The following is a 72,089-nucleotide window of genomic DNA, read 5'->3' on the forward strand; positions in this document are numbered from 1 at the left end:
GAGATAAATTTGTGTTTTCCTCTACCATTTCCACACACATCTTGTATTATTTTATTTATAAAGTCATTCATTCAAACCCATTGCTATTAGAAATTGGAGAAGGACAATATGCTAGAAGGTTTGTCACCTTGAAATAACTCTTGTATCATGTCACAGAACTGCAAATTTCTCTCCACAAAGTCAAGGGTAAGAATGTTTTTGCAGAAAGAATATTCAATACATTGTCAACTCACAATTTTGCCTTGTTGGGATCTTCTTCAAACTACGGCTTTCCTTCCCAAATGCTAAATTTTTAAATGTTTAAATGTTTAAAGATTGACCCAAGGGCACACATATAGACAACCTGTGGATAAACAGTGATATATATGGAAACTTGCCAACATTATATGATACCACCATGATCGTAGTGCAGGCATGTACATAAGTAAACTAGAATAAAGCTGATTAATGTTGACCGTTCCCTTCATAAAGTGCAAAGAAGGATCTTTTTGCAAATAAACTCATGCCACCTCATCCAATACACTATCAACTGCTAGCGGATTAACCCTTAACTTGTGCTTCTCCTTCACAATGGAAAACATTTTAAAAGTTGGATGATATAAAGCTGCAAGCATGTGTTGTGGATAAAAAGTGATATATATATATATATATATATATATATATATATATATATATATATATATATATATATATATATATATATATATATATATATATATATATATATATATATATATATATATATATATATATATATATATATATATATATATATATATATATATATATATATATCAACTTGCTAATAGTAAAAGAAATATCACCATATTTATATAGGCATGTATAGAGGAGTGTTGATTTTAGTTCATGCAAGCAAAGGAAGGATGTTGTAATGAAACAATTGCACTCGTGGCTTATTCAATAGATACGTCATCTTCCTCACCTTATTGAAATACACGTAGACACAGTACCAATCTCATGTCCAAGTGTAAATGCATTGAAGTAGGACCAAAATGCCTTCGCAAATGTCCTTAATCAATTAAAATACAAGCTATAGGTAGGGGTAATCTGCAAACATGAATGAAGACTATCAAACATGACTAGATCGAATTATTGGAGAGATAAGGATGCAGAAATAAACATAAAGAAAATATGATTGATGCAAGACAATGGCAGTCTTAAATCAAAAAGAAATCTAATGGTCCATTTTCAAATCTATGGATATGTAACAAAGAATGCAAGTAATGCCTGAGATTGTGCTTAACATGTTTGACATAATGTCTCAATAAAAAGGGCAAGAAAGCATGCAAAATGCTTGACAAAATAAAATACTCATTGCTGACTTGTAGCCTTGGAAGCTTCATTGATTACGTCACTCAAATTCAGCTGGAAATAAAGAGTGTAGTGCGGGGTTGAAGACATCCACTATATTTGAAAGAAAGATTGATAATCAATCATGAAGTACAAGTATCAAAGGCCAAATTATGCTCCTGTGTTAAGAAGTATGCTTCCAGATATCGATGATTCCATCTTAGGAAGTGTTTGCCTTCAAGACTTCTAGTCATCTCTTGTGAATGAAGAAAGGACCTCATTAGTCAAAAAGATATCAGAAAGTGGCTTAGCTCGGCTAGGAAAACATCCCATTTCAGCACAGTGCCCAGACTTGGTATTGGAGTGTGTGAAAGCTTATCATCTGGATACTAGAAAAGTTATTTCATCGAGCAATAAAGTAATTGTCTGTCTAGATCCTACCTCTATTGCTAGTGTTTTTTGATTGCCTACCCAGATGCAATATGCTAACATCAATCTGAGAACTACCAAAGAGTATTTTACTACAAATCAGACTCAATGTCTAAACACCATTTCTAGGTCATGGTTCTCGCAACCAAGAAAAGGAAAATCTCAATTAGGAAAATCCATTCATAGGTCGCTATTAAAAGAAGATGTGGCAAACATGGTGACCCTGCTAAGCAGGATCATTGTTCTTTGAGACTCACATGAGTTTGAAGGTTGGATGTTCCTATTTATCAACATAATCTATGAAGGAAAATAGCATATTGATTGGGCTGAAATTATTAGTGATTCGCTACATAGATAGCTCATGGGACTTCAAGAAAATGACTACTTTTATATGACTTCATATCTTTTCTATGCTATCACAAGCACCAAAAGTTGGCTAGGACTTAACCGGCAGGGCATTTATGATGACACAACCATCATTTATAATCATCTTCCTCAAATTCAGTATGATAATAGCCTGCATCATTTTAGAAGAGTGAATGACGCATTCACCATGCTAACTATAAGGGAAATTCAAGGGAACATTGGACTCAGAATTTCATCAGAAGCAGCGATGAAAGTACAAAAATATGGAAGTGTTTTCATACAATTCTTAAAGTTTACTTATATCAGGTTAGCTACCTATGATTGGTTTCCACTGATGCTACCTAGATTTGTTGATGATAAACTGGTCTTAATTGAAATGTGCAGGCAAATTAGTCAAATCAATAAACATTGCAGGAACAAGAGGATAGATGAAATAGCTTTTCCTATCGGCATCTGATATTATAGTTGTGATACTGCATCAGATGCCAGGAACATTGAAAGATCTATTGCCACAATAAATTTGCATCCTTACACGATGTGTTTCCCTTATGACAGTAAGGGCTATGCAGTGAATGAATTAAAGTTATATCCCAGTCTTGGTCACTTCCCGGCTCTAGAAGACTTTTGGGAGGATTGTGATAATGACTTCAAATTCAGGAAGAGAGATTGGATGCAGCTTACAGTACAGTAGGTGATAGACTTCAAGTTGGACATTGATGTGACAGGTGTAGATGACGATGAGTTTTCTTTGGTTGATCCTTACTATTATGAGAAAATTGAATTGCTAGATCTCCCTCCTATTGATTGGTCAATTCCAGAGTTAAAAAGCTTGAATAAAAGGACTACCTTTGTTCTTAAAAGGACAAGAGACTAGATCAGTAAAGTCAGAGCTGAAAAAGAAACTGGTGAATTTCAAAGTAAAGAGAGGAGACATAAGAAAGGGGAATCATCTCAGATGGCGATAGAGGCAACTTCTAGTGAGAAGATGCAACAATTGGATACAGGTGCTCAAGATCGAGATGAAGATATGAATCAGTCGGATAAATTTATAGTCAAAAGAAAAAGGACAAGAATGAAAGGTAGAATGAATCAGGAAGGGAATGAATCCAATGAAAAAGATCAAAGAACTCCTCAAATTGTCAAATCGCATGTCCCTGTTACATTCCCTCATAATGCAGTGATTCCTCATTTGAGTCTCTCTCCTCCTGATATGCCATTAATAGACATCATGCAATTAGATAACCCATTATCTAATTCAAAAGACTTAATGATGATTGCTGAAAATGTAACAAGTGATGTACAAGCTTCAAAAATTACACATTCATGGTTCCAGAACAGTCTTCAGAAGAGGAAGAAAGTTGTTCAAATGATCCCACCTCTGTTTGATGTGATCTCTAGTATTCTTCAGAAGCCTCCTAAGGTGAAAAAGACCAAGGTGATGTCTAGGTTAGCTATTGATGAAACTTTAGGCAACTTGTGTGTGGAATTAGCCAAGCCTATAATTGAAAAGAGTGTTGATGAAGCATCTGAATCAGATTTCATTCTAGAAAAGGTTGATCTTGGTCCTTCTAATGCACAAAGAGAGTTTTAATGCATAAAGAGAGTTTTAGAATTTTGAAGTGATTGTTGCTCAGATGTTGCAACGGGCAAAGGAACAGAAAAGAGCCAAGGAGAAACTCAAGGAACAAGTTCAAATGATGGTAGCTTATATTAATTCAATCAGCAATCCTTCTAATTCCCAAGTTGTGGTCATTCTACCAGTTTTAGCAAGTCCTGATGGTATTTTAGATCATACTATTATTGAAAGAATCGACCAACACAAATCACATATTATGATGATTGAAGCTTGGATAAATAGGATGATAGAGGATGCTTCAAAACTTATAACTGGAGTGAAAGAGATATATGGGAAAGCCATCACATAGATACAGGAAATTTCTAAGGAGCTAGAAAATAGCAAGGAACATAAATCCAATTGGCAAAAAGTAGTTGATGAATTAAAAAAAATGGCCAAGTTAGATATGAACACCCTACTTCTTGAGAAAATTATTGCTGATCCAAGTGACAACCAAACACGTATCTGGAGTAAAAGTGTTGGTTGGAAGGTGATAAACATCAACAAAGGGATCACTAAGTTCAAAAAGCTAATAGCTTCTTTGGAGCAACTAAAAAAAAAAGGTACAGATGAATTAATCTCTACTATCATAGGTGGGGTGCTAGTAAGTGATCTTTAACATGTTGATTGTCAGTTTCTCCTTGATTCCTTCAGTGTTCAGATTCATTCAAAAATAGAGAATCGTGTATCAGATGCTGAAACTATGATGAAGCTTAGCCTAGTTGTAGTCACTCTGGGAGATTGTAACATTTCAACCTATCAACAAGAGTCAGAAGAAATTCAAGATAGATACTTCACAGCCAAACTCAGGATGGAAAATGTGTTCATTCCGAACTATGAATCAATGATGATCATCCTAGATGTTTACAGGGCTTTCCGAGATAGATCAATTGTGTCTGAGTAGATAGAGTTAGTAGCTAGAAGAATTGGTGATTGTATATGTAAACATCTTTAGGAACTCTAGCTAAATTTTTTTTTTCAAGTTTCCTTGTATAGGTTAATTTTCTTGAGGTTAATTAACCTCCCAACATTATGTATTTTGGAGGTGGTTATTAACCACGAAGAGGTAGTTATTAACCTCTATGCCTATATAAGGACATCTTTTAGCTTTGTAAAGGGACTTTTTGGTTTTAAAAATAAGGGAACACTATGCTGAAATTTTGATTGAGGGGTAAATTTTGGAAATTATGTACACTTTTTATCTTTGAAATTGAAAAATCTCTTTTGTCTTCTTGGTGCAAGGAAATGAAATGAGATGTGCTTTGGGTTTCTTATTTTGAAATCAAAATTGTTATATGCAGTAGTAGACATTCTCATGGTGCTATGCGAGTGTTTATGAATGATAATGAATGTACTTGATAATACTGGTTGCCTTCAAGCGTATTGCCTTTGTTATCAAGCTTGTTTGCTGAAGAAGGTTTTGAGGGTGTGTGGTGCATTCGTCCTGAATGACTTTCTCCTGATCTTTAAAGTTTTAAATTCTTATTCAAAAATCATATCATATGAGGGAGCTGCCCCTCTAAATGTAGAGGAAGGTTGCATACCAAGGGCCTATCCAACTGTTGTGAATGGTTTGCCACACACTCCGTTGGGAAAATTCTACTATGACAAATCTGTTTACCAACAAGTACAAAAGAATCTTGGAATATCAAAATGTAATTAGGATGGTTGCTAAAATTACAATTAATCAGAGAGAGAGCTATAAAAGAACAAAAGCTAAAATTGAGGACAAAGATAGAAAAATGGTGAGAAAAAATTAATATCAATGACAAGAGCAAGAGGAAGAGAAATTTTCTCCCATTCATTCTACTAGTTTAATCTATTATTCTTACAATTGAAATTGCTTCATGCTCCAAATATAGTTGGATGCAACAAATTTCAAAACCAATAAATTCAAATACATGAAGTTAGTCATAGCAGTCTAAAAATGGCATAACAATTAGGGCAATGTTGACCATTCAAATTGGATGACTCAAAAGGTGATGGATTGTTTCTAGACCAGATCTGCCCATTTCCCAATGATGGATTGTGAATGCCAAACATACGATAAGAGAAGATGGTGTCTAGCTAAGAAATGAGTTGAGCAAGTAAGATATGTAGCATAATTTTCAATAAAACCTCAAATGAAATAAAAACTGCTAGCAAAATTTTCTACCACTGCCGAACCAATCAATCACTTCAATTTGACAAAATTGCAATGCAGACATATATATGCAAGCAAAGATTAGAGTAAAATGCATTCAATGCCAGTACCTAATTTAGGGAACACACTCACTAATAAGATGATAAATGTCATCTCAAATAAATATCAAAATTAGAGCGACAAAATATTTAAACTTCCATAGTAATGGCATCAATGTAATATTATACTTATGTAGACATTATTTCTTATTTGTAAACACAAAACATATTTCTATAAATAATACCTTTTCAGAAGATGGTTGATTGCATCTGCTCTTTGCAAATAGTCTAAACAAGTTGGATTAGTTGATACCTAATTGATGCATTTCAAAATCTTTAAAAGAAAAGGAGATTCAAACTTACTAGCATCTTGAAAAGGAAAACTAGAAAGCTCAGGATGCACATACTAAGCTTGATTGTTGTATTTGCTCAAGAAAACTCCAATAATAGGTCTTCTAGTTTCACCAAGTGTTCTCTTACAACTTCAGCATTAACTATTGGTACCATCTGGAAAGGTATGCTTGATCTATGCTAAATATTTTTGCTGATGGCATTCCCCAGTGTTGCCTTACTATATCAGCATCGAAGTAAAAATGCTCCTGATGTCCCAATTAAAATTGGTCACGATCCTTAGACAAACCCAACAATGGTTCTTTTCCCATCAAAGACAAAATAGTTTTTGTAGGCTCTAATGAATTAGTAATTACTTAAGGTTCTAATACTCCTAATGTTGAGCATGAATTCTTTGTTTGACCTAGGCTATTCCTTGAATCAAAATGACTTAAATCTAACTTTTGAGACCATGGTATTACAATTTATGAAGGCTCTAGAGTTACTATTGGCATATGAGCAGGGTCAAGAGGGCCAAACCTAACCTTTATAGGATCTAGCTAACTAGATGTTGGCTTAGCTACATCACGATATCAAAAAACATGATGAAAAGGGGTAAGTGGACTTGACCATGACTATTGTATAACACTATCTATTATAGAAGAAGTTGTACCAGTACCAGCCATAGATTCAAGTGGTGTTTCTTCATTCAAGTCGAGAAGGGTATTAACAAGCCTAATTATTATGTCATTCTTAGTAAATGTTCGATAGAAATCATTCTTGGGAGTAGAACTCTAAAGCTTGAAGATTTTGCACATGCCATCGACTGCCAAATGTATTGTTTCCTTATACTTTGCATAATCTATTTCTTGAAAACCAACTAACACAAACAATGCCTCACATGCAATGAACATCTGTAAGGTCGGTGGACTTTTTTGGCACAACTATTCTACAAAATATGTTGCTTGCATATAGATTTCTCTTGAGTTGTCAGGTTGAGAAAACTTAATGATTACTAGAATTAGACCAATAAGGTAGGTATTCTCTTGGAAAGTTGCATTGTCTTTAATGAGCTGATTAAGAATTTGCAACACATAAGTTATAACACAAGTGTTATCCACCTCAAGAATTTCCATTAAATGTGTTAACCCGTGCTGACAAAAAATTATTTTATGATCAAGACACCCTGAAACATTGCAACAAGTTTTTGACCTACTAACACAAACATATCCTTTGATTATTTTGGTTTCAACAGGCTAATCAATCTTCTTACTTCTACAACCTGTATAATGAAAATATATGTGTTCCTATTTTCCCTCAAAGGCAAGTCCATCTATTCCAATGCCATCCTCTTTAACAACATCCATCATCAAAGAAAATAAAGCATTTCCATTCTTCCTTTCTATTTCGCCATCTATTTTCTTCTAAGCCATCCTTTCTCTCAATTTTTTTGCTAGATCATTTTTCCCATATTCAAATATATTTGAACTACCCAAATTCATCTGAGAAGCAGGTGTAGTAGATCAGCTAGATCATTTTTCCCATATTCAAATATATTTGAACTACCCAAATTCATCTAAAAAGTAGGTGTAGTAGATGAGCTAGATGTTTTTGCAATTTTTTATTCTTGATGACTTTCTAGAGGTTCCTTAAATAAGTCATCCAAGGAGCCATTTGTAGTTGTATCACTAAACCTATTTAGTTTTGAAGATGATGTTTCATTTTAAGCCTTCTTTGGAAGCTTTGATTCTACAACCTTTGGCTCATAACTATCAACATTAATGCTACTTATCCATTTTCTAAATATATTGGAATATGCATGGAGAATTATTTGAGTCGTTATCAGATGAGATGACTATTGGGAAGTTCACCTCCATTTAATTGAACTGTTCAACATGAGTGATATAATTATGTTTATCTATCAATGTCGCTTAGAGGGTGTATGGTGTCATTTGAAGGAGACATTAAAGATTTGTTTGGTCCACAAAAAGTAATGAGTAACATCATTCTCTCGGAAAGGTGAAAAGAAAATTATTGGGAAAAAAAAATCTCCCGAAAAGTGCAGCACAAATTCATCATCTTTTTTACTACAAGTAGTAATAATAACAATAATTTTGTATTACTCTGTATAGACTAATATATTTTGTATCTCACTACATTTGGAATAGTTGGCATTGTCTACAATTTTGTTATTTGATATTATAGATCATATTTAATGATCTATTATCAAGAAGAGGAAAGTATGTAATAGTACCTCACACTCATTGATGATGGATCACTAAGTGTAATATAAAATTTTGAAGAACAAAATCATATATGGTGCAAACAAGAAGCTTTTGTACTTTTTAATGCACTTTGAAAGCAAAAAAAAGGAATATGATATTGCTATTGGGATTCAACTATGTAGTTTTTGAGCCAAACACATTTATACACATTTCATGAGTATAACAGTTCACAAGAACTCATCTTCCACGAGAATGAATGGTACATAAGATACAACATTTATCAATTTATAGCTTACAAGTCTCTATAATGAATGGTTCATAAGGCACAACAGTAGCAAGCTAAATGGGCTTAACGTTAAAGAAAATTTCATGGATAACCATACTTGAATACTTAAGTTGAATTAGTAATGAGATGGATAATCGAATAGGAAAACCCAATGCTTCAGCTCTATGAATATCACCTATATGTTAACTACTATGAGTTCTTATGAATCACTATTTTTGATAAATAGACCTTTTCCATTAATTAAAATTTAAAGATACATATTCACAAAAAAGGGGTCGAGGATACAAGATCACCCCATGAGTTCAAACGGCCCAAGGTCGGAGATCAACTATTCATCAAAAAACATATATAAGCAAAAATATAAAGCCTTCAGGCTATAAGAGCAATGCTAGCCCAAGGAGGGTCTTTATCATCAGAACTCCAGAAGTCCTTGGGGTTAGTGGTTGGATCAGGGGGAGCCCAACCGTCAGCAACAGTAGCATCTTTATCAGCATTATTTTCTTTATCTTCTTTAGCCCTGGGAGGAGAAATGGCTAAATCCAATCTACTTGGGGTCACAGTGAGCAAATAGCCAACTTGCATCAGCGATAGCAAGGGGATCCAACAAGGACCAACCTAAGCCGAGCCTCTAAGTAGCGACAGCCACAAAAACCACCACTAGGAGAGTGAGGATGAGGTTACTACCTAGGGGTCTATGACTAGCGAGTAGATCTACTCCAGCCTTGCTAGTGACTATGAGGAGGAGTACGTTCACCAAAAAAAAATCTAGAGGCCCTCGGCCAACTGTACAAGGGGCATTTCCCTAGTGAGAAAGTAGCTCCTGCAGGTGAGCCAACTTTAATGCAACTTTGTTAGTTTGTACTTGTATCTATAACATGAAATTATTTCATGAAATATAGATCAATAAATTTAGTTTGAAAACTAAACACTCCAATTTTGATAATAATTATAATTTAACTTACTATATATATATATATATATATATATATATATATATATATATATATATATATATATATATATATATATATATATATATATATATATATATATATATATATATATATATATATTAGAGAGCATCAACAATAAGAAATCTTGGAATAACCAAGAAAAGAATCAAATCAAAAACATGATCACTTATTCATCTTGATTATTAAATAGATCAGATGATTACATTAAAAAAAATTATTAAACAGAAAGCATTGGATATATGTGTAGGTCTACCATTAATTTAGAACCTGCCACATTTGTTAACCTTAATACAAAAAATGACTCCAAGTCCTACAGAATGACCCTTGGCATCAGAAACTATAATAATTTGGACTAGCTTTAAATCTCATTAAATCATAAAAACAATTAGAAGTTAATAAGACAATGGAAAAATAATCAAAAATTTGTTAGTATAGTCATCAAATAAAATGGCTAACTTGAGAATATCACTAAAAAAGTATCAGAAAGGGGAAGAATCATAAAGTTATCTTTATTTTATAATGAATAGAGTTCAATATACCAAAGCCCTACTTATCCATTTGCTTCACATGTTATTTGTCTTCCACTTTCTAGTGTTCTTCATTGCTAGCATCACATGTACTTAATGTGTTTTTACTTCTACACATGATGGTGATATGGAAAAATTAAATCCATTTTGCCTCCATTGACGACACCTGCTCTTTATACTCTTGCATTCTACAGGATATTGTCTCATATTGTTGAGTTCATTCAAATTAAAATTTCATATATTACAGATACATTTATTTCACAATCATTTCTTTAATGATGAACACATTTTCACAGGTGTTGTAAACTATATAGTGAAAACTCAGATGAAGATTTGGATAAGAAAATATTTCCAAAAGCCAAACTTCCTTATTTCAACATCATTAATTGTACTCTTCTAGTTTCTTTTCAGACAAAAAGAATAATGTGCACAGAGATGACACAAAAATATGAGAACACCATTTATTCTTCACGAACTTCTCCATTCTTAGATCTATTAGATATCTGTGTGATGCTTTGAAAATTTTTACCAGTACCCATATGCTTCACATACTACCAGTCCTAATGAAAATGCCTCATAATTTATGTTCATTCTTTTCTTGTCAGGTCTACACATTCTTCCATTTGATATATGCATTTAATTCTATTGAAAATTTTCTTAATGCAAGGAATATTTAATGTTTTTTCTTGAAATGCATAGTAGTCTTAATTATTAGAAAATGATATATGAATTTGTGGTATTCTTGTTTCTATGTAGCTTATATTCCTCTTTGAATCTTAAGGTTCAACTGACTAAGATGAGACAATGAAGTATCTTGGTTCTAATGTGATCTATTAAATACATAATCATATGCTCTTTGAAAAATTCCTCAACGTGCTTTGGCATTTTAGTTTTGGCATTAGTGACAAAGCTCAACAATCTCTTGAATGCCCTAGACATAAGTCTTACTCCTCAAATGTATGCCCTAAATTTTGCCAAAAAATAGGGGTCCATCACATTCATTATTTGTTATTATAGATTAATTGTGAAAGGCTTAGTAAAATTAGCTAGAATTTAACATCAATTCATCACTCTTTGAGCCCTTGTAGAATTCAATCAATTTTTTTTAATTGCATTCTTGTCAAGAATGCAATGAAAATCCTCAAGCGTGAAGAATGAATTTCTATGTGCTAGCATTGTATGTGTGAGTTGGCCCTTTCCTTTCCTTATGCTAGTTTACTAGAGAAAATTTCTACGTTCCATTTTTAAGTGAAAGAAAAGCTTTTCTTGGTTCAAAAGCCTTTTTTCCCTGCAAACTGTCATCTTTTCCACCCCATGACAATCCTATTTGATAGCTGTTTAAATTGTTGAATGCTAAATGTTTTGATGATTTAGTGTTCTAAAATTCTATGACAGGAAATCAAGAACATTTTGTATTTTGAATCAGTTTATTTCTCTAAGTATTCAAAAGGATATTGATATTTGAATAAAATAAGTTTGAAACCCTCATATAGACAGTGGCTTAAATAAAATGTAAATTTCTTTTGGTTTTCATGTTCAATAAGGCCTTATCCTTGGCCATTAGAAGTTAGAAATATTTTATTTTAATATCCTAAATAATGCAAGGACAACATCCAACAAATAGCACATGATTGGGATCCAAGGAAGTGATTGTTTCTAAGAAAATAAAGACATAACTGTCATGGAAAAAAAAGTCCTATTACGGGGGCTATATCTTAAAAATTAACTATTAGATTGACCTAAATCTTGGATATGTTGGACATAATTAATTTTGGAAGAATCTCAATGGTGCAATTGAGGAAATATTGAGGAGTTGAAAATTTATTGACCTCTAGGTACGTGTCTATCCAGGGGACAACAAGTAGGTAAATTGTATTATTTAATGGAATAGTGTCGTGTCAATTGATCAGAGTATGAAATGTTTGGATTGGGCCTAGAGATCCTATAGAGAACCTTAGGAGGATGGTAAGGGTGGATCAATGCATGATTGGGTAAAGAGGAACAAGTTTATGTGATGTTAAATGATTTTCTTCAGGATGTTGTTATTGATTGTCTTATTAGACAGAGAATAGAGGGTTTGTTTATGAGTTAACGGTGGGTTTTGTTTGGGTGTCTTGATGTTTGAATAAAATATGAATGAGAGCTCTCCTTGAGTGTAATATGTTGGGGAACAAATGCAAAGGTATGATCCAAGGTAATGATCAAATGTCATGGAAGGGTTATGTGGAAGCTATGAGTTTGTGTAGATAGTCATATAGAGGTTGTGCATATATCAAAGCATGATGTGGAATCGAGTGATGGTTAGTGTGCTTAAGTAAAGTTGTGGAGCCTAGTGGTAAGATTTTTTTTGAATGAAAATTAACAGGTTTATTGTGTGGGTCAGGTCCAAGGAAGTTGATCTATTTGTGAGGGTGATTAGGATAATTTCCAAGTAGATTGATTGAAGACCCTAGTCTTCGCATCATGCTCCCAAATGCTTGCATTGTTAAAAAATAACACACCAATCATCATCATATATAAATATATAGCCTAAACTTTACTTCCTTTTCCACCACTCATACCACAAGATCATTAAAGCTAACTTATTTGCTTAGTACTTGATGGAGTTCTAAATACTATTCCATTTGATTGACCTATGTTGTCATTTTGTGACCATCAAACTTTCTTGCCTCAATCTTTGAAAGATTATGCCTTCAAAAATACCCTTGGCCATCTAATGGTGTAAAACTCATGAAGGCCAAAATGTTCTCATAAGCCAAATTGTCTAAGATTTTCTTCAGCATGTTGCTGCAATTTTGTGATACCATCAAATTCACCATCTATAATCTTAGGGTATCAATACAATATATGAAGAAAAAAGTGCAACTTTTCATTATTACATTATTCTTTATTCTTCTCAATCAATTTTATTTTCTTGGCATTGGTTTATTATCATCACTATCAATTAGACTTAATCACACATCTTCTCCCATTAATATTAATTGATTTCTTCATTTAATTAAATAATTGGTTTTCTTACTAGATAGCTATTGTTGAGTGACTTAGCCAATATAGTGAGCAATGATGTGTTGGCCCTGATATTATTTTTTGCTATTAATTTACAATATTATAGACCCACCAATGTATTTAAGTGTGTTTATCAACTAAGCTACATGTTCTCCTTGATTGATGGACCAACCTAACCATCATCCTTGGCCATCACTGATATCTTGAACTTTATGATCACAATATCATTTATTATTGTTATCTTGGATACATATGATAAAGGATATTATTCAAATGCATATATTCTAAAATATATAGTATTTTCTAATCAAATAACTTCTCTATTTCGATTCTCCTTGTAGTTACTATAATGATCCATGCATAATGTCATTGTCCTTTTATAGGGTGATTTTCAACTAGAAAAAAATTTGTGTTCCTTGCAAAATGGGTAGGAACCATCTTAATTATATGACTTCATGGTTTCCTCAATCCTTATTCTCCTAACAACAACTAGTATAATTTATTTCTCAAAAAATCTTCCACTCTGATTTGCTATTGTTTTAACTTATCCTTTTAAATATTAATGTTAGATTTTACTCTCAATTATATTAACCTCATGATAGTAATTGAAATTTTTTTATTCTCATGGACAAGTTGAAGATATTACATGGGTGATAGAGTTTTTTTGGATAGTAGGACTTGGAGACTTTTGAAAAGGTGGGCAAGGAATTCAGAGTTTGTCAATGTCAATGTTTCTAGATCTTTCATTTCTTAAATTTCTAAAAACTTGACTATCAAATATTAACACTAAAGATCTTAGAATCTTTTGAATGTCTAGATAGTTTCCTTAACTTCTTCACTAATTCCTTTGGTTATATCTACAAGCTCATCAACATGAAGTAAATAAAATGTTGTACTCTCCTCTTTTTTCGACTCTAGACTTACAAATTTATTTTGGTGGGTTTGAAGCTTTTCATTCTTAACTTTCAAATATCCTTCATATATTATTTAACTTATTCCATAATCCCTTTACTAATTTACAATGCATAACCTTCACAAACACAAATTTAGATAGCCCACACAAAACTGCATGTTTAACTTTTGCATTGTTCTCACTTTTCTTCTTTTCCACTTGATTCACTGGGGGAGTTTAAAGAGGTGTGTAGCCATTCACCATGGATTGCCAAAAATCATATCCTAGGTCATTCAAGTAGTTCTTCATCATTATGCTCCAAAATACATTATTTGTCCCATCAAATAATGTTGCATTGTTAATCAATTTTCTTTTTCTTTTTTAAAACTCGATTATATATAAGATAAATACTTCACAAAGATTAATGAACCACATATGAAAGATCTAGAAAGTAAGAAGACAATATCTTTGTGGAAACCTTGTTAATCTCATATTGGTTTTGTCAAGTGAGTGTCAACACACTTAAGTTACTTACTTAGTTCATGTCGAACTAGTAGTACATGTTGAGCACAACATGTAAATATTAGACCAAGCTGAATAATTGTGAGTGTTGAGCCACTCATGTGTTGAGTCACTCAAGTGCCAAAAAAATAGTAAATGTTGAGTAACAAAGAATCCGACAAGATAGACTATGTTGAGTGACACAGGAGCCAAGTAAACAATGGATTCAAGCAATATAGGTGGTGAGTCACAGTATAAAGACTAGTGCATGTCGAGCATTAGAGACTTTAGATGCCGAGTGAAATAATTTTGACATTTTTATTTTTAATGGCACAAAAAACTATGTAAACCATTTTTTAGCCAACTTAAGATTATATTTTGATACTTAGGAGATAAGAATGAATCTATATTTGAATTCCCTATGCAATTACATACAACCAATCAAAAAATGGGAAGGATTAAGTGGCAAAATAGATCAATCTTAGTTGTAGATTCATACCTAACCCTAAGCCACCAAATTCTTCTTAAGGAGGATGAAAACCCTAAACTTTAATAGAGAGTGAAAAGGAATTGAAGGAGTGAAAAGAATAGTTTGCATGCGAAAATAGAGCACTCATGGTGACTTAGAAGAAAGAGTGAATTGCATAATTAGTTAGAGAAGAATGGAGGATAAAGGAAAGGATACAAAATTGGGACATCTAATCGAGAAGGATCGAGAAGACATTGTTTAGAGGTGATCTATTATCAGGCAAGCAAGCACCAATCGCAAGATTTATGCTACGACATGTTAACAAGTGATTTCAATTAAATCTCTTTATAGAGTAGTCCTAACAGACTGTATGAAATCCTTTAACAGGGTGCTTACTTAATTGTAAGTTGAAGTCATCTAAAAAGGCACACTTCTAATAGGGTGTTTAAATCCTCTAACAAGGTGAGACCTAACAATCTTTGTAAGCCTTTAATAGGGCAGACCTTTCATAGGGTAGATCATGTTTCATGGTCAAAACATTGTAACCTTCATTTAATACACTTTATTGCTATAGTGTTGAAGATTTTTGGGTGTCATCCCCACCCCATTTTTACCTTCTCACTTGGAGGGTTTCTAGGTAATCATATTTGGTGTTATGTGTGTGAATGCTTGCATGTTTACATGATTTAGATGTATGTGCTTTACATGTTATTTCAAGTTTTATCATTGAATGTATGAGATAGATGTATGGTGAAAGTTCTATGGGTCAAAGTTTGAACTACTGATTCACAACCCCCCCACCTCTCAAAAGCTCACCTTTCCTATTGTAATTTCAATAATTGGTATCAGAGCCAAGTTCTCAAAAGGAGAAGCTTTGCAGCTTTGAGGAAAGATCTTGAAATGGAAGTCTACAAATTGGGAAAGATTATTAAGAATCAAGGAATTGAGATAAAACTCATTCTACATCAATTGGATGAAGCAGGAGAAGAACTAAAGAAGTCCTTGAAGAGAAGAAAAGAAATTGCTATTGCAGAAAATGACACACAATACAAAGAGATTGACACTACCAAGCTATTTGCCAATGGTGACTCCAATGAATTTGATTCAATAATTGCAGATCTAATAGAAAAGAATAGAATACAAGATGAGGAAATTAGAAATCTCAAGCTAGAGCAAGAATCTCAAGCCATGTTGCTATGTGAGGTAACTGAACAAAAGAAGAAAGCTATGGAAGACAAAGTCATGATTGAAGAAGAAAAAAGAATCTTGAACAACATATTGAAAGAGAAGTCAATAGAGCTAACTAAGATCTCCAATATGTAATTGTACAATCTAAGTCAAATGATGAATCTCAACTATGAATTGAATGTCAAGGTCATTGAGATAACTACATTGAAGTTGTAGAATGAACAACTACAGAATGACCTAAAGGGAGAAAAGGAATTTTTTGAAAGTTTCAACAAGCCAAATGAAGCCATTAAATACTATGAGAAACTATTGAGATCTCCTAAATCCAAGAATGATTCATTAGGACTAGGATACACAAGCACTAAAGAAGGAGAATCATCCAAAAGTGCAAAAGAAAGGAACATCAAAGGTAAGAACTCCAAACCTACTTGTCATAATTGTGGTAAGAAAGGACATACCACTAATGTGTGCATGAGAAAGTTTACAAATCAGAATGTCAAGCCTAAGAATATGACTAATTGTCATAAGTTCAACAAGCAAGGTCATAAGGCACATGAATTCAAAACAAGGACCATACATACACAAAGATTTGAAGGATATTGTTACAACTGTCAGAAGTATGGACACAAAGCTTTTGAATGCAGATCCAAATCCATGTGGTCATCAAACAAATAAGCAAAGATAAGAAATAATGGAAACTCTTATAACTAGGATTATAATAAAAAATATAGTTGTCATTACTATTAAGAATATGAACATATTCTAGAAAATTGCATTAGGACACATTTTAGAGGTAACTACCAAAGGTGGTTAAGTCAAACTACATGTTTCAGCTATTTGAAGATTGGTCATATCAGTAAATCTTGTCCAACTAGGTAAAAGATGCCAAAATGTGAATTTGGTAAAGGTAAAGGCAAGGTAGAAGTTGAACACATCAGAGAAGAGATGAATGAGACATGGAAAAAGAAAGATGAGTGTAGCATATCAAATGGAGAAGGGATCACTTCACCCAATGGGTCAGGTGATCACACCTCACCAAATTAGGCAAACAAAAGGTATGTGGGACTGATATCTAAAAGTTATATTATACATCAGTTCCAAAAGGTTCTAGTAATGAAAAGATTACATTAGCATTAATAAAGATGCAAGAAGTTATCAGAAATTAAAAACAAATTTTTGAGTTTTTCATGTTGTTTCTGACTATGAAGAGTTTCCCATATGTGTCAAGTGGAATGTTAGAAGATGTCGAGCTATCAGACTAAGTAGTTGATGTCAAGCTCACAATGGCTTCCAAGTGATGGAAACATCAACGGATGTTGAGTCAACCTAAAATTGGTTATTGCCAAGCTTACAGTTGTGTAAGTACTTAACATTATATTAATGTTAGGTTTTCAAAGGGTATATGATCGATTTTAACTCATCTTTTATCATTTTGAAATAAAGAAAGAGCAAGAAGAGAAAGAGGCAATTAGAAAATTCTTTAGAAGCAATTGTAGAATATTTATGTGGCAATTCATCACCATTTCGTCTGATCTTGCAAGGTATTTATCAAGAGCCGAGCTACATAGTTTAAAATTTCATAAACCCTAGTTTGAAAAAATGGCATCAAGTTCGAAAAATGTTGAAGGGAAGGAAGTTTTAAACTTTCAACTAGTTAGTAATGAAGTTAAGCAACTCATATTTAAATCCATTTCTGACATTGCATATAAACAAGATCCTTCTTGGGCATTGTCTATAATCTCGCCAAATGTGACAATGGTACAAGATGTGAGGAAATGCTACAATTTCAAGATAGGAAGCATTGGTGACATGGAGATTAGAGAGGCATACAACAAACTTTTTGAAAATGGTGTTTTGAAGGAAGAATATAAAATTGTTGAGAAAAAGGGTTTAACATGAGCCCTAGATTTTCCAAATGTATTGAAAATAGAGTCGATACAAATTGTGTTGAGCTGAATTCATGATGATTCCTTGTGGTTGGAAGGTGGAATAATCAAAATTACCAAGAGAATAATTCATAGGATTACTGGCTACCCAACCATAGATCGGTCCAAGACACTCAAGAGTGATTCTAAGGAAATGATTGAAAATAATACTGGAGCAGTCTGGAATAAGAGAGGTATGACAATAGATACAATCATTGATCCTCTAATTAACTTTTCTATAAGGGTAACATCACATAAGTTCTATCAATCTAGTAGATTGAATAGTTACCCTGCATAGTTGTGGATGTTGGTTATAAGATTGTTAAGAAATATCATACATATGATCTAATAGAACTTCAATTGCAGCAACTTATGGAGAACCTCAGAGTGATAAGAAAAACCAAGAGTGCACAATGCAAGTTTGGTTCAATACAAATATGCATATTTTTTTATGTACAAAACACATTCCCCTCATTTAGAATAGTAGGATGGAAGACTAACAAATCAGTTGCAATATAGATTGGTGAATACATTGAGCAGCTAGGAGAAAACATTGAAATGATCATGACTAGCTACTTTGAAGATTTCAAGTAGTCAATGAAAAAGAGACTAAGAATACTAGTATCCTTAGTTGAAAAATACTATGATGACATTTTTTTGTGTTGATGTTGATTATACATTTGTGCAACTTGCCACACCAAGGGTAAGATGGTTGAGACCCTTAAGATATGAGGTAAATGTAGGCAAAGCCTTAGCAGCAATAACAGCTCTACTTGTAGAAGAAGTATACAAGATTACAAAATTTTTTGGAAACTATGAGATGGTGAAATCTAAGATTACCATGGATTTGAAGACTGCTTTGTCCATGAAGAAAAAGGAAAATATAGTAAAGAAATTGAAAGTAAAATTTGGAGAGGCTGCCGAGGAGGAAGAGGAAGAACAAACTCAAGCTCAAGAACCTTTAGCATTAACACAGGGCATGGGAGAAGACAAAGAAGAGAAGAAGATTGAAGGTGTCAAGGGAGAAGAAGCCAATGAAGCACCTACTCCTACTGAGCAAAAGAAAAGGAAGGAAAAGGCACAGCCAGTGGAAAGGACCAAGAAACTTGTTAAACCAAGTTAGCCAAGGCCCATTGCGCCTACAACTAGACCCAGCACATGTGCTACAACACAAAAGGCTAGAGAAAAGAAAAACCAAATAGAGCAAGGAGGAGAAGAGTAGAAAATACAAAGAAGGAAGTATGTGGCTCAACTAGATTCTGATCAAGAAAAGACAAAATCAGATGAAAACAATCAATTCAAGGTGGTGAGTCACAATCCTCTCTTAGACCTTGAGAATCTTTGTGAAAATGTTAAAAACAATGCAAATCTTTCAAGTTTTAGTCATGTTGAATTTGATAAATTGGGTAAAGTTGAGAAGAACCAAGTGGAAGAGGCATTATATGCCATGATGTCAAAGTTTGATACCACACCACTAGAATTTTCCAACTCAGTACCTAAAAATATATATGACATTGTTGAGAAAAAATGGCATTATTGTCTAAATTTGGAAAGAAAAATTAGGGAGACAACACTAGCCCAAATAATGCTTGAGTTGACTAAGGGACAAATTGCTAAGGTAGTAAAGAAATATGCAATTAGGTTCACACCTAAATATAAAGCCTGTAGCATTCTACAAAATAATATTGAAGATGTTGTTAAGAAATCAACATAAATCTGGAAACTAATTAATGGGTTGACCACTGTCAAGAAAGGAGAAACTGACCCTTTAGAGGCTAAAGATGATGAAAAAGATGATGATAAGCAAGATGATGACAAAGATGATGATAAGGAAGATGATGAAAAAGATAACACAGTTGGAAGAGAGACAGAAACAAAAGAAGATGACAGGGCAATAGTTGAGCTTGAGCAACAAGAAGAACAAAGTGTGCATGACATACAATTGTTGAGTGTCAGTCCTCCCCATGACACAACCAAAACAACTATAACTATAACTATAAATAATTTCTTGGATCCATTAGCTCAGAACATCACTCCTCTTACTATAGAAGACTTGAAGAAGATTTTAGATCAATCTACATTGCAAGCCAAACTATGTGGCGATCTAGTTTTGGTTAGAGTAGAAGAACTACAAAGGGCAGTAATTGATGTCACAAAGGAAAAGGTTAATCCACAAGAACCACTTTCTATCATCCCTTCAATTACTAATGTAAAATCTTTAGTTCAAATGTCAAAAGTTACATCTACCAAGATTGATACAATTGTTAATGTTGTTACTATTGAGAAGAAAGCAAAAGAAAAAGATACCACTGTAGGACAATAGAAGGAGCGAAGACATATAGATTCATTTGTACCTACAGCACAAGAACAAGGTGCAAACCAATTCATAGTGATAGACTGGGGCAAGCCTAAAGGGATAGAACCAAAGGTGAAGGAACAAGTGGCCATCCAAGCATTGGTAGCCTTACCAGTATTTGGCACTCCTTCCACACAAACTCTTTAGAAGCCAAGCATAGATGCTACTCCATTGTAGATCTTAGTGCCAAGCCCAAGCTCATCAAAGGTTGAAAAGGTATTACATTATGGAGACATAATCCTTGATGAAGAAATTGTTATTCCAAAGTATGATTATGATACTATGACATTAGAACAAATAGGCATTTTACAACAAGCCTTAGAAAGGAAAAAGCATCAAGAAATGCTTAACAGAGAACATAGGCAGAAGCAAGCACTTCAAGATATTAAGGACATCTTTCTAGATGCATTTAGTATGCCAACTCCTGAAGATACCAAGCCACTAATAGAACAACTGACAAATATAGTGGAGAAGGTTAGTAATGAAGACCTTGATACAAATGCAAAACTTTTAGAATGGTCAGAAAAGAGGTTCCAAAATAGAGTAAATGATAAAATATCAGGTGATATAGCACCAACTCAAGTTGCATTAGCAACTAAGTTTGAGGATGTAAAGAAGGTACTTGAGAACATATTCTCATTGTACACAAAACTATGCAATCCTACACTCTTCACCCAAGAGACCAAAAATCACATTCTGAGCCTGGAAAGTTAAATATTTGCATCAAGTGCATGACTAACTACAAATCTAGCTAAGAGTGAGAACATTTTAGGACATTGCTTCAGACACAAAATTAGTTTTTTGTCTTAACAGTAGATGAGGCTAACATTAGAGCCAAACTAACAAGCATAGAAGCTACCCTCACCCCACACATGGAGATATTGCACAAGGAGCTAGGCTATGCTAAAACTCTACTGAAGAAAGACCCCAATCTTTCTACTTTAGATGGTCTAGTACACCTTGCTGCTAAGATTACACTCCAAATAATGTCGTTGGATGTTGCATGTGATAACTGGGATGCAGCTCTCAAGATAATAATGGATGTCCACAAATCTTTTCTGGAAAAACACACCATAGGCATATAGCCCACCTAACATAACTACCAAAAAGGGGGAGAGAAAGAAAAAAATGGGCCGATATATCATTGGGGAGATATATATTTTTTGGGGGGAGAAAGAGAAAAAAGGGAAAGATATCATATCAGCTAAGGGAGAGCATATCAAAAAAAAAAAAAACCAGTAACATAGCGCATTGAAGTCAAAGTGTATCAGTAGAGAGACATTTACTCAAAGGGAATACAAAATTTTCGTTATAGAACGGACACACTAACTCAGGGGGAGCTATCAAATTTTGAGGTATCTAAGTTATTACATAATTTTGAAATTTTAAAGTTTTGTATATAAGCCAAGTTATGGATATGTTATGCTTAAGAGAATACGGATGTTAATGTATACTCAAGTGTTTTTGACACTCATGTCAAAGGGGGAGATTGTTAATCTTAGATTGGTTTTGACAAGTGAGTGTCAACACACTTAAGTTACTTAGTTCATGCTGAACTAGTAGTACATGCCAAGCACAACATGTAAATATTAGACCAAACTGAGTCATAGTGAGTGTTGAGCCACTCATATGCCAAGTCACTCAAGTACTGAGCAAACAATATATGTTGAGTAACATAGAAGCCAAGTAGATAGACTATGTTGAGTGACACAAGAGCCGAGTAAATAGTGGATGCCAAGCAATATAGGTGTTGAGCCACAATATAAAGACTAGTGCATGCTGAGCATTAGAGACTTCAAATGTTGAGTGAAATAGTTTTGACATATTTTTTTTTAATGGCACAAACAACTATGTAAACCATTTTTGAGCCGACTTAAGATTATATTTCGATACTTTGGAGATAAGGATGAATCTATATTTGAATTCCCTATGCAATTACATGCAACTAATCAAAAAATGGGAAGAATTAAGCAGTAAAATGGATGAATCTCAACCGTAGATTCATACCTAAGCCTAAGCCACCAAAGTCTTCTAAGGAGGACAAAAACCCTAAACTTTAATAGAGAGTGAAAAGGAATTGAAGGAGTGAAGAAAATAGTTTGTATGCAAAAATAGAGCATTCGTGGTGACTTAGAAGAAAGAGTGAATTACAAAATCAGTTAGAGAAGAATAGAGGATAAAGGAAAGGATACAGCATTGAGACATATGATCGAGAAGGATCAAGAAGACATTGTTTAGAGGTGATCTGTTATTAGGCAAGCAAGTGCCAACTGTAAGATCTATGCTAAGACATTTTAACAAGTGATTTTAGTTAAATCTCTTTATAGAGTAGTCCTAAAAAACTCTATGAAATCCTTTAATAGGGTGCTTACTTAGTTATAAGTTGAAGTCCTCTAACAAGGCACACTTCTAATAGGGTATTGAAATCCTTTAACAAGGTTAGACCTAATAGTCTTTGTAATCCTTTAATAGGATAGACCTTTCACAGGATAGATTATGTTTCATGGTCAAAACATTGTAACCTTCATTGATATACTTTATTGCTACAGTAGTGAAGATTTGTGGGTGTCATCCCCACCCTAATTTTACTTTCTCACTTGGAGGGTATCTAAGTAATTGTATATGGTGTTATGTGTGTGAATGCTTACATGTTTACATAATTTAGATGTATATGCTTTACATGTTATTTCAAGTTTTTTCATTGAATGTATGAGATGGATGTATGGTGAAAGTTCAATGGGTCAAAGTTTGAACTACTAATTCACCCCCCCTATTCCTCTCAAAAGTTCACTTTTCCTATTGTAATCCAACAAACCCTTATGGGATAAAACAATGACAAAATATTTATTTTATATTGAAAAATCCTTACACTTTTTGAAGGATTCAACTCAAAGGGGACACCAATCTCCTCTAGATGATTTCTTAGACACTAATCCATTGGAAGCACTAACTTTCACAAGTAACCACCATCTTAGTATGAGATTTCAATCTCTTGAACAAGAAGCTTCAATCACATATCTTGTGAAGTAGAAGGCTCCAACCTTTGACTTATTTGATTATAATGATGTTTTTGTCTCTGCTCTAGATCCTTTAAGGTATTCAACAATATTGGCACACTCCTCCACAGAAGTTAACCATGAATTGTCTCCTTTCAAGAATTAAGTATGATGTTCAAATTATTCTTATAAATATGTACTAGATCTGCAAATCTTCACCAAATATTTTCACATTACTTGCATGATTTAGCCCTTAAGATGAAGTTGAATTTATGTCATAAATATCTTAACATGCAAACCTGATTTTTCCTTATTTAATCTACAACTTTGCATTTTTATTTTAATAAATAGCTCAACATACATGCCTAATTTTTCCTTTGATCCTCTTTAATATTTAAATATTCTTCAATTGTTTTGTGTTTGAGTGTTGGAATTCTTTAGAATAACTAAGAGGGGGGAGTGAATCAGTTATCCAAGGTCCAAATGTATAAATAAAACTTTTCATAGCTTAGTGAACCCATAAAACATTTATCATCATGCATGCATCCATAAGATTATGAAATCACTTAAAACTTGTAGGTTAGTGTCAAATCATTTTGCAAAAATGTAAATATGAAACATAACAGATTCAACAACAATTTTAACACAATGATTTATGTGAAAACCTAATTTGGGAAAAATCACCAGTAACATGCTACTCTTTTTCACTCTTCTCAAGTGATGCCTATGAAAGGCTAACCCTATTAAAGATTACAATACACACTATTAAATGTGACCCCATTAAAGGATTTTAATCACCCTATTAAAAGTGAGCCTTGTTAGAGGACTTTAGACCATTCACTTGGTATATCACCTGGTTAAAAGATTTACAAATGATTGTTAGGTTAACCTTAATCCAAATGATTTACCCTAGACTAATACAATTGTTAGAGAGTAACAGTAAGACTTGATCTGATAACAACTTACAACTCCATTTGTAGATTACATATCTCTATTTCAATCCTCCATTCTACTTGGCTTTCACATATTTCAGCTCTGATAGCTTGTTCACCCTTCAAGCATCCATACCCTTAAGCCTTCTTTCTTATCATGCCAATGTAGACTCTCAATTAGGTCACAAAATGAAGCAATACCCTTGACTCCTTGTCTTCCTTAGGTTCTCGCTCATGAAAACCCTTTCTTCTAACTAGCCATCCCTATAAATAGAGAATTGAGATCATTTGTCACTCATTCTCCATCACCAATTTAGGGTTAGGACATATTAGGTAGGATTCAATGAATCTACCCCTCATTTCATATCACTTATAGAAACTTCTCCTTAAATCCTCTTTGAATTTATCTCAAAATGATTTACCATGAATTATATGCCAGTAGCTCATCAATCTTATCTTCCACCTAGTTTACACAATCCAAGAAAAAAAACTTGTCATCTCAAATCCATCAAATTTATTAATGTTGACACTCGGCATTAACTTGCTTCTAGTGCTTAGCACATACTGCATTTCTTGACATCCTCTATAAAACTACTCAGCACAAACTAAAGTTTACTAGTGCTCAGCATTAACTAAACTTTACTTGGCATCCACTATTTTTCTTGGCATGCACTAAAATAAATTCTTACTCTGCTCCAATTGATTTCTTGCTCAGCTTGCACTAACTTTTCTCAACACCTACTATCCATTCGATCAAGCTTGGTAGAAAAACTTTGTTAAACTTGTTCTTCTGAACTTGCTTAGTGTAACCAACTTTTGCAACCATAAGTAGATTATCAATGCACTATGATATCATTGTCTAAACTAATTTTTGTACTCCTTTTGATATCATAATTCAACCTTTCCTCTAGGTAATATTGTTAAATATTTTGATCAAATCCTCTTCATCAATCAAATAAGTGATAGTGCTTAAATCATCTAAGCAGTAGTCTTACCATAAAAATAGCAGGTTTAACATCAGTGACAAAATAATGATTGAAGCACATTTATCATACTTGCATCAATTCATTTTCAAAAATCTCCTTCTTCAACATTGAGTTGCCTTTTCAAGTGAGTGTTTGAGTTGCAAAAAGTCCAAGATTGCTAATTAGCCAAGGGTTTTCATGTTGATTTGTAAAATTGAACACAATGCTCATATATTCGAAAAGTTGATTGGTAGGAGATTTTTTATGGCAAGTCAAATTATGATATTTCTAAAAGGATTCAACTATGTATTTTTTTGAGTCAAACTAATTGACACACATTTAATTAGTAGTGGCTTCTACTAAACAAAGTTGTCATGAGAATGGTCCACTTAACACCCATTGCATATAGATTATGCTCAAAGAGGTGAAATGTGTATCCTTTCTTGTGAGGTCATCCATACCAATATTAATCCAACTCAAGTGTGCTCAAAAGACAAAATATTTTTTCTTCTTGGTTTTCTAAATGGTACATTGTTATTTATTTCCCAAATTTTTGTTGACTTTTCTACTTTTAAAACTTGGGCAATTGAATTCCATATATAATTTTATAATGTTGTGAAAATGGAATGCTACAATGTGTAGAAATTGCACCTAGCCTCTATTTTTGGAGTCAAGAAAACCCAAAAAATTGGATTTGAGCAATAAAAATCCAAAAAGCCTAAAGAATACCTGCATGTACAAACCTATCTTAGAGAAGAAAAAGATAAAAAGAGGCAATGGATTGGTTTGAAATATGCAATTCGTATTCTCAAAAATGAAAAAGATAAGAGATAAGTACAAAAGATATATCCTTATAGAAGGAGATCGAAACTCAAAAAAGGGTAACCTAAAAGGTAAATGTTATTTAATAATTACTAATTAATTATTAAATTTGAATGCAAAAGTGCATGAAGTGAGATCTTAAGAAGGGAGTAAAGCAAATTTTAAAAATGAATTTAAATTATAGCTTTACTCTAACACCTAGGGGTCCTAGAACCCCTAGGGACACATGTCATGATGAAAAGTGTCAAAAGGGCTCATAGGTTAACCTAGGACCCCTTTCAACCCATATTATTGATTACCATATGTCCCTCGAGGTCCTAGGACCCCTACAGATACATGTTACAATGAAATGGGTCAAAGAGGGTCATGGGTTAGCCTACATCCCCATTCAACCCATATGATCAACTAACATATGTCCCTAGGGGTTAGCACATGTTGTGATGAAAAGGACCGAAGGGGTTCGTAGGTTAGCCTATGACCCCCTTCGACCCTTGAGATGGATTACAAAATATCCCTAGGGGTCTTAGGACCCCTAGGGACACATGTTATGATGAAATGGGTCAAAGGGGATCATAGGTTAGGTCACAACCCCATTCACCTCATATGATCGATTATTATGTATCTTTAAGGGTCCTAGGACCACTAGGGACACATGTCATGATGAAATGGGTCAAAGGGGGTCATAGGTCCCTTTGACCCATATTATAAAGTATCATGTCCCTAGGGGTCTTAGGACCCCAAGGGACACATGTCACAATGAAATGGGTCAAAGAGGGTTGTATGTTAGCTTACATACCCATTTGACCCATATGATGTATTACCATAAGTCCCTAAGGGTCCTAAGACACCTAGGGACACATGTCATGATGAAATGGGTTAAAGGGGGTCTTAGGCTAACCTATGACCCCCTTTGACCCATACGAGTGATTATCATATGTCCTACAGGTTTTAGGACCCCTAGGGACACATGTCATGATGAAATGGGGCAAAGATAGTCATAGTTTAGCTTATGACCCCATTCAACCCATATGATCAATTACCATACGTCCCTACCTAAAATCCCTAGGCATACATGTCATGAAGAAATGAGTCAAAGGGGATCGTAGGTTAGCCTACGACCCCATTTGACCCATATGATTGATTACCATATGTCCCTAGGGATCCTAGGACCCCTAAAGACACATGTCATAATTAAATTCATCAAAGGGTTTCCTAGGTTCTAGTTGATGACCCCATTCAACCCTTAAGATGGATTATGATATGTCCATAGGGGTCTTAGGACCCCTAGGGACACATGTCACAATAAAATGTGTTGAAGGGGGTTGTAGGCTAACCTATGACTATAATACCCCAAAATTGGCTCATTGCCATCTCAACCAATTCTAGTCTATTCCTGATCAATCTTAAAGTCCTATTCTAATAAGCAATTCTCATTCTGCCATTCGCTACTTGACTTAATTGTCATATACAGAAAACCTAAATCTACATTCATCATGCTTATTATTTAATTCCTATAGTATTTACTCATATTAGTCACATTAAACCTATTGATTAATATTTAATTTAATTATTAAGTATTTATACTTTAATTAAATTAAATTATATCCTAAGGCTAATGTACTATGGAATTAAATTTATTTAATTTAATAAATACGCCTATCTTTATTAATTAAATGTAATTATTTAATTAAATGGGAAAGATATTTCTAATTAATTAAAAGAAATTATTTAATTAAATGGAGTACTTACTTCTAAATAATTAAACAAAGTTATTTAATTAAATGGGAAGCCATTCCTAATTAATTAAATGAAGTTATTTAATTAAACAAAAGTATCTCTAATTAATTAAAGATTATTTAATTAAATAGAAAAAGTAATTATGAGAGCATATCTCATTTTATTAAATTAAATATCTCAACAAAATCTCTCTTCAGTTCAAAAAAGGAGAATTTCCAATTCACTATTGATCAAAAATGAGTTGAATCAGTTAACTCCTTTTTCTACTCAAATTAAAACAGTTAACTCCTTATTTTACTCAAATTAAGTCGGTTAACTCCCTTTAATTTGGGAATCTCCCTTTATGACTGAACCTCATCTTCAATCTTGATCGTTGATCTGAATCGATCTCAATCGTTGATGGATTCCAGGAGAGTCTATTTAAGAGACCCTCATCACCTCATTTTGGAGGATGAATTTGGAGAATTTGCATTGAATGGCTGCTGAAATTCATGCTCACGTTTGCTTACATTTCTTGCATACATTCTCATTCTTAGTTTAATCTCATTTTAGTTTAATCATGCATATGCTTAATCTAGTTTGCTTTATTTGTTCTTAGATTACATTGCATCTTTCATTTTAGGTTAATTTGCATTCTCATTCTTAGCTTAATTTCATTATCAAATCCTTCATTCTTAGAGGATCTGGTTGCCTGCACCTTGATTTTGAGGATATTAACAGGCAAAATCCCTTTAGATAGAAGGCAACAGGTTGCTTTGCAGGGCAAATTTTGGATCAACAATCCAATGTTCATTCCGAGATGAATCCGCATGCAATGACTGTGTTGAAGTGTGTGTGTTAGTATAGGCCACATTTTCACATATACATTTCTAGCGCCCACCGTGGGGCTCGAAAATCAATTTTTTGGCCTCTTTCTGTATTTTTTTAATCTTTTTTTGTTCTTTGTCCATACTATTCTGTACAAATTCGGGAATCTTCGCATGAAACTGTACATTTTCACGTGAGGATCTAGAATCTTCGCGCGAATATTCTTTCCGCATCGTGCGAGAAAGTTCTTTGGCGCGCGAAACTTCACGCGAGACCTGTTTCTTCACGCGAGCCAATTTTCATTTCGCACGAGCTGATTTTGATTTTGCGCAAGCCGAATTTGATTTCGTGCGAGCCAAATTTGATTTTGTGCAAGCTGAATTTAATTTCACGCGAGCAAAATTCTATTTCACATGGGCTATAAAACTTCTTCGCGCGGACTGTCAGGAATTTTGCGTGAAACTCTGCTGACAGAGGCAAAAAATTTTGCATTGATTTACATGTTTTTTGATTTTTCTGCTGACTGTTCACAGTTTCTAGTGTTTTTGTGTTTTCTAATTTTTTTGAATAGCATAGCAGCGGTTTGTGGAACAATGGGAAAAGCTTGCTAAAGTTGCCAGAAACAGGTAAAAATCTACTAAGCGCATTGCAAGGATCACCAAGTAATCTTCATCAGCTGATAACACTTCATTTGAATCTAAAACAAACATCTTTTGTGTTGAGCTTGTGTGTTTCCTTCTATATTTTCATTTTACAACACATGAATAAATTGATACTAGGGTGTGATCTTTGTTAGTATTCATTTAGCAGGCTTAGTCTTTAGTGATAGATCTAATTGGCTATCTTGGGTTATTAGACTTGCTAATCCATGAGCCCCTCGTTCCACCCTATGGCTGCAAGCTCAGCACCATGTTAAATAGGGGAGGGGTCTACAGGACATAAGCGTTAAATGTTCCACAAGGCAACCCTTTTGTGCTTTCTAGAACTCACTAATTTCTAAGTTGTGGACTCGTTTTGGCTTGTGTGAGGGGTTAAATGTTCCAAATCTTTGGACTCACCTCACATTAGTTAAAGCGTTAAGTGTACCACCTTGTGCTTTTTTATTACTTTTAGATAGATTTGTTTTCAGGAATTAACATATGTACACACATAGTAATTAAGCCCCCATGAACACTATTCGTGGATCTTGAGGGAGTGGGTTCCTAGTGAAACTCATTTCTAAGATGGATTCCTTATGGGTGGGGAGGACACTTTGAGCATCTCATAGATAGATGAATCTTCGACTTGTTGATTAAGGCATCCTTTCTCTGGAGAGGTTGATAGATCACAGGAAGATGATATCATAGATCTTTAAGAGATAATCTTAGTCTAGTGTGTCGGATTAATCTGTTTGTTTTGATTGGGCTAAAGGTGAAAAGGTGTCAAAACCTTGAATCTAGAAGCTAAGTCCCCTTGTGGTATACTATTGTGAGTCGGTCACCTTTAGAGAGGGTTAACCGTAGCAGACAATCCCTCTACAAGGAAAACTATGATGACGAAACCTCAAGTGGTAATAGCCATTTTTGCCATGGTAGTGACAACCGCTATATAAATGTCCTGGTGGAAGAAATCTCCATGGGTGTGGTTCATTGTGGGTTATCAGATCTCCCTAGTAGCTCTTGAAGATTAAGTTCTTAGACTGTGTCAAAACCTCAGTGCATCGAGATTGGAGGTCACCCCTGTGAGTCATAAAAGTTGCAGAGTCAAACCATTACTAAATACCTTAGAGAAGCCAACTTTTATTTTCTAGGAATGTGTGCAATGATTGAAAAACCTTTTGAAAATGTACACAAATAGCTCTCTTAGGGATTAGCACAAACTATGTCACTTGATTGTTCATGTGCAAGGTTTCTTTTTCCCTTGCTCATTGTTTTCAGACGTGCTTGAAATCACTTGCTTGCTATTCTACATGCCTGTTCATCTGCCTAGTTATTGGATAGATCAAAAATTTTGTCAAAATCAGTCACTGTTGTGAAACTGTTCTGTCCTTTCGCGCGAAATCATTTTGGTCTCATGCGAAATCATTTGGCTCTTGTGCGAAATCATTTGGCTCTCACACAAAGCCATTTTTTCCTTGCACGAAATTAAAGTTCTGTTGCGCATCTTCATGTGATCCAGAAAACATCCTTGCATGAAATTAAAAACTGTTGCTGATTTTTGTGCGAGACAGAAAAATCTTCGCGTGACCCGTAAAGGTTTTTCACACGATATTTTGTATCAGCATTTATAATTTGGGTCTGTTCTAGCTACCTGCGGCCTACACGCTATCCTTTTCTACGTCCATTTATCGTTCTCTGTTTGCAAACAATCCTGGAACAGCGACACTTCGCTTAACTGAAACTTGTGTCTTATACCTTGACTAGTCTCATCTCATACGTAATCTTGGTCCTCATCTTAATGCTTGTCATACTTTGTGCCGCAGTGGTCATAATCTCTGGTTGTTCTAGCCTTTAAATCAGACCATTTGTGCCTTAGTGAACAGCATTCTTGCTACTATCTTGTCCTTTTTGAGACTTAGTCTTATTATAGTCCTTGTCCAAATTCTAGCTTCTTGTCCTTGCCTATGACTGTCACAACCAGAAGCGGTAACGTGTTTTATCCTGATAACATTAGATGTGGTCATGCTAGGAGTCATAATCGCGGTAGAGGTAGAGGTAGCTTACCTTTCGCTACGCAATCTATATCCGGTTTGGCTAGTGAGGCATCTTCACAGTCTTCCTCACCTACAAGGTCATCTCAAGTTCAATGAACATTTTCCAATTTGCAACAAATTAGGAATCCTTTTTACCAAAAGGATACCGAGATAGGTAGGAGCCTTGCATCGTCAAACACAATGTATGATCCTTTCTCCATGGACCCTTTTGAAACACAACATACGAAAACTGAACAAGTTCCTATAATGACTAATTGTGAACCTGAACGGGGTAGTCATAGTCGATATCAAGAACAACCTAGGGATGACAAGGAGAAAGAGAAAGAAAATAACACTGATGAAGAACAAGAAGAGCTGGAAATCCTTCCTAAACACATAGCAAGATGTCGAAGAGACAAAAACTTTTAGAAGGTCATGGGAATCTTACTCAACGAAGAGAAAGAAAAGTACTTTCTCAAACTCGCCCAAGAGGGAGCTAAACTGCCCACACATTTCAATGTGGAGACCATTATCACACGTGAAGAAGAAACTGAGACCACTAAACTCCAAAAACAACTGAAAATTATGCAAGACCAATTGGCTCAGATGATGCATGAGAAAGAGAAACCCAAAAAGACATACACATTGGATGCTCTTTGTTCATTTCCATTTGACAAAAGTATAAACATGCCGCATTTCTCGAGAGGCGTAGAACTACCCAAATATGACAAGTACTTTGGTACTACTGATCCCCAAGATCACTTGTGGGAATTTGGTGCTTTGTCTATGGAGTTTATACACAACCAAACGTACCTCATGCGTTTATTCCCTAGAAGCCTAGGTGGTCAAGCTTTGGAGTGGTTCTCACATTTACCTCCTGGTATCAAGATGTTTGACGAAATTGCTAATTCATTTGTTCAGCAATACTCTCATAACATTCAACATCCTGTAAATATTCGAGATCTATGCAACCTTAAACAGAAGGTTGGTGAGCCTTTCCTCACTCTTCTCCAACGGTGGAGACAACTTTATACTAAGTACTCTCGTAAAATCCCAAAAATGAAAAAGCTTGACATTTTCACTGATAACCTCTTACTTGATTTCAGGTATCGAGTTCAACTACAAGGTCCACGTACCTTCGAAGACATGATTACACAGGCTATCTGTATTGAAGAACTTATGGTCAAGAAAGGTGAGCTCACTCTTCAGAGAGACACAAAACAAGGTTCCACTTCCAACAGGGATAAAACCAAACATGTCAACAAGAACTGAGAAATTGTACATGATGGGATTGTTATAATGTCACACCAAAACCTGCTAAAGCAGCATTTAATCTCACAGACTGCTTCAAAGTGGCCAAAAGTGTTGAGAAGCCTCCTCTTGACAATAAGGCATCTGGGAACAAACCGAGAAACTCATGGGCAGCATGACCCAAGCGAGAGTATACGCCTTTAGGAGAACCTTTAGATGTGGTTTACAAAACATTGCTACAACATAAGCTTATCTCACTAATGGATAACCCTCATCCCTATGATCCACAACCACATCCACCATGGTGGAATGAGACCTCATTCTGTGAGTATCATCAAAACAAGGGACACAAAACCAGCAACTGTATAAACTTACTTCATAAAGTCCAAGACATGATTGATGTTGGTGAACTTGTGGTAGATGGACATAACAAAAACTTAGACCACAAGGCATTCAAAGAGCCTTTCCCAGCTTATGAAAAAGGAGAGACTTCGAAACCAGAACCCTACAATAAGGTCAACTATACATATTCCAATGATGACAATGTCATTCACATGGTTGAACCTGTAGATTCTGAATACTGCGATGTTATTACTATAAAGGGGAAGCAAGATAACGATAAACCCAAGACACCATTTGTCTTGAGAGGCCCTACTTCCAATAACATGGATAATGCATCTTCGTAACATTGTGCTAACGTTGTTACTCGCTCTCATGCAAAATTGGTGCTCAAAGGCCCTATACCTCCTACTTCAAATCTTGAACAACACAAGGACAAAGCCCTTTCTGGTCCATTCGGTAAAGGTGCAAAACACACGACAAACTTGACTGCAACCAGTTATAGTGTTCTAGATCAGTTGAAATGAACCAATGCTCACATTTCCATATTTGAGCTGCTTAAAATCTTGCCTGCTCATAGGCAAATTCTGGACAAAGCCCTAACTAAGGCAAACATTCCTCAAGATCTTGATCTTGAGTGATTTCAATCCATGGTAGGTCACTTGACCTCACCTCATCTTATGGCCTTCTCCAAGGAGGATGACAACTCACTGAATCACCCACACAATCAGCCTCTACACATTGAGGTTATGATCCACCAGACACGTGTTCGTCGGGTACTCATTGATAATGACGCTGGCCTAAACATTGTTTCTACTGCTCTGCTTAGACAATTGGATTATTCTGAGGACTCTGTTGATCCTCGATGAAAGATCACTATTAAAGCATACGATGAAGTAGAACGAAAGTTACTAGGTCTTGTGACTTTACCAATTCGCATCAGTCTTGTCAAAAGAGATGTCACCTATCAGGTGCTTGACATTCCCTTAGCCTACAACATTTTGTTGGGACGGCCATGGATACATGAGATGCGCGTTGTGCCATAAACATACCACCAATGCATCAAATTCCCATTTCATGGCTCCGAAGTTACCATTCCTGCTACTACTAGCTATACTTGCAATATGCTCGAAGCTGCTAATTCTTTCGTCCCTGCTAACCGTGAGTCTACTGATTGTCACAACAATAAGCTGAAACAAATTGAGCAGTCATTTAAATTGAAAGAAACTGGTATGGGAGAGTACCACATGGAACCAGTGTTGTCATTAACATCTATTCCAGAATCCCCTCGACATTTTGGGAGACCCTCAGTAGAAAAGAAGCCAGTCATGTTGACACCTCAGACCAAGTTTAATGGCTCTTTTGTCAAAGCTATAGTTCCCTTAGAGGATGAAAGCAAAAATAGAGCCATTTCTACATGGCTTTACAAAGAAGAGTCTCCAGTAGACCTAACAGAACAAGCTCGAGAAATCACTCCTAAGAAGTATGGACCTAGTCTTAAGCTTATGAAGTGTTTTGGCTACAAGGGAACTGGCCCTATTTGGTGCAATAACAATGGTTTAATAGATCCTATCAAAGCAACAACTCGAAGCAATAGTGACACAACTAGTCTAGGGTTCAAGAAGGTCCCTTTCCATTTGGGATCCAATAAATTCATACCTGTACCTAAGAGTTCATTTGAAAATAAGTCACAATCTAAGTCAGGTACTCGAGAGGAAGAATCTGATGATGAGGATTCTTACCCTCATCCTATTCCTTATGATCTTGCTAAATTCTTTGCTGAGCCAGATGACTTTGTGCCACGTGTTAGCACTATGGATAATACTAGTGATTCTTCTGAGAACAATGCTAAGCAACTCAAATATCATTCAGAAAAGGGAGAATCTAGTCAGTCATGCCATATTGAGTATTTGTGTAAGAATCCAGAGGCTGAAGGAGAGTATGTCCCTATCACTGTTGGGGAGTTCTATAGTCTCTCACCATGTAGCACCGATTCTCATGAATATGAATTTGATAATCTTTCAGAAGAAACTACTGATAAAGACATTGACCAAGTGCATGTCTATGAAAATCAAATCAAAGTGAGTGAAACGTCTAGGGATAGGTCATAGGGGTCTGATCTAATTAGTGTCCTAGAGTCGTCAATTACTAATGTTCGTACTCTGAGGCATTTGAATACACCTATGGGTGAGGTCGTTGTAGGTCTCAAATTGCTGGTCCATGCATTTAATGACTATACTGTGAACACAATTGAACCAGCCACTACTCTCTCACTCACACATCTCGAGCTTATAGACTGGAACCCCAATGCACCTAATGAATTCCCCACATTCCAGAATGACTATGCTCTTGCCTGTTACTTAAATGCTATTGAACTTGTAATGTCTTCTACCAATGAGCAGAGCATCAACATGACTGAGGCCGACATCAAATATCTTAGTCACAAGATTAAAAAGAAAAAATGCAAGCGGTCTGATGGTGAAAACCACATTGTAGCAATGTCGGATCCAAAAAAAGTAAAAACAAAAGACGTATCCAAGGGTGAAAACCTCTTTGGGGTGCCCGCAGATGAGATATTTGATGTCCTTCCAAGTCACTTTTAGGAGAGATCATCAGTATTAATAGAGCTGACATAGCCAATTAACCTGGGCACAGAAGAACATCCTCATGTGATACATCTGGCACAGTCATTGTTGCTTGAAGAGAAAGAACAATTCATTGCCTTTTTCAAGGGAAAGAAAATAAATTTTGCCTGGACATATTCTGACATGCTAGGATTGGATCCTGATCTTATTATGCATCACTTGTCCATAACACCAGGCATAAAACTAGTTAAATAGAAGCTTCAAAAAATGCATCCTCATGTTGCATTGCTAGTCAAAGCCGAATTGGAGAAACTTTTGAAGGCTGGTTTCATTCGTGCAATTGATTATGCTAAATGGATATCCAATATTGTCCCTATGTCCAAACATGATAAGTCTATCCGAGTTTGTACAAATTTCCGTGATCTTAACTTGGCATGTCCTAAAGACAACTTCCCACTCCCTAATATTGATATGATTGTGGACATGATGACTAGCTATGAGATGTACTCACTTATGGATGGTTTTTCTAGATACAATTAGATAAAAATTGCACCAGAAGATCAAGAGAAAATAGCCTTCACTTGTGCATGGGGAACCTTTTGTTGGAATGTGATGCCATTTGGTTTAAAGAATGCTGGAGCTACATATCAGCGGGTTGTTACTACAATTTTCCATGACATGATGCATAGAACTATGGAGGACTATGTTGATGATACTTTGGTCAAAAGCGCTAAATGCAATACCCATTTGCATGATTTGGGACCAATCCTAGATCGTATGGAAAATTTTAGTCTTCGGCTCAATCCTAAGAAGTGTGCATTTGGTGTCACATCAGGAAAACTATTAGGATATATTGTTTCTGCAAAGGGAATTGAAGTATATCCAAAAAAAGTACAAGCAATAATGAACATGCCACCACCTCGAAACATCAGTCAAATGAGAGGACTATAGGGAAGGCTTCAATCTATTTGCAGGTTTATTTCACAATTGGCTGATAAATCACAACCCTTCACAAAGACCTTACATAAGGGTGTGAAATTCAATTGGAGCTAGGATTGTGAGCAAAGCTTAACACAGATTAAACAATATCTTGTCAATCCACCAATCCTGATGCCTCCTATGCATGGGAAGCCTTTTCTTTTATACATTTCAGCCATTGAAGCATCTTTGGGGATCCTGTTGGCTCAAGAAGATAATGATAACAAAGAAAGAGCTATTTATTACTTGAGCCGAACATTGGTCTCTTATGAGAAAAATTATAGCATTATTGAGAAAGCTTGCTTGGTAGTTGTCTTTTCTTCCCAAAAGTTGAGACACTACATGCTTGCCCACACTACACGGCTTGTGGCTAAAATAGATCCATTAAAGTATTTGCTTAGTAAGGCAGCTCTCACAGGAAGATTGGCTAAATGGGTCATGATACTAAGTGAGTTTGACATCCAATATGTTGAATGCAAAGCTATAAAGGGACAGGCAATTGCAGACTAGTTTGCTGAGGCACCCATACAGAGTCTTCTACCAATAAACATTGATTTTCCAGATGAGTCAATTCTAACACTCACTCACCATACATGAGTTATGTTCATCGATGGATCCTTCACACAACAAGGATCAGGTGCTGGATTACTTTTCATCACACCACAGAAATACTCATTGCCCAAAGCGTACAAGATTCTATTTCCTTGTACAAATAACATTGCTGAATATGAAGCTTTGATCAATGGTATGAAAATCGCAGCTGAATGGAGAGTAGATCAGTTGGATATCTCTGGTGACTCTCAGCTTGTCATCAACCAAGTAAATGATGTGTATCAAACAAAGGATAAAAAACTAATTCCTTAAAAACGCATGGTTGATGACTTGACAAAATATTTTGCACACATCACCTTCAAACAAGTTCCACATGTAGATAATAAAGCGGCTGACGCCATGGCCACTCTGGCCTCCCTTCTACAAATGCTAGAAAATGATCTTCGACACGAGTTCTTGGTGGAAGCGTTACACTACCCAGCCTATGACACACCTGATTCCAAGATGATTTGTTCTATTATAGGACAAGAATCATTCTGCTACCATCACATATATTCCTACCTTCGTAATCAAACCATTCTGAAAGGTCTGACCCAGAATGAGAAACGTTACCTAATCCATAACGCTTCACATTATGTCATTATTGTTGACGATCTGTATAAGAGAGGTCTCGACGGAACACTCCTTAGGTGTTTAGAACCTGACGAGACAAAATGCGCACTAATTGACGTTCATGAAGGCATTTACGGATCTCATTCCAATGGCCTAACACTAGCTCGTAAACTACTTCGTGCTGGTTACTACTGGCCTAAAATGGAGCAAGAAGCTATTAAATATGCTAGGTCCTGTAAACAATGTCAGCTACATGGGAATCTCATTCACGCTCCAGCTAGAGATTTGATTCCCTCTACTACAACATGGCCATTTCAACAATGGGTCTTTGACTTGGTGGGGCAGATTCACCCAACCTCTTCTAATGGACATAAGTTCATTATCACCGCTATAGATTATTTCACAAAATGGGTAGAGGCGGTCCCTCTCACAATTGCTGATGGCAAAGTTGTAGCACTTTTTATTACAAACTACATCATCTGTAGATATGGTATACCATCCTCAATCATTACTAACAATGGAGGACAGTTCAAAAACAAAGACCTTAAGGAACTGTGCAAGAAATTCAAAATTACACAAAATTGGTCTTCCATTTATTACCTCCAGGGTAATGGCCAAGCTGAGGCATCCAATAAGGCGATCCTCAAAATTCTTCATCACATAGTCAGTAAGTCAGGGAGAGACTGGCATCTCCAGATCAATCCAGCCCTGTGGGCATATAGAAAAAGCATTAGAACTCCAATAGGCATGACTCCTTTTGCATTGGTATATGGGGCGGATGTTGTGCTTCCGATAGAGGTCGAGATTCCTACCTTGAGAATCTCTATGAAAGGTCTTATCACAGATGATGACTATAGGATAGCCCGGCTGCACCTCTTGTTCCCAATGCTCCATCTTGCAGTGCATCTTCTGGCTACTCTGTATAGTTGGTTTCATGCTTTCGCTTTCCCACTTTTCTTGCTCATGTATCCATGGATTGAGTCTTGTCATAGCTCAGGGGCATTCCCCTCTAGTGTCACTCATCTTGAGATTCTCCTCATAGAATCTCCTTCGTGGCAGTCACCACTCGTTCTGACTGCATCTACCTACTGTCACCAGTGTCACTCTTTTCGAGATTCTCCTCATAGAATCTCCTTCGTGACAGTCACTAGTTGTTCTGACTGCGTCTGCCTACTGTCACCAGTGTCACTCTTTTTGAGATTCTCCTCATAGAATCTCCTTCATGACAGTCACCAGTCATTCTAACTGTGTCTGCCTACTATCACCAGTGTCACTCTTTTCAAGATTCTCCTCATAGAATCTCCTTCGTGACAGTCACCAGTCATTCTGACTGCATCTACCTACTATCACCAGTGTCACTCTTTTCGAGATTCTCCTCATAGAATCTCCTTTGTGACAGTCACCAGTCGTTCTGACTGCATCTGCCTACTGTCACCAGTGTCACTCTTTTCAAGATTCTCCTCATAAAATCTCATTCATGACAGTCACCACTTATTCTGACTAGGTCTGCCTACTATCACCAGTGTCACTCTTTTCAAGATTCTCCTCATAGAATCTCCTTCGTGACAGTCACCAGTCATTCTGACTGCGTCTGCCTACTGTCACTAGTGTCACTCTTTTTGAGATTCTCCTCATAGAATCTCCTTCGTGACAGTCACCATTCGTTCTGACTGCATCTGCCTATTGTCACCAGTGTTACTCTTTTCAAGATTCTCCTCATAGAATCTCCTTCGTGACAGTCACCAGTCATTCTGACTGTGTCTGCCTACTGTCACCAGTGTCACTCTTTTTGAGATTCTTCTCATAGAATCTCCTTCATGACAGTCACCAATCGTTCTGACTATGTCTACCTACTATCACCAGTGTCACTCTTTTTGAGACTCTCCTCATAGAATCTCCTTTGTGACAGTCACCAGTCATTCTGACTGCGTCTGCCTTCTGTCACCAATGTCACTCTTTTCGAGATTCTCCTCATAAAATCTCCTTCGTGACAGTCACCAGTCATTTTGACTGCATCTACCTACTATCGCTAGTGTCACTCTTTTCAAGATTCTCCTCATAGGATCTATTTTGCAATGGTCACCAATTGTTACAGTTGTGTCTACCTATCGTTGCTCGGGTCATGTCTCAAGATTCTTTTATGGAAGATCTCTTTTGCGTCAGTCACTAGTCATCCTGGTTGTGTCTGTCTACTGTCACTTAGTTCTTCTTAGGTTCTTCATCATGAAGATTCCTCTTTGACCTCAGTCACCAGTCATTCTGACTGTGTCCACCTACTATTGTCACCCTATTGAAGAGATTTCTTTCTTACATATTTTTTACATTGACACTTGACATTAATCCTGAAAACATTGAACTCAAAAATATATATATATAATGATATACTTGTTTGGATATGCTGAGCATTTTCTTTGTTTGCTTTGTTTTGCTTTATCATATCTCCTTAAGCAACTTGATGATGTCATCTTCGACTAGAGAAGTAATGACTGGGGGCATGATCTTTTTCTTTGCTTTCTGTTTGCGGTTTAGTTCTAATAAGTTGATCTATTCCTATAAGAGGGGTGTCCACTATAAGAGTGTCCATCTCGTATTGGATGATCGTGTGTACCTCGACTCCTTTTATATAGATATGTCAATGACATTGGTTCTTCTCCTTGTTTTTTGGAGTGAACTCTTCATGCTACAGTAAATATTGATACTCGTCCTGCTAAGTGAACGTACGGGTCACTGCAAGTATATCTAGCACACTTCTGTCTCAGGTTACGAATGCAAGGGTCGTTGCGGACAGAATGAATACTGAATACTTAGCATAAGAGGGATCTCCTATGTGTTTGGTGTGCCTATTATGCAAGCAACATTCAAGTCATCCTAATGTTTATGCTTTGATGCTTATGTTAACTTGCTACATTAAAAGGGACAAATGTTTTGGTCATTCTGGCTTCTTGTGCCTCGAATGCTTACATTTAATCCCGACATCCCAATAACGTATGTTATATTCATATTTTCATGATTGCAATGTCAGTGGAAACTGTATAACATATGAGCTTTATTTTATATCCAATGATGATAAATCATCGAGGCTTGGTAACCATACCTAGGGTTGCATTTAACATAGTCTTGCATACTTCATTTGCATTAGCACGCGATTCGATGGTAATCCTATTCATACTCCACATGCATCAAATTCCTCCACGTCTCCACATGCGTTTGGTTCATCGATTCTCACTCCTCAATGGAATACCTGTGACTGTCAAACAAAAACACACAACACTACGTCAGATGTCAGTTCATACATATGTGTTCTATCTAAACATACATCTCATGTACATCAAAGAAAAACAAAATAGACAATGACATGTACAAAGGAATACTCGGCTCAAAATCTCGTATATATATATCAAAGAATGGTTCAGTACAAAAAATAGGTGCTACTCGAGCGCAATCAATCAAAAATGATACATCTGGTGCTAGCACACCAATCGATACATAGCCAAGGATCAAAATTGAAAATCAAGCACAGAGCATCTAACTCTGTCCTGAACTCTCGCCTCCAGGAGGAGCAGGAGGAACAAGGGCAGCAGGTGGCAGAGGTGGCGGTGGCATATTCGGCTTGACAGGAGGTCGTGCACCTCCAGACTCTCATGCGTACTACAAAAATTGGTACACCTACAATGTCTCATCTGGCACGGTGTTGGTGTATGCAACATAATAATATGCAGCCCGAGCAGACTGGAAGCGGATCTCATCCTGTGCTAGCTCTAGCCTTCGCTCTGCAATCTCTGTGCACTCTCTCTGATGATCTGTCTCTCATTGTCGCTCTACCAGCTATGCATCCCTGACTGCTAATGCAATCTACAACTCTCCCAACTGTTGGGAGGCCGCACGAACCTGCTCTCGGTACCGTTGTACCGCATCCTATACCCCACTTACTAGCTGATCTGGCATATCCTCATCAACCATCTCTGGTGGAGGTACCTGTGGCTATGGAGGCACTTGCTGCTATGGGACCTCCTGCTGAGGGGCCTACTCCTCTGTCCTTTGCCTCCTCCGTCGACTATGTCCTGCCCCACTACCCCCAGCACTTGGGTTTGATCTCATCTGACGTGGAGGAATAGGTATCTGCTATACCCGGTGCTGGACCTGTGGCAGTGCCTGTTGCTACTGAGGCACTTGTCCCTACCCCTGTACCTGCCCTACCATCCCTAGTGGATTTGTGAAGCACGGGAATGGATGGCTCATCAAAAATTCCTGATATGCAGGCGTCATCCCGGCATCTACTACCTCTAGTAGGTAGTCCCACTGAACTGCAACTAGGCTGCGGATATCTATCATGGATCATCTTGGATCCATCCATGGAGGCCATCCCCGCTCTATATCCTTCTGCACCCTGACATAGGCACAGTACTCAGCTGAAATGTCCTGTGGTCAGCCATACTGCCGCCACACTCGTGAGATGACAAATCTCTCTATGACTGATGTCGTCCTACCTACTAGCAGTCGAGAACTAAACATCCAGGGCAGCTCTCTCTAGGCATCATCCCAGTCCTCTGTCTCTCTCCAGGGTCACCATATAACAGACACTAGGTCATTGTGATGTGTCCGCCAATGCTCAGTCTTACCCAGGTGGGCCTTGATGCAGGCACATCTCATTACTAAATCATTTCAAAGGTCCAAGATTCTCCATATATTTTAAATAGTCAATTTTAATAATTTAGGATTATGTCTTAGTGGATAGAATTAGGTGTTTTATTAAATAAATGTTATAGTTTTTAGTCGGATATGTTAGAGAGTTAGAGGAAAGGGTTAATGATGTTAGTGTCCGTTTTAGAAAGGATAAAATTAGTAATAGAAATGCCATGTGGTCAATAATTAAAAGAATCTCATCAAAAAGTTGGTGGCAATTTTAAGAGTGTTCATAATGACGAAAAAATGGCTATGGAATAAAAGAAACTGTTTCATATTCCTTCTATTTGGAGGAAATTTGGTTTTCTTTAAAAAGCCAATCCTATTCTTAGCAGTTACAAGAATATCCATGATTGCTACATGGTATTGATGATTCCTATTCTTAGCAGTTACAAGAATATCCATGATTGTTACATGGTATTGATGGTAAAGCACCTTTCAGATTCCTATTCTTAGCAGTTACAAGAATACCCATGATTGCTGCATGGTATTGATGGTAAAGCATCTTTTAGATTCCTATTCTTAGCAGTTACAAGAATATCCATGATTGCTGCATGGTATTGATAGTAAAGCATCTTTCAGATTCCTATTCTTAGTAGTTACAAGAATATCCATGATTTTTGCATGGTATTGATGGTAAAGCATCTTTCAGATTCCTATTCTTAGCAGTTACAAGAATATCCATGATTGCTGCATGGTATTGATGGTAAAGTATCTTTCAAATTCCTATTTTTAGATGGAAAAGAAAACATTTTTATTACTACTGGACAGCAAGGCCAGTCAGACTTTGGTTATTAAAAAGCCAATCTTTTATGTAAAAAAGGATTCGAACTTGGGGAGGAATGGGAAGTTTTATGTCTCCTTTGGTCTCCTGTGTTTTGTTTTTTTAAAGATTATGGTTCTACTGTTATGCTTCATATATTTCTCATGGCAATCAGTTTAGGGAATAACAATTGCATAAAAATGTACTCTGATGCAGGGTCACTATCTCAAGTTTGAACCATTGGATTTCTCTCAAATTTTTATATCTTGTTTGAAACCTAGTTACGCCAAATATCAATGGTTGGATTGAGTAAATATTTTCTAGTTCAAAAGTTATTCATGTCTGAGTGCGGGTCTATCCAAAGGCAGCAAGAAGATATTTTGGGGGATTTTATTTTCAAAGTTTTGTTTATTGAATATGATTTTAGTGTGTGATCCTGAAGGTTGTAGATGCCCCTTGAAGCAACTCAGTTGAGTGACTGATTCCTCTTGAGTTTTCCAAGGTGTGGCTCTACATCAGGCCTGGGTAATATGCCCTTGATATTTGCAAATGTAGGGCTCCATGGGCTCCCGAGAATCCTCAAAAATTGGCCTACATACAGGGAGATGTTGCCAGGCCCATATCTATAGCACATACACACCCGCTACCATGGTCTTCTTCTCATGGAAGATGACCTCATGCATCTCATGAAAAAAATGGGCCAACATGCACTGACCCCACCCAAAGATCTCAGGTGCCTCAACCATCCTACGGAGCATGACACCCCATCCACACTCCAATCCATGCTGTCCCCTGTCAAGACATAGGAAGCAGCTCAAAAAAATATCCAGCATGGATGCCAACCTGTGTGTAGGTCCATAGGTATGCATCAACTCATCCTAGCTGATGGCTCTGCCTCTCAGTAGCTCTCTCCCAAATACAATGGAAAGTGCCTCTATCCCTAATCGAGGCACTGTATCGTAGATGACCCGAGCACCGTGAAATGGGATCCTCAATATCCTCCATATATCCTTCGGGGTGATCATCATCTCACCCATAGGCAAATGAAAGGTGTTCGTCTCCGAATGGAAACGCTCTACCACTGCAGTGAGAAGGCCGTGATTCACCATCACGATTGGAATCCAGCATAGTGAAGACAAACCCAATTGGGCAATGTGTGCCCAATCTGTGTCATCCAAACTCTGCAATAACTCTCCATACGGTGGATAATGAGATCTGAATGACATGTCTCCGAAGACCTCTTGCACGCACAACAAAAAAATGGCAATCAAATGATCAGTATCAAGTCAAATCGAAGCATCAAAATGAAATAAAGTGCGATTTCTAAATGCGAAAACACAAAATTGTCGTAGAATTTCGTGCGAAATTCGTAAAATCTCGCGTGAAGATGTTCAGTTTTGCACGAAACTAATTTTTCTTCACGCGAAGAATCTCTCCTTCATGTGAAAAAGATATTCTCACGCGAAGGTGGATCTTCCCATGTGAGAAAAGAGGTTCTCGCATGAAACACGAATTGGCTCACGCGAAGAATCTACACCTTCGTGCGAAACCAAAATCGCCCCGCACGACGATATTCTGGTCACGCGCAAAGAAACAGTGCACCTTGTTTCTTCGCGTGAAGAAAGAATATCTTCGCGTGAGAAGAGATCGGTCTTGTGCGAAGAAAGAATTGAACATCCTAAAACATGCTAAAAACATGCATAAATGAACTCGAAATGCATGAAAATGAAAGTACAATGATGAGAAATTGATGACGCACCAGTGGTCCATAGTCTGCTGGCCGGTTGTGTCATCTGGAGTGCTCAAAATGATGATATCTCATGTTCACTATCATGTCTCTATTAGAGCTCAAAATCACTACAAGACAAAAGCAAAAATGAATTGAAAATGACCCTTCGAGCCTTTATATAGGTGTTGACCAAATTTTTCAAAGTGCTCAGATTTGCGCAAAAATTGCACCCCTGGCTAATTGGACCATTCTGGATCCATTTTTGGGATCAAATTCAAAATTTGACACACCTATGAGCCTTAAAAATGCGTTTTAAAATTTTGGGGACCGATGTGATCGAACTCTTGTGCAGCCCAAATCTTTCTGATACTTTATGATTTTTGGAATCCTTTCAACTTTACATTCTCCATATTTTCAAAATTCATTTTGAAAATAGTCAAACTTAAGTCAACTGTGGTTGAATCTGGTCAACTTTTGGTCAAACTTGGTTTTTGCGACTTCGCAATCATTTCAAATCAACCCTGAATTTTCTTTAGATCGTTCTGATCTCTTCTACCTTCTGCTGAATCTCAAATTTCTTCTATATCTCCTGATGTATTGCTTCAATCATATTTCTAGTCTGTCATCTTTCGATTTCACTCCCGAGGGGGCAGGATGATTACATCATTAAATACTTATTGCTCGGGGCATCTAGTTCCCATCTTATGTCCTAGTCACTTGGGGCATCTCATCACTTGGGGGTTTTTGTTCCCTTCTATCTGGCATCTTTGCCATCTATCTTATCTTTCCATCAATTGATCAACCTTATAACAACTCTTCTCAGAGTTTGATAGACAGGTATTGGGACAATCTAAACCCCTTCTCCTGAGGATCAAGCCTCATTCTGAGGATGATTCTACGACTCATGATTGAACCTTGTTATCTTTCTTTTATCAATTTTGGGTATCTAGGTGTTCTATTTGGATCCTTGAAGATTACGCTCCGTTCTGGAGATAGTCTTCTAAATGCTTTCAATATCAGGTATCTAGGTGTTCTATCTAGATCCTTGAAGATTATGCTCTATTCTAGAAATAATCTTCTAAATGCTATTATTCTCGGGGATCTAAGTGTTCTATCTAGATCCTTGAAGATTATGCTCTATTGTAGAGATAATCTTCTAAATGCTATCGATTTCAAGTATCTAGACATTCTGTCTGGATCCTTAAAGATTACGCTTCGTTCTGGAGGTAGTTTTTTAAATGCTATCACTATTAGGTATCTAAGTGTTCTACTCGGATCCCTTAGGATTAAGCTCTGTTCTAGAGATGGTCCTTAAAAAGCTTATCAATTGGTCTCCGTATCATCACCTTCAGAACCAATCTCATCTTTACATCATGCTTTCTGATTTTTTTTTAATTGAACATGATGCTCGCACATTCATTCAAAGAGGGGCAAAATGTAATACCCCAAAATTGACTCATTGCCATCTCAACCAATTCTGGTCTATTTTTGATCAATCTTAAAGTCCTATTCTAATAAGCAATTATCATTCTGCTATTCGCTACTTGACTTAATTGTCAGATGTAGAAAACCTAAATCTACATTCATCATGCTTATTATTTAATTCCTATAGTATTTACTCATATTAGTCACATTAAACCTATTGATTAATATTTAATTTAATTATTAAGTATTTATACTTTAATTAAATTAAATTATATCCTAAGGCTAATGTACTATGGAATTAAATTTATTTAATTAAATAAATACGCCTATCTTAGTTAATTAAATGTAATTATTTAATTAAATGGGAAAGGTATTTCTAATTAATTAAAAGAAATTATTTAATTAAATGGAGTACTTACTTCTAAATAATTAAACAAAGTTATTTAATTAAATGGGAAGCCATTCCTAATTAATTAAATGAAGTTATTTAATTAAACAAAAGTATCTCCAATTAATTAAAGATTATTTAATTAAATAGAAAAAGTAATTATGAGATCATATCTCATTTTATTAAATTAAATATCTCAACAAAATCTCTCTTCAGTTCAAAAAAGGGAAATTTTCAGTTCACTATTGATCAAAAATGAGTTAAATCAGTTAACTCCTTTTTCTACTCAAATTAAAACAGTTAACTCCTTATTTTCTTCAAATTAAGTCTGTTAACTCCCTTTAATTTGGGAATCTCCCTTTATGACTGAACCTCATCTTCAATCCTGACCATTGATCTGAATCGATCTCAACTGTTGATGGATTCCAGGAGAGTCTATTTAAGAGACCCTCATCTCCTCATTTTGGAGGATGAATTTGGAGAATTTGCATCGAATCGCTGCTGAAATTCATGCTCACATTTGCTTACATTTCTTGCATACATTCTCATTCTTAGTTTAATCTCATTTTAGTTTAATCATGTGTATGCTTAATCTAGTTTGCTTTATTTGTTCTTAGATTACATTGCATCTTTCATTTTAGGTTAATTTGCATTCTTGTTCTTAGCTTAATTTCATTATCAAATCCTTCGTTCTTAGAGGATCTGGTTGCCTGCACCTTGATTCTAAGGATATTAACAGGCAAAATTCCTTTAGATAGAAGGCAACAGGTCGCTTTGCAAGGAAAATTTTGGATGAACAATCCAATGTTCATTTTGAGATGAATCCGCATGCAATGACCGTGTTAAAGTGTGTGTGTTAGTATAGGCCGCATTTTCACATATACAATGACAAATTACCATATGTCCCTAGGAGTCTTAGGACCCCTATGGACACATGTCATAATGAAATTGGTCAAAGGGGTTCCTTGGTTAGTTGATGACCCCATTCAACCCTTAAGATGGATTATGATATGTCCATAGGGGTCCTAGGACCCCTAGAGACACATGTCATGATAAAATGGATCGAAGGGGGTCGTAGGCTAACCTATGACCCCCTTCAACCCATATGATTGATTTCCATATGTATCTAGGGGTTCTAGGACCTCTAGGGACACAAATCATGATGAAATGGGTCAAATTTGGTCATAGGTTAGCCTACAACCCCCATTCAACCCATATGATTGATTACTATAAGTCTATAGGGGTTCTCGGACCCCTAGGGACACATGTTCTGATGAAATAGGTCAAAAGGGGTCGTAGGCTATCCTATAACCCCACTCAACCCATATGATCGATTACCATACTTATCTAGGGGTCCTAGGACCCCTGGGGACACATGTCATGATGAAATGGGTCAAAGGGGATTGTATGTTTGCCTACAACCCCATTCAACCCTTAAGATGGATTACGATACTAGGACCCCTAGGGACACATCTCTTGATGAAATGGGTCAAAGGGGTAACCTACAACCCCCTTTGACCCATATAATTGATTAATATATGTCCCTAGGGGTCTCAAGACTCTTAGGGACACATGTGATGAAATGGGTCAAATGGTGTCGTAGGTTAACGCACGAACCCACTCAAATCATATGATTGATTACCATATGTCCCTGGGGGTCCTAGGGCCCATAGGCACACATGTTATGATGAAATTGGTCAAAGGGAGTCCTGGGTTTTCCTATGGCCCCATTCAACCTATATGATCGATTACCACATAGGACCCCTAGGGACACATGTTGTGATGAAATGGGTCAAAGAGGGTTGTAGGCTTACCTACAACACCCTTTGACCCATTTGATCAATTACCATATGTCCTTAAGGGTTCTCAAACCACTGCGAACACATGTCACAATGAAATTGGGTAAAGGGGATCGTAGGACCTCCTTCAACCCATATGATTGATTACTATATGTCCCTAGGGGTCAACCCCTAGGATCCCTAGGGACACATGTCATGATGAAATGGGTCAAAGGGGATCATAGGTTAGCCTATGACCCCATTCAACCTATGTTATCAACTACCTTATGTCCCTAGGGGTCCTAGGACCCCTAATGAGACATGCCATGATGAAATGGGTCAAAGGGTGTCCTAGGTTAGCCTACAACCCCATTCGAGCCTTAAGATGGATTACCATATGTCGATAGGGGTTTTATGACTCCTAGGGACACATGTCATGATAAAATTGATCGAAGGGGGTCATAGGTCATATGATCGATTACCATATGTCCCTAGGGGTTCTAGGTTCCCTAAGGACACATCTCATGATAAAATAGGTCAAAGGGGGTCATAGGTTTGACCCATATGATCAGTTACCATATTCGCCTAGGGCTCCTATAAGTTAGGTATAAGTAGCAGAGACTATGAGGCTAACATGTGCAAGAGTGTTGGACAATATGGTCAGTACAAATAGAGTTATATTGATTTTACCAGTTGTATTATGGTACACACAAAAAAGAGAAAGATAAGGAAATGAATATTTTGGGTTAAGAAATTATTTTGATTACCAAAATAATTACTTGATTAATTAGAGATGACATCCTAGATGTTAACCCTTGGATAGAGAGAGATGATTTTATATTTTGGAAAACTTGTAAAGGTATGAAGGTTGACATAGCAGATAATTATGAAATAACAAGGTATAAAGGAAAATTGTAAATGTGAAGTTAAGTGTGTTTCTTATGAAGTGATTATGATATGTATGTGATGCAAATTATGATGTATGATCAAAGTAGTGTGAATTGTGATAATATTTTGCAAAGTGCGAAAAAAGCAATATCAAATATTGAAGATATCAACAAGAGTGCATAGGTTTTTGTATTTATCTTTTGTATTGAAGAACTTCATTATACATTTCATGTTTGGGTAGTGGGCTCATCTTTCTTATATTTTTTAATTGTATATAAAAACTCCTAATAGAATTGAGGCTTTTGACTAGGCCTAATTCCTTTAACAAGGACCGAGACACAATACATATGTATTAAACTCCTAATAGGGTCAATATCTTTAACCAAATATGTTTGATTAGTGGATCATTTTCTAGGTACCATCCCCACCAAGGTTTTCCCTTGGCCAAGTTTTCCTTAGTTAAAATAAATGGTGTTATGAGTTACTTTGTTTTATCATTGTATTTACTCTTCAACATAGTAAGTTTACTTTCTTATGCAAGTTACAAATTTATTAAAGATATCCAATTTTGGACAAAAATTTGTGAAGTACTAACTCACCCCCTACCCCCCACTCCCCCACTTATTATTTCCTATTTCTAGAAGGAATGGTTATTTAGGGTTAGAACAAGTAGTCTACCAACTAGAGGTAGGAGGAGGAGAAATTGGAGACCAACCAGAGCCCCATTATGGGGAGGCAAAGTAGTGGTAGTGGACATCCCAACCATCCCCTAAAAACATCATTTAAATGAAACATCCAAAAAACTCTTTTTGTCCAATAATTTCACACACCCAAATCTGCTAACATCTCATCATAACAGCAAATCCAAAACCCTCAAATCTGCAATAAACAATTCATATATCTTGCCCTTTCTTTTATCCTCTTATGCATTCCCATAGATTCAATCTAGGGTTACAATAATAAAACTATAGCTTTGATACCACTTGTAAGAAAATTGGCAATAAAGAATATAATTTTTTCCACATAACCCATAATAGATCTTAAATAAATATACAATTAAGAAAATTGACAATAAAGAATATAATTTTTTTCGCATAACCCATAATAGATCTAAAATAAATATGCAATTAAAATCCACATGCAAGAGAATAGACAACATACCCACAAAAATGTGATAGAAGATATACCCTGGGAAACTCTAATTGAGGGGAAAAAACCTAGCCTCCAAAAGCATCCATCACCATGTATTATTTAGCAAAAACACCATTGCAATAGAACCATGGAAGCCTTCAAAGCCATAGCCACTACCAAGCAATCCATGTGAACAAGCATGAATCCACAGATCTCATGCAATACTTCCAACCTCTAACATCTACAAACACTCAATAAATATATTAATGCCAAAAAATCCAACTCAACCATGGTACTGAGTCACCTATGTCATCATAAAATCCATCTCCTACATGAAGATCCTCCACGTCTATACATGCATGACCAAAGTGTCAGTACCAAGTGAAAGAAAGATCTCCAAATCCAAGAAGATACAAACCAAAACCAAGAACTAATCCTACATTATCACCCCATCACTGCCACAAGATCCCACTAAAGTGTGTATCTAAGCTATCCATGACATCTTGATGAAAAAACCATCCTCTAATTGTGAGAATCAACTAAGGCATAAAACCATCAAAGAAATCAAATTTCACATCGTGAGCTCCTCAAAAGAAACCAAATAACCATGATCCTCAACCAAGAAGATATGCCACCATAACCAAATCAGGAATCCAAGCCAATGAACATCAAGGATATACTTGTATATTCAATCATGTCATGCCAAAATCCATGACACCATGATTACATCCATCAATCGAGCATCTGACTCTCAATATGTTCAACCTATCACCATAAAATAGCCAACCACAATCCTCCACAATGATTGTACCTAGTAAAAATATCTCATTCCTTCTACATGAAAAAAATTAGCAAATCATGTGACTTAGGGCATAGACAACCCAAATCCAAGCCACAAATTTGAATATGCATTAATAATGAAAGATCAATGAGCAAAGAAAAATCATAACCAAGCCATAAATTCAACTTGTAAGTGTAGACCACTTACAACATTACACAACTTGTAGACCCAACAAGTCATCATACATATCCAAATGAAATACTGAAAACCATATCATAATGAGACTAATCTAATATATGAACTAAGTATACAATGACATCAAATCTTAAATCTCCAAACATACAATGTCATAAACTCACAATGCTACCATAGTCAATATTACCATAAACTATTCAGATCACCAAATAAACCATATCAAACTTATACCAAATCTAAACCAATGTGTAGATCTTTCCAAGAGATTTTCATTGACTATTTGAAGTCCAAAATATGATTCTGTGTGCCCAAGCTATGCCCTAATTTGTGATCAAATAAAAAGCATCTAATTTTTAGGCTCTTAAAACCTAACAAAACATCAAAGTCATAGAATCAAACTTATACTAACTTGTAATGCTCTAAATTAGCTTTCCAACACTTATAAGAACTCTGAAATTAGATATCTTGAGAGAACGTTATGGTTATTTTACTAAGATAGTCATTTTACCATTTTCACTATGATTTTTTTTATTTTTTATTTTTTGATGAAAATTCTAATGGAATTAAATTTGATGGCCATCAAAGGCTAAAACTAAGAAACTCTTTCATTTTCTCTGAACATGGCCAAACTAGGGCATATTATACATCAAAATTTATGAAAATATCAACCCTGATCTAATGGTGAGCTCTATTTTTATCCAAGAGGTCATTTCTACAAACTACCCCCTAAAACTCTCATTTAAATGAAACATTAAAAAAAATATTTTGTCCAAAAATTTCACATGCCCAAAATATAACAATATCCCATCATCATAACAGCAAAGCCAAAATCCTTAGATCTGCAATAAACACTCATATATCTTACCCTTTCTTTTATCCTATCATACATTCTTATGAATTCATTCTAAGATTACAATAATACAACCATAGCTTTGATACCATTTGTCAAAATTTTCACATAACCCGTAATAGATCTGAAATAAATATGCAATTGAAATCCACATGCAAGAGAATAGACAGCATACCCATAAAAAATTATGACACAAGATATGCCCTGAAAAACCCTAATTGAGAGAAAAAACCTAGCCTCCAAAAGCATCCATCACCATGTATTATTCATAAAAAACACCATTGCAATACAACCATGGAAGCCTTCAAAGCCATAGCCACTACCAAGCAATCCATGTGAACAAGCATGAATCCACAGATCTCATGCCATGCTTCCAACCTTCACAAATGCTCCCTTGGCTAACCTATCAAGTCTTGTTTCACTCGACTCTTTTCCTTTTTTCTTTCTTTTTAACACCAACAACTACTCTTGTGGATGCTTATATAGTAGCAAGTTCCACAAAACCACAAAGTGGTATTACATAAACCATGTGCTAAAACCATGTTCTACCTAACCCATTGACCCCACATTTAATATTGGACATTTAATTTCTTTTCCCCAATATTCAATAATTACATGAAATATTATTACAATGTTATAATACAACTCATCAAGTATATGCTATGGGAATCTTTACATGATGCACTTCCATCTAGGTGCAATATTACATAATAAAATAAAACAATACAATATAAAAATATTATGCACAATATGTGAAACACCCATTATCTCAACATGTAAGTGAAACCAAACATTCAGGAAGATAACCAAGACCAATGAGAAACCATGCAAATCATAATTTGTATTATGTCCTTCTACACACACCTCTAGATGTAAATTGTGCAAGTATGATTTCCTCCATAAAACCCTAACAAGAAGCCTCAACAACATTCAAAGCATGCCATATAATTAATCATGGATGTAGGCATCTCACAAGAAGATCAAACTCATAAACCATTTCTAAATCAAGGAATATGCCCAATATAAAACCATCTCCTAAACTCAACCAACATAACAACATATCCAAATGGAGATAACCAATGCTAAACCATCTCTCAAATGAACCCTCCAAAACTAACTCATGTACCATAGCTCAAGATCCATATTCATGAAAGACAAGCATAAATAAAATGCACCTGAGAGAAACAATGGGCTATACCTCTTAAGTAGAAAACCACTGAGTAGACCAAGAGTGGAGAATGAGAATTATCATCAAGATATCCAAGTCTCCGACTAAGACTCATCTAAGAACAATCTCCTCTCAAGTTCATATCAAGTGAATGCCCCGTGGACTCTCTTACTGAAACCAAACAATTGTCCTAACAAATACTTCTCTAATCCAAGAGAAATCAGCATCACCACTATCTCTAAGTATCCATGAGCATTTGTAAACAATCAATCAATGCCAACTCCAAATGCAACCTAGAAATATCATGAAGTATCCAACTTATGATCAATGTACTCAATAAAAAGAAACTAAACCAAGATCAATGTCAAAGTTCCAACCATGGCCTCAGAAACATAAACATGACAATGATCTAACCATCTCAACTAAAGAGATACCATGCTCCATATGAACATACTATAATATGTCAAATCTCTAAACACGTATCAAAAGTTTACCATGACATAATAATGAAACCATCCTAACACCAAGGATAACATGTCAAATGGAAGCATAAACCATACCTTTACCAAGAACTCTATTAGCCCTCAAGATGCAACTATCTTTACACACCATGAAGAAAACCATCTCCACATACCATGAAGAACCATCTCCACACACCATGAAGATAACCAAGAACCCCATGAATCCTCAAGATCTAACCATCTTCACAAACCATGAAGATAAAAAGTGCACCATACAAATATCAAAGATTCTTTTGCAGCAACAGGATCTAAGACAAACCTCCAACATCTACAAATAATCAATAAATATATCAATGCCAAAAAACTCTCACTCAACTGTGGTACCAAATCATCCATGAAATCATATAAATTCATCTCGTACATCAAGATCCTCCAGGTCTACACTCACAACCAAAGTGTTAGTACCAAGTGAAACCAAGATCTCCAAACCAAGAAGATACAAACCAGACTAGGAACTAATCATGTACTATCACCTCATCACTGTCACAAGATCCCACTAAACTATGTATCCAAGCTATCCATGACATCATGATAAAAAATCATCCTCTAACCATGAGAATAAACCAAGGTAAAAAACCATCAAAGGACTCAAAGTGCACACCATGAGCTCCTCAAAAGAAACCAAATAATCATGATCCTCAACCAAAAAGATATACCACCATAACCAAATCAGGAATCCAAATCAATAAACATCAAAGATGTACTTGTATATCCAACAATGTCATGCCAAAATCTATGGAACCATGGTCACATCCATGAATTGAGCATCTACCTTTCAATATATCTAACATGTTAGCATAAAATAGTCAACCACAATCCTCCACCATGATTGTACCTAGTAACAAGATCTTACCCCTTCTATATGAATAAAAAATAGCAAATCATATGACTTAGGGCATAGACAACCCAAATCCAAGCCACCAATCTAAATATGCATAAATAATGAAAGATCAATGGGCAAAGACAACTCATAACCAAGCTATAAATGCAATCTATAAGTATAGACCGCTTACAACATTGCACGACTAGTAGACCCAAGTCATCATACATATACAAATGAAATATTGATAACCATATCATTATGAGACCAATCTAAAATATAAACTAAGTATACAATGACATCAAATCTTAAATCTCCAAACATACAATGTCACAAACTCAAAATGTTACCATAGCCAATATATACCATAAACTATTCATATTAATATATCACCAAATAAACTATGCCAAACTTACACCAAATCTAAACCAATGTGTAGAGCTCTCCAAGATTTTTTTATTGACTACTCGAAGTCCAAAATCTGACTTCATATGTCCAAGTTATGCCTTGATTTGTGTTCAAAATAAACAACATCTAACTTTCAAGCTCTTAAAACCATACAAAATGTCAAAATCGTAGAACCAAACCTACACCAAGTTTTAGTGCTCTAAATTAGCTTTCCAACACCTATAAAAAGTCTAAAATCTGATATCCTAAGAGAAATTTAAGGTTGTTTTACTAAGACAGTCTTTTTACCATTTTAACTGATGGATTAAATTTGATGGCCATCATGGACCGAAACTTTTTTTAAAAATCATTTCCTCTAAACATGGCCAAAATAGGGCATATTATATATCAAAATTTATGGAAACATTGACCCAAATCCAATGGTGAGGTCTATTTTTATCCAAGAGGTCATCTCTGTAACCTACCCACTAAAACCCTCATTGAAATGAAACATCCAGAAAATTCTTTTTGTCCAACAATTTCACACACCCAAAATTTTCTAACATCCCATCATAACAAAAAATCCAAAACCCTAATATCTATAATAAATAACTCATATATCTTGCCCTTTCTTTTATCCTCTCATACATTCTTATGGATTCAATCTAAGGTTACAATAATAAAACCATAGCTCTGATACCACTTGTAAGAAAACTAGCAATAAAGAATATAATCATTTTCACATACCCCATAATAGATCTTAAATAAATATGCAATTGAAATCCACATACAAGAGAATAGACAACATACCCATAATAAATTGTGACACAAGATATACCCTAGAAAACCCTCATTCAAGGAAAAAACCCAACCTCCAAAAGCATCCATCACCATGCATTATTCAGAAAAAATGTCATTGCAATACAACCATGGAAGCCTTCAAAATCTATAGCCACTACCAAGCAATCCATGTGAACAAGCATGAATCCACACATCCCATACCATGCTTCCAACCTTCACAAATGCTCTCTTAGCTAACCTGTCAAGCCTTGTCCCACTTGACTCTTTTCCTTTTGTCCTTTTTTCTTCTCCTACAACAACTACCCTTGTGGCTGTTTATATAGTAGCAAGTCTCATAAAACCACCAAGTGGTATTACATAAACTATGTGCTAAAACCATGTGCTACCTAACCCATTGACCCCATATTTAATTTTAGAAATTTAATTCTTTTTCCCAATATTAAATAATTACATGAAATATTATCACAATGTTACAATACAACTCATGAAGTATATCCCATGGGGATCTTTCCATGTTGCACATCCATCTAAGTGCAACATTACATAATAAAATAAAATAATACTATATAACAATATTATGCAACGTGTACAACACTCATTATCTCAATAGTAGGTCACCTCAAGAGAAATCTTGTTAGCTTGTACTTAAATATACAAGCTTTAGTATATAGAGATACATTTATATCAAGAAATTTGTGAGTGAATAAAACCACATTCCTATCCTTCTAAAGAGTGAAAATAATATCTATCCTAAAAGCATGCCAAATCTGGGTATACTTGAAAGGGATTCTAGGGAAATCACCCAGTAGAACCATATGTCAAGAAACAGCTCTAGTTTGAAAGGCTTAAAAATTTAACATATCTAGAGCCAATAATGTTGAGCTCTATGATATAACCAAAAGATATGTAGAAAAGACTCTAGTTTACCACAAATTGGATGATGAGGATCGAGACATCCAAATGCTTTAGCCAAGGACCTAGAGACAATCCCTGGAAGAGGACACACCAAGAAAAGTGTAGAATCTTTGGCTCCTTGATGGAATTCTGAATAGTATTAAACCTATATCTCCAATTCTATTGTGAATACTAGAGGTATGAGTGTTGGTTGAGAGTCTCAATCATAGGCATGTAGGTGAAACATCAGGAAAAGTTATCCCATCTTGGGCTTATAATTGAAAAGAGGAGTACACAAATACCACTTCCAGTCTATCCACATGACTTGACAGACTAGATACCTATCTTGTGAAGAATATTGGAAGGTAAAGCAAAGACCAAGAAATCAAAACTCTAATAATTTGGATGAGTCGGATGAAACTAAACTTGTATATCCTCCCAAGATCTAAGACTCATTGTAACTCTATAAAAGAGATCTTCGGAAGTCCTAATGCCAAGTTTGAAAAAATGCAGCATACTAGCACACTAAATCTTGGAAAGAGATGCACCTTTTATGGAAAACAAGGGTGACCACAAAATATTGTATTGATTCATGGAAATATCATCTCTAGCCCAATGAATCCAATGCTTGATAACCTCCCATTCTCTCCAAATTCTCTTGACAACAAATGAGCCTTGGATTTGCACAAGTTTTGAAGTGATAAGAAGGGTTTGAAATCCAATCCCATTCCATATAGGTGTGTTGAGTAGAAAACTAGAGGAAATGCAATTCCTAAGAATAATTTTCCAGACTTCATCTCTAGTGAGGGCTCGGATAACCCATTTATAACATAAAACAATACCCTATTTTATGTGGAAATGAGGCCAAGGCTTCTAGACTCCTTAGGTAAGAAATAATACTCCCCAATGACTCTATGAAATCCATGATGCTCAGAACCTAAGGCCTAGAGAAAATATTTGAGAAGCTTCTCAAGCTTTAAATAAGAGGTCTTGGAAGGAGCCCAATAGGAGGAATAATAAACATGGGTAGTAGCCAAAACCTTGGAACACATCTAGAATTTACCAGCCAAAGAAAGGGGTTTGGTGAGCCTATAATCTAGCTTTTAGAAATCTTGGTAAGCACAAAATTCAAAAGGTCAACAACTGAAGCTTGCAAGGAAAAAAGGGATACCCAAAAAGAAAAAATCTCATTGTGTTGAATCCATTTCCACTGATATTGTAAAAGCCAAGGTGGAGTAGGGAGAAAAGGCTCCCTATAGAATAGAGTTTTGTACTATTGAATGGAAGGCCTAGAAGCCATTCAAGACATTTTCCTCATCCTCAATTAAAATGAGGAAGGAATCATCAAAAAAAATGCCATTGACAAGATAATTAGGAAACTCAGGTAGGGCAATGCCTCTAACATGGCTAGTGGAAATGGCATTGGAAAGCATATACCCAAATCCTTCAAAAGAAAGAACATAAGAAATTGGAGCTATAGGAAATCCTTGATGGATGGACCTAAATAGCCCAAAGGCCTTAGATTTCCTATCATTGATGATGATACAAAAAAAAACATCCTTGAAGAGCATCTCCCCTAATTAAGGAAAAACTAGACCAAATCCTAAGGCTTGAATCATAGAAATAATGGAAGGTCAATCTATATAAGCATAAGCCTTGGAAAAATAAATCTTGAGAAAAAGATCTTTCTACTTAGATCAAAGAGCCCATTCCATACCCTCCCAGGCAACAATAATGTTATCAAGGATATATTTTGATTTGATGAAAGTAGTCTGCTTAGGGTGAACAATCAAAGGAAAAAGATGGTGGATTGAGAGTTAGAGCTTTAGCTATGATTTTGTAGGAGACATGTTGCAAACTATATATGGAATAATTATTATATTGTCATTAATGTCAAACCTTATTGGTAAGATAGTTGAGATTTGAGTAGGGTGCCATATCAAGATGATTGATGAAGAGAATTTAAGGAGAAGATATAACAAAAGGACCTAAAGGAAGGTTTTAGTTATGAATAACTACAATGGAAACTTGATCAATTGGACTTTGACAAGATAATATGATTTTCTAATCATAAAACAAGAAAAGAAGATATTTGTATTGAAGCCTAGAAGAAGTGATCAAAGAAAGACCAAATGCATAGGCTTGACCAAGCAAAAGAGCAGAAGATTAAGGAACTAGAAGTCTATGTTGAGTGATGCTAGAGTTGACTGAGTGATACTATGAGCCAAAAAAAATATAGTGTGGACTAAGCATCAATATTGATTGAGTATCAATAAGTATGTCAAGCAATAATAGTTAGCATCAACCAAGTAATTTAGTGATGACCGAGTGTCAGAGCCCAATGTTGGCCAACTTGACAATATTTCAAAGATTATGAGGAAATCTTGATTTCTTGCTGACATAATTGAATTCTTGGAATATGGAAAGCAATTTGAATATAAGGATGGATGACCTAGAGAATTTAATTCAAGGAAAACCATTTTTTAGTGTTTCTATGCATGGATTCAAGGAGAAGTTTCTAGAATTTTCCAGAAGAGAAAGGAGGAGACAAAAAGATGGGAGGATTTGATGAATCTGACCAAACCCTAAGATCCATAGTGATGATTAAGAAGAAAAAGATAAGAACTACCTATTTAATGAATTACAAGGGCTAATCTAGCAAGGTTGGAGTAGTTGTTGATTCTTTTGATTGGTGAACTTAAGAAAAAGGTTAAACAATGAAGTGTTTAGGTGAAGAGTGATTGCTTGAAGGATTGCAAAGTGACTCAATTATGGAGATGTTAATGGAGGCCAGTCAATGATTCAACTGTTGGACCCAATATGTGATATGTATTTGCAAAGTGAGTTGTATTTTTCATATCAATCTATTGTTACTTTCTATCCATTGTAGTAGTATTGAAATCCTTTAATCAAGGTTGACCTAACATTCATATATAAATCCTTTTATCAAGGTGACATTATAATGGAATGTTCTAAAGCCCTCTAACAAGGACACTCCTAAAAAGGTGATTCAATCCTTTAGCAATATCATATTCAATAATGTTTTTTATAACCTTTAATAGGTTTGGATACTCATAGAGCTTACTTTACAAGAGTGAAAAACTGGTGACATGTTACTGGTGGTTTTCCCAAATTGGATTCCCACGTTAAATCCTAGTGTCATACTTGTGTGGATGTTATTTGAAATTTTTTACTATTAATGTTTTACATTCTGCAAGTTTGTTACTATAATATTGGTGGACTACAAGTTTATGTTGTTGATTATTTTTTATAGAGACTGGGCTAGTAAATGTTTATATTTGAAGTGATTAAAATTTGAATTAGTACATCTGGACCTAAGGATAACTAATTCACTCCCCCCCCCTAGTTATTCTAAATCATGCTAACAAGACATTCAATAGAGTGATAGGTCTCCAATTGTAGTTATCTTTAGGATTACCAGCTTTAGGTATGAATTTTATGTTTCCTTTATTAACAAGACTGCCTAGTGATTTAGAATAAAATTCTTCAAGGTAGACTTTGTATAAATCTGGCCCAATGTAATCCCATAAAGCTTTCTAAAATTTCCAAGGAAAGTCATCTCACCCAGGGGCCTTATTATCTTCCATAGAGAAGAGGACTTCCTTGACATCACTAAGGGTGAGTATTTTCTTGCAAAAAGCACATTGCTCAATTGCAAGTTGGTTAGGAGTAGCAATAGTGTATTCATTCATATCTTGGTCTCTTTTTACAAAGTTACCCTTATTGGAAATATAAGACGAGTAACTGAGAGGGGAGGGGTGAATCAATGACCACAAAAATAAATAATCCCTTAAATTTTAGAATAAAATTTACTGAAAATATTGATGCTCAGTAAACACATAGTCAGTAGATTTACACTACAAATATTGTAACTCGACAAACACTAAAATAACTCAAAAAATATTGAAATAACTTGGCAACTGCTTAACATGAAAATCTTAAGATATTAATTGTGATTAATATTATTTAACTTAGTTGCATAAAAATAAAAGAAATAACATGAACATAAGTAACACCAAGATTTAATGTGGAAACCCAATTTGGAAAAAACAACCAATTGCAACTAGTTACTGATTTTCACTCTTCTTAATTGAGTCTTGTTAGGAGCCAACCCTATTAAAGGTTACAAAACACACTTTTAAGTTTGACCCTATTAGAGGATTTAATCGCCTTATTAGGAGTGGCCTTGTTAGAGGTCTTTAGACACTTCAATCTAGAAATGCCACCTTGTTAGAGGATTTACAAATTTCTATTAAGCCAACTCTATTAAGAGATTTAGATCATTGCTACAATGGTTAGAGGGTAATAATGAGATGACTTGATTTCTGATGCAACTAAATTGCTAATTATAGATCTCAATTCTAACTTGTATGCTTGATCCTTTCTGATCCAATGTATCTTTGTAGCTTAACAAGGATATTCCACTTATCCTTCTAATTTTCTTCCTGTAAGAATCTTCAAATCTTCTATTGTGTTCCACATATTCAATTCTCAACTTGACCTTATATTTATATCTTACACATTGTCAAGTTGGCTTGAATACAACTTAGAATATTTAATATCCATCTCCTTAGTTGGCTAGAATCAACAATCAAATTAATTGAACTCAATATGCCAAAACAAGAAAATCCATCAGTAGCCTACCCTGCTTGGTAAACACTAACTTAGAAATAATTTTCCTATGTTAACCAAGTAAACTCGGTTAATACTATGTATTCAAAAATATCCTTTGGTAACTGAGTGAGCTCAATTAACACTGGTTCCATCCAACTCTTCCTTCATTAACTGAGTGAACTCAGTTAACATTAAACTTTTGTGATCTTCCCTTTATCGCCCGAGTGAACTTAGTAGACACTATCTTCTAAACTTGGAAAACTCTGGAATGCTCGGTAGACACAGAAAACTATCTTCATCACCCAAATGAGCTCAACATACACTGATTGGCAATGATATGACATTTTGTGTAACATCAAAGACAATACACAATTAAACAATTATTTTTAACAATCTCCCTCTTTGGCATTGATGGCAACACAACATATCAAAATACAATGAAATTTTAGAGCAAGAATAAAGAAAGGAACATATCCTTAGTTTCATTCTAATTCTCATCCATGAGAACTCCCTGTGTCTACAAACTCTACCTCTTGATATCAAACCAAGTTCTTCCTCTTTGACATCTTTGAGAATAATTCGTCCTTTATAAAATTTATGTGAAATGTATACTCTCCCTCTTTATAAATTTTTCTATTATATCACAACAAACTCTCCCTCTTTTACATCTCATGCCAAAGACAATATTCAGTGAATATCAATGTACCTCATGTATTTATTCATATGCAATGTGTCCTTTTCAATACTACATCAATTGGTTGATCTTTAACATGCTCTGGTTGATGCATCACTAAACTTCATTTAGTGAGCTTTAGATAGGGGAATGACCCCTAACATACATCTTAGATACAAAAATGCATCCTTAGGTAATGGCTTAGTGAATTTGTCTCCAATTTGTTCTTTAGTATTCTCATATTCCAATCTTACCTCTTTGCCTTGTACCAATTCTCTCAAAAAATAATATTTTATAGCAATGTGCTTGGTTTTGATGTGCATCACATGATTCTTTGATATATTAATTCTACTAGTGTTATCACAAAAGATAACCACTAGATCCTTGATCTCTACCTTCATACCTACCAATGGTTACTTGAACCAAACAACATTGGAACTATTTATTGTTGTTGCCACATATTCTGCCTCTACTATGGTGTACCATTCTGTTGAGGTGTACCAAGGGCTAATACTTGTCTCTTAATTCCTCTTTCAATATAGAATTCATTGAACTCATTGGAAATGAATTCACCACCTCTTTGTGATCTCAAACATTTCAGCTTCGTTTTATTTTCTTTCTCTACTCTTTCTAGATACCACTTAAATTTTTGAAATGCTTCAGACTTTTCTCTCAGATACACTATAGTCATCATTCTAGAATAATCATCAAAAAAAAAAACTTATCTCCATTATAGCTCTCTATTCCAATAGGTCCACATAAGTCTGTATGAACTTGCTCCAAGACTTCTTCAAAATGATAGTCCTTGCTTTTGAAACTTGTCTTTCCCATCTTACCAATTTGATAATTTTTGCATAGGCCCATATCAGGTTTTCTCAAACTAGGAATACCTCTTACTCTTTTCTTATTTCTTATCTTGATTAGATTATCAAATTTCACATGACATAGTCTTTTATGCCACAACCATGTGTCTTCTACTTGAGCAATAAAACATGAACTCTCATTGAGATCTAGGTAGAATAGGTTACCTTTTGTTTGTTTGCTAGACCCAACCAAATTTCATTTTCCATCCACTAGCTTAGCCTTCCCATTCATGAATTCTACCTTGAATCCAATGTTATTCAACTATACCATACTCAGTAGATTATGCTTTATTCATTACCCAATAACAATTATCACATCTAAGTTCATTGGTTAGTGAGATAAAACCTATTTCCTTTTATGCAACAAGGTTCATTGTTTCCAAATATCATATTTCCACCATCATAATGTTCCATATGTTTAAAATTTGTTTGTCACCATTCATATCATGTAAGAAACCACTATCAATAATCCATGTATCATTCTTGCTAGCATGAGAAATAAGTTCCATTTTATCTCCTTCATCATCATATTCATCTTTAAAAGTAGTATATACCATTTCATCATCTTCACTACTATCTAAATCTTTAGCCATAAAATAAAATTTCTTACCTTTTTCTTTGTAGTCCTTGAAGTTTTTGAAATCCTTCCTGCCTTTGTACTTGTTGTGCTTCTTTTCATCTTTGTCTTCTCTGCTTGGGCACCTTGCAGCAATGTGTCCAACTTCTTCACAAGAGAAACAAATAATAAGAATATTATCTTTATAGTTTCCTTTGCCTTTGGGATACCTTCTTGCAAGCAATGCTTCAATGGCTTCAAGATCACTATCAAAATTATCTTCACCTTCACTTTCAAATTGTTTTCTTTTAGATCTTTTAGCTTTCTTTTTGAGTAATACCTTGGCTTCAAATGTATACTCAAGATTTCTAGAACTATGATTATAATTATCATAGTTATCTAGTTGAAATGTAGTCAATCTTCCAAGTAGAGCATCCAAGGTTATCTCATTATTTGGATCACATCTTATCTCTTGCATAGTAGACACTCTGATTGCATAGATAGGAAGAATGGTCCTAAGTACCTTGATTACCACTATTACATCTTCAATGTTTCCTCTAGAGGCTTTGATGGCACTGACACTAGATTTTATTCTTTCAACATATTTTACAATTTTTTCATCTTCTCTCATCTGCATCTGATCAAACTAACCTCTCAAGCTTTCTGCCTTGGCTCTTTTTACATTATCATCACCTCCATAGATATTCTTCAGTTTGGTCCACATGTCATGAGCAGTAGCACATCCTTTGACTTAATCAAATTTAGCATAGTTAAGAGTTGATGCTATGTCAACCATCATGATATTATGATTTTTCTTTTCAGAAATTTCTTCCACAATCATTGTACCAGTAGGAGCTTTGTAAGAAGTGTTTGGATATTTCAAACCTAAATCAGTGATGGTTGCCAAATGCAACTTCATAAGTTCCTATCATGCTTCAAAGTTATCTCTGTTCATCTTGGGAATCTCTCTCCTGTAAGACATCTTGATCTTTAGGTTAGGTCCTTGAAACAATTCTCTGCAAGCACAAAGAAGCTCTAATATCAATTATTGGAAATATAAGAGGAGTAACTAAGAGGGGAGGGGTGAATCAATTACCTCAAAAATAAATCACAGATCTCTTAGATGTCAAAATAAACTTTACTGAAAATATTGATGCTTGGTAAACACACAGTCACATAGTTTACACTAGCGAATGTTGCAACTCAGAAAACACTGAAATAACTTGGAAACTGCTTAACATGAAAATCTTAAGATATCATCTATGATTAATCTTACTTAACATAGTTCCATATACATAAAAGAAATAACATGAACACAAGTAACACCAAGATTTAGCATGGAAACCCAATTTGGGAAAAACCACCAATTGCAACTAGTTACTGATTTTCACTCTTTTGAAGTGAGCTCTATTAGGAGCCAACTCTGTTAAAGGTTACAAAACACACTATTAGTGTGATCCTATTAGATGATTTAATCACCCTATTAGGAGTAGCCTTGTTCAAGGTCTTTAGACACTTCAATCAAGAAATACCACCTTGTTAGAGGATTTACAAATAGCTGCTAAGCTAACTCTGTTAAGAGATTTAGATCATTGCTACAACGGTTAGAGAGTAACAATGAGATGACCTAATTTTTGATGTAAATGAATTGTTGATTACAGATCTCAATTCTGGCTTATATAATTGGTCCTTTCTGATTGAATGTATCTTTGCAACTCAACAAGGATATTATGCTTATCCTTCTAATTTTCTTCCTCTAAGCATCTTCAAATCTTCTATTGTATTCCACATATTCAATTCTCAACTTGACCTTATATTTATATCTTACACATGGTCAAGTTAGATTGAATACAACTCAGAATACTTAATATTCATATCCTTAGTTGGTTAGAACCAACAATCAAATCAATTGAACTCAATATGCCAAAACTATAAAATCCTTCGTTAGCCACCTTACTCGATAAACACTAACTTAGAAACAATTTTTCTATGTTAACCAAGTGAACTCAATTAACACTGTATATCCACAAATTTCTTTTAGTAATCGAGTGAGCTTGGTTAACACTAGTTCCATCCAACTCTTTCTTCATTAACTAAGTGAGCTTGGTTAACACTCAACTTCTACAATCTTCCCTTTGTCACCTGAGTAAACTCTATAGACACTGTCTTCTAAACTTGTAAAACTCTGGAATGCTTGGCAAACATAAGAAAATGTATTTATCACCCGAGTGAGCTCAGCATACACTGACTAGAAATGATATGAAATTGTGTGTAACATCAAAGATAATACACAATTAACCAATTGTTTTCAACAACGTTACATAGTGAAAACTATCTCATAATGACAGACATGGCTTGAAGAATGTCAGGAAGGTCAGAGAATATCTTCTGACCTTTCTTGATTTTTCTAATCCCTACCAAGGTGTGACAAGCTCTGAGAACTTGAAATAATTCATTTGAGGCTATCTCTAATCTCAAGCCAGTGAAGATAGGCCTTGATCCAAGCACCTCTGGCAGCATAGTTGTCAGCAACCTACTTCTGATGGTGGAGATTGACAAGATGAAATTGTGGATCTAAATCAAAAAAAATTATGGCCAAGGCCTTAGAGGTCACACATGAGTCTTTGGTGGTTGTATCATAGGAATTCATGTAATACATAGTAAGTTACCTCCTACAGATGCAAAGAATCCTATCCATATAAGAGATGGAATCATTCCACCATTGAATCTAAGCCAATCTAGGTGTGTGGTTGAGGCTCTAAATTCTAAAAACACAAAATATGAGCCACAGTGGGATCATGACTCAACAGTGACTACACCACCTCGACTAGCTTCACGATGGGAAGAGAAAATAGTCGTGTCTTTCCAAATAACACAAGTAGCATTGAGCATAAACCCTAAATATTTAACTTTGTAGAGACATAAAATATCCAGGATGCCAAGCTGATTTCTAGTGTCTCACACATAATATTTTTGAGGAAGGACTGTGAGACCTTGCATATTCCATGAAAAAAATCATGAAAACAACTCTTGCATATCATCCTCATCCCTAAGAAATGATAAATTATTGTGGAAGAAGGAACTAGTAGTGAAGGTGGGAGAAGAATCTCTACCAGAGATGATTCTTTACTTCTCAAAATCATTGTATGGGTTGTCTCCATAGCCATCTAGCATACAAGGACCTCCACAAAGGTTGGGAAACTATCATGGAAGCCTCCAATGGAGTGCAGATCTAAGTGGATTGAGAGGTACCCATAGATTCCCCAGTCCCTTGAGAAGAAGGTTTGAAATAGGTAGTAGCACACCCAACGTAACTAGCATAGCAATACTAGTAACAAGAATAATCTCTAGTGAAGGATAAGTAGACTAAGAGTTTGGTTATTTTGGTGGAAAGGAATTTTTACCCTTGTGAACAATAGTTATCTAATCATCTTTCTTTCCACTCTTGGCATGCTTGGCCTATGAATCCTTGCTAGGAGACAACTTGTGTGGCACAACCACTAGACAATCCTTGATCTTGTGGTTAGTCAATTGATACCAATAGTAGGTATTTAGGAGGTTCAAATAGAGAACCTTTTGGGTGAAGGTGTGAGCCTCGACTTGGATATCAATAGTTTCTTTAAGGTCATGGGAAAAGTTGACTTCAACGCAAACCCTTATTTGGGGACAAGCATTGAAAAACATTTCAAGCTCCATGAAAATAACCTTACCTAGGGTTTTTGAAATGTCTTATATAAGAGACAAGCATGGCACAAGGAGACCCAGAAAGTTGACCCAAAGAAGGACCTTCAACTTCTTTTCCTCTGAGATAGGGAAGTCATGGGACCATCATTGAAAAACCAGCAATGAAGACCTAATTGTCTAATGCAGGGAGTTCGGAGAGTAATAACTTTTGACTCGAATCTAGGTTTTCTTAGATTTTTCTAGGTTTTTTTCAAAATTTATAGTTGAGGTGGATTCCAACTCAACTCTATTGGGGCCATTTTGATTTTTTTTGAGAGCCAGAAATTCCATCTTGACCTCTGAATTTTAGTTTTAAAATATCTTAGGTGTTTTTTGTTTTTTTTTGCTTTGTAATAACTTCAAAATTTCTTTCTAAATTTTGGAGATTAGTTGGTAATTTGCCTTTTTGGTTTAAAGGGTAGATTTTGGAATCTTCAAAATTTCTTTCGAAGGTTTTTTAGAAGTTACCAAAAAATGGCATGTTTTTCCTATTGTCAAAATCTACCAAATTTGGAAATTTCTAGTAGTTGTTATTTATTGGAGTTCGAGATCCATGTGGAGGGAGTTTCCAACAATGAAGAATTGAAAGTTTGAATCAGTATTTTGTTTTGTTTATGAATTTATTAATTTCTCTATGACTTGAGATTGGCCTACTACATCATTTGGTATCAGAGCCACAAGATGGCTGGGAGAGGAAGAGGAAGAGGAGGCGTTGTCCAATTTCAAAGAATCATACTGGACTTGCAAAGACAAATTGAGGATCTTAATGAAAGAGTTGATGATCAAAGAGCACAAAATGATAATGTATTGGAGGAAGAAATAGATGAAGGAGACGATGATCAAATGGAAGGAAATGTAGAAAATGAAGTTGAGGAGTTAGCACAAATGAGCTATGAAGATAGAGGCCTGAGGGCTTCAGAAGGAAAGAATGATGGCATCAAAATTGAAGTCTCAGACTATGCTAGTATCCTTAAAGCCAAAGAATTAATAGATTGGTTAAATGAGATGAGTAAATTCTTTGACTAGAAGCCTATGACAGAGGAAAAGGAAATGAAGTTTGCATGCACAAAATTAAAAGTTCATGCCATTATATGGTGGGATCATCTACAAAAGGAGAGGGTGAAGAAAAATAAGGACAAGATCAAGACATGGAGTAAGATGGAAAAGAAATTGAGGGGAAAATTATTTCCTATAGATTATTCTCAAACTCTCTTTCATAGATTCCAAAATCTGAAACAGAACTTATCTTTTGTGCAAGAATACACAAATGAATTCTATAAGCTATCCATGCATATAGAACATCAAGAAGATGATGAACAGATGGCGGCTAGGTATATAAATGGTTTAAAATTCACCATCCAAGATGAGTTAAGCATGCACCATGTCAATAGTATGGAAGAGGCCTATCAGTTGGCTCTAAAGGCTAAAGAGAAATAGAATAGATAGTATAACCAAAGGAATAGAGGAGGATGAAGAGGCACATCAAACCCTTTTCAAGGAGTTTCTAGTTATGACCGATGAGACTCATCCTTAGGATTCGATAAAGCAAAAGATATCCAACAAAAACCTCAAAACCCAGAAAGAGGTAAGGGTTTTCAAAGAGGACAAGGCTATGGTAGCAAAAGAGGATGGGAAAATCAAAGAAGGCCATTTTTTTGCTTTAGATGTGGGGAGGAAGGACACTGGGCTTTTGAATGCTCAAACTATAACGTGCTAGAAAGAATGCAAGGAGGACAAACCAGAGTGAACCTGATGTAGACAAAAGAAGAGGAGAAAGAAGTCTCATCAGATGTAGGAGAAAATATCATGATGAGAAGATCAATGATCATCCCAGAGAAGGACAAAATTCTTGCAAAGAACTCTAAGAATTCATGGTTGCAAACCAACATCTTCAGAACTAGGTGCACCTTAGGAGGAAAGGTATGTAAAATTAGTATTGATGGGGGTAGTTGTGAGAACATGGTGTCTAGAGAAATGGTAGAGAAACTAGGTTTACAATGTGAAAAGCACCCTCATCCCTATCGTATTGCATGGTTTAAGAAAGGAAATGAAGTGACTATTGATAAAAGATGTTTAGTAAGGTTTACCATAGGAAAGTCCTATAAGGATGAGATATGGTGTGATGTTATCCCAATGGATGCTTGTCATATATTATTGGGGAGACCATGGTAGTATGATAGGAAGGTCACACATGATAGCAAGAAGAATACATATACATTCTAGAAGGATGGCTCAAAAGTGGTCCTATTACCACTTAAGGATGAAAGGAAGAGTGAAACCATGTTGTCTGCAAAAGAAGTTGCCAAGGAAATGAAGGTTACAGGGTGTTGTTACGTTCTGATAGTAAAAAGGAAAGAAGACTAGGAGAACCCAATACCACCTGATGCAATGAAGGTATTAGAGGAATTGTCTGATGTTTTGCGTAATGAATTACCAGATGGTCTACCACCAAAGAGGGATATCCAACACCACATTGATCTTATCCCTAGAACCACCCTACCTAATCAAGTAGCCTATCAACTGAATCCAACCCAACATGTAGAGCTAAATAAACAGGTTACAGAACTCCTACAAAAGGGTTTGGTGAGAGAAAGCATGACCCCATGCATAGTACTAGCATTGTTGACTCCAAAAAAGGATGGTACATGGAGGATGTGCACTGACAGTAAAGCAATCAATAAGATTACCATTAAGTATCAATTTCCTATTCCTCATATCAAGGACATGATGGATGAATTGGTATGTGCCAAGTACTTCAACAAGATTGATCTTCGAAGTGGTTATCACCAAATTTGTATTTGAGAAGGGGATGAATGGAAGACAGCCTTCAAAAAAAAGGATGGTTTGTAAGAATGGATGGTTATGCCCTTCGAACTTTCTAATGCACCAAGTACATTCATGTGATTGATGAATATTGTACTGCGACCTTATATTGGTAAGTTTGTGGTTGTTTATTTTGATGACATCTTGATTTTTAGCAACAAAGAAGAATATTTACAACACTTGAAAGTTATCTTGGCTATACTAAGAGTAGAGGGACTCTATGCAAACTTAAAGAAGTGTAGATTCATGTAGACTAGCTTAACCTTTTTAGGATTTGTCATTTCTAGAGATGGTATCCAAATGGACCCAGAGAAGATTAGAGTGATTCTAGAATGGCCTACTCCTACAAACATAACAGCAGTAAGGTTTCCATGGGTTAGCCACTTTCTATTGAAAATTTATCAAGAATTTTAGTAGCATTGTAGCACCTATAATAGATTGCACAAAGGGAAGGGATTTTGCCTAGACAGCAAATGCAGAAGAAAGTTTCAAGTTTTTGAAGGAGAAGGTGACTACAGCTCCTATACTTGCACTACCAAATTTTGACATAGTTTTTGAAGTAGAGTGTGATGCCTCCCATATTGGAATAGGTGTTGTTCTTAGTCAAGCAGGTAAACCTGTAGCTTTTTTTAGTGAAAAGCTCAATGATGCAAGGGAAAATTACTCCACCTATGATCTGGAATTCTATGCGATTGTTCAAGCATTACACCATTGGAGACACTACTTAGTGCCCCAAGAGTTTGTGCTATTTACTAATCACCTTGCTCTAAAATACATCAACACCAAGAAAAATTTGAATACACGGCATGTCGAGTGGGTCTCTTTCTTACAGGGGTACACCTTTGTGTTGAAGCATAAGTCTAGGAAACAAAATTAGGTTGTTGATGCCTTGAGTAGGTGTACTTCTCTATTAACCACAATGGTAGTCGAAGTCATTAGATTTGATATTATTAAAACACTATATGTTGTTGATGATGATTTCTGGGAAATTGTGGAATAGTTGAATGGTTCAAGAATTGGTAGGACATCTCATGTCCAAGGTGATTATTTTTTGCAAGATGGTTGCCTCTTCAAGGGAAAACAACTATGTATAGCAGTTGGCTCTATGGATGAAAATATTATTCAAGAATTCCATAGTGGAGGGATGGCTGGACACTTTGGAAAGGACAAAACAATACACTTGGTGACAAATAAGTTTTATTGGCCAAAGATCAAGAGAGACATTAGTAAGTATGTGGTAGGGTGCAGAATCTATCAAATGGCTAAGGGACATTCATAGAATACAATTTTATACATGTCAGTGCCAGTTCCCATTGAACCATGGACTAACTTGAGTATGGATTTTGTATTGGGTCTTCCACGCACTCAACGAGGTAATGACTATATTTTTGTTGTTGTTGATCGGTTTTCCAAAATGGCTCACTTTATTGCCTACAAAAAGACTAATGATGCCACTAGAATCACCAAATTGTTATTCTCAGAAGTTGTTCACTTACATGGTTTACCCAAAACTATTACTTCTAACTGTGATGCCAAGTTCTTGAGTCATTTCTGGAGGACTTTATGGAAGAAATTGGGAACCAAGTTACAGTTTAGCAGTGTCTACCACCCTCAAACCGATGGACAAACAAAAGTAGTCAATCAGAGTATGGGGAACCTGTTATGATGCATTGTTGGTGAGAAGCTAATGCAGGGAGTTTAGAGAGTCGTAACTTTTGACTCGAATCTGGGTTTTCTTAGATTTTTTTGGGTTTTTTTCAAAATTTAGAGTTGAGGTGGATTCTAA

At 35.6% G+C, this 72,089-nt stretch overlaps 1 pseudogene; it reads right to left on the minus strand.

The window, feature by feature from the left end:
* Positions 1-6,867: 6,867 nt before the first annotated feature.
* On the minus strand, positions 6,868-41,431 carry LOC149564467 (MAP3K epsilon protein kinase 1 pseudogene; annotated as a pseudogene).
* Between the last annotated feature and the right edge of the window lie 30,658 nt (positions 41,432-72,089).

Source organism: Cupressus sempervirens, chromosome 3 (assembly GCF_028749045.1).
Source record: "Cupressus sempervirens isolate cs-2001-9-10 chromosome 3, ASM2874904v1, whole genome shotgun sequence".
Lineage (NCBI taxonomy): Eukaryota > Viridiplantae > Streptophyta > Pinopsida > Cupressales > Cupressaceae > Cupressus > Cupressus sempervirens.